Source organism: Lolium perenne, chromosome 7, assembly GCF_019359855.2.
Source record: "Lolium perenne isolate Kyuss_39 chromosome 7, Kyuss_2.0, whole genome shotgun sequence".
NCBI classification, from domain to species: Eukaryota; Viridiplantae; Streptophyta; class Magnoliopsida; order Poales; family Poaceae; genus Lolium; species Lolium perenne.
The window spans coordinates 51,864,169-51,936,257 of record NC_067250.2 but is presented as its reverse complement, the minus strand read 5'-3'; the positions used below and the strand labels follow the sequence as shown (position 1 = coordinate 51,936,257).

Sequence of the window (72,089 nt, the reverse complement as noted above, 5' to 3'; positions counted from 1 at the left end):
ACATCATTGGAGGTTCTCTCCACAATATCATGCAATTTACTAATAGCTTGAGAATTTTCCATTAAATGATTCTCTACTCTCATATTAAAATTATCTTGCTTAACAACATAGTTATCAAACTCATCTAAACATTGATCAGGAGGTTTTGAGTAAGGAATATCTTCTTTATCAAAGCGTTGAAGAGAATGTACCTCAATCGTGGATGAAGGGGGAGTTATCTTACATAAATCTTCTGTGGGGGGTAAATTCTCCACATATTCAGATTTAATACCTTTCTCTTTAAGAGATTTCTTGGCTTCCCTCATATCTTCATCATTTAATTCAATCATACCCCTCTTCTTCAATATTGGTGTTGGGGTTGGTTCAGGTGTAGTCCAATCATCATGATTTTGGCTTATTCTAGCCAACAATTCTTCAGCTTCGTCTGAAGTTCTTTTCCTGAAAACACAACTAGCACAACTATCCATGTATGCCCTAGACTCAATGGTTAGTCCACTATAAAATATATCAAGTAAGTCATGCTTTTCCAAATCATGTCTAGGCCGAGCTCTAATAAGAGAGCAAAACCTTGCCCAAGCTTCATGCAATTTCTCTCCATCTTCCTGGTCAAAACTATAAATTTTCTGTAAAGCAATATGTTGAGCACTAGCAGGAAAATATTTTCGAAAGAAAACATCAAGCAAACCATTTGGACTATCAATAGAATCAGGAGGCAAACTATTATACCAAGTTTTAGCATCATCCTTTAATGAGAAAGGAAAAATTTTACCAACAAAATAAGTACGCTTCTTGGTATCATCAGAAAACAAGCTACTCAAAGTAGAAAGCTCAATCATGTGCTCTACAACACTTTCTTTTTCAGTACCACAAAAAGGTGTTTTCTCAAAAATAGATATATGAGATAAATCAAGAGAAAAATCATAATCCTTATCCTTAATGTTTATAGGAGACGTTGCAAATTTAGGATCAGGAGACAGTTTATATCTAACAGCACGTTGTGCAAGAAGCTTTTTAATGTTACTTGCATCAATAGTAGCATTACATTTATCAATAAAATCATCATCAAGTTCCACATAATCTTCATCAAGATCATCACTAGAGTGTTCAATAGACTCGGGTGAATTAACAGGTGTAACAGTATTTTCATTAGGAATTTCAGTATTTTCAATTTGTCTAGACCTAGCAATTGTAGCATCTAGAAAAGGACCTAATGAACCATTATCATCAAGCACGGTAGAAGCATCATCAAAATTATCAGAGGAATTTTCAGTTTCAGCAGAAGTACCAACACGTGAAGCTTGTGGTGGTGAAACAAGTTGACTTATCACAGATGGTGAATCAAGAGCAGCAGAGGTACTCAGAGTTGTACCTTTTCTTGTAGTGGATGGTAATATGGCGACTTTAGTATCGCGAGGTTTACCCATGATGGAGAATTTGCAGCGAACAATATCAATCCAGGTGAACTTGCAAATAAAGCTATGCTCCCCGGCAACGGCGCCAGAAAATAGTCTTGACGACCCACAAGTATAGGGGATCGCAACCGTCTTCGAGGGAAGTAAAACCCAATTTATTGATTCGACACAAGGGGAGCCAAAGAATATTTGTAAGCCTTAACAGCGGAGTTGTCAATTCAGCTCCACCTGGAAACAGACTCGCTCGCAATAGTTTATCAGTAGCAACAGTTTTATAGCAGTAGCAATAGTGAAATATAAGCAACAATGTAATAAGGACAGCAGTAGTGATTATAGTAAACAGCAGGATTAAAATACTGTAAGCATAGGGATGGATGAACGGGCGCTGCATGGATAAGATAACTCATGTAATAATCAAGACAAGACATTTGCAGATAATAATAAAACAGTATCCAAGTACTAAACAACCATAGGCATGTGTTCCGTATATAGTCGTACGTGCTCGCAGTGAGAAACTTGCACAACATCTTTTGTCCTACCAGCCGGTGGTAGCCGGGCCTCTAGGGAAACTACTGGTAATTAAGGTACTCCTTTTAATAGAGTACCGGAGCAAACCATTAACACTCCGTGAACACATGTGATCCTCATATCACAGCCTTCCCCTCCGGTTGTCCCAATTTCTGTCACTTTGGGGCCTCGGGTTCCGGACAGCAACATGTGTATACAACTTGCAGGTAAGATCATAAAACAATGAATATCATCATGAATCAATAACATGTTCAGATCTGAAATCATGGCACTCGGGCCCTAGTGACAAGCATTAAGCATAACAAGTTGCAACAATATCATAAAAGTACCAACAACGGATACTAGGCACTATGCCCTAACAATCTTATGGCTATTACATGAACAATCTCATCCAATCCCTACCATCCCCTTCAGCCTACAACGAGGGATTTACTCACACATGGATGGGGGAAACATAGATGGTCGATGGAGAGGCGTCGATGGTGATGATGGCGATGATCTCCTCCAATTCCCCATCCCGGCAAGGTGCCAGAACGGAGTTTCTGGTCCCGAAATTGGGTTTCGCGATGGCGGCGGAGTTCTGGATGTCTTCTGGCAGATTGGTCGAACTCCCGTGCGTTTTTAGGTCGAGGGCTTTAAGTAGTCCAGATGGGAGCGTCGGGGGCTGGCCGAGGTGGCGTCACCATAGGGCGGCGCGGCCCAGGGGCCCACCGCGCCGCCATATGGTGTGCGCACCTCGTGGCCCCCCTCCGTTTCGTCTTCTGGCTCCGTAAGTCTTCTGTGAAAATAGGCCCATTGCAATTATTCCCGGGGATTTTCCTGAAAGTTGATTTTCTGCACAAAAATAAGACACCAGGGTAATTCTGCTGAAAACAGCGTTAGTCCGTGTTAGTTGTATCCAAAATACACAAATTAGAGGCAAAACAATAGCAAAAGTGTTCGAGAAAGTAGATATGTTTTGGACGTATCGGAGGGTAATTATGTTGCATGCGTTAGTTGCTAGGTTTGTGGGTTGCTGAGGAGGTGCTGGTCCAAGTACGCACGTTGCCAAACCATGCGTTCCGTGGGGCGGGTGAAGAACATGCGATGTCGATGTTCAATCGTGTATGGACATCTTGGACAATTTGGGGAGTCGATGATGGTCTTGCGGTGCAGGTTCAGACGGGTGTTGAGGCGGTTCAAGTGGAATAACCAACCGAAGATCTTGACCCTGCCAGGGACCCGTGAATCCCAAATGTGTGTAGTTACATCGTCGTTTCCTTCCTCTTGCAGGGCGTTGTAAGATGCCCTAGTGGAAAACATGGCTCCCCCGATCATTGTGCGTTGACCATCGTCCGTAGATAGGTGAACATCCTGCATCAATGTCAAGAGAGAAGCCAGCTCTGCTGCAACAGAGTTGGTAAGTCTATTCCGCAGGTGATACATCCCAAATGTATCTACTTTTCCAAACACTCTGCTCAAAGATTTGCTCCGGAATCTCACCATACTTAGATTAAAAACTGCTGAATCTGACCCTATTTTTAGCAAAGTCTTGTTTCTGTCAGGTTTTGCAGAAAATAAAATCGGAAAAAATACCAGGGGAATTTTTCATCAAAATAGAGGGACTTAAGCTTTGGATCACGAGAAAGGAGCCACGAGGCCCAAACGGAGCCAGGTGGCGTGCCCACCTTCATAGGGTGTGTCACCAGGGCCCGTTTGTCCCTCGGTCGTCGTCTCGCCTCCCACCTTCGTGTGTTGCCTTATATACCCTTTGTGTGTTCATGAATGTTAATGCTTAGGATATACCTTAATTGCTTGTAGTTCTAAGTTGGCAAGCCGGATAAAAAATGTTATGGAAATTATCATGCATAGCTATATTTGGACGCAACTTAGAGATTTAGCTGTGTTTTAATGGAACAGAGTATTCCATATTTTTTTAAATAATCTTTTAAATCAGATACGGCCCAAGAAAGAATATGTGATGTATATTGGGATCAAGTACATGCCAAAATTTACGTAATTTCACAGGTCCTAGCAACTGTTCCTAATTTCCCCATATTCCCGTGCTTTTAAAATCCTTGGAATCAAAACTGTCCATGTGAGAATATGTGATGTATATTGTCATCAAGTATACCTGCCAAAACTACTTGTCTCGAGCGTGCGCAGCCACTTGAAACGCTAGACAGGCCAAGCTGCCACGACCCCGCTTCTGGACTGGTCAGTCGGCCACGGCCACGGCCACCGGGCCACGGGTGGGGGGCCCAGCGCGTCGCTGTGCCCTCGCAATCGACCGCGACTTCCAACCATGGTTGCGGCCGAAAGCGACCGCACCACCACAAAAATACTCCACACCACACCGACGACGCCGCTCACCACCACCGCCGTCGCTTTCGCCTTTTTCCTCCTCCCCAGCTCGTGCGCTCCCACGCCACTCTCCTCCCCTTCCAGCTCCCCATTCCCACCACCATTCTTCCTCCCCCTCCGTGTCCACCTGCTCGCCACGCCCGACCCCGGCGGTTTCTTGGTACCTAGCGCCTTGGACGCTTCCTCCCGGCCTGCATCACCGCCCGCCGCCGCTTTTAGGTGCGACTTCCGCATCCTTTTCCCGCCGGGATTCGTCGCTGGCTCTGGCTCCCCGCCAAAGATCGCATCTCTGCCTGCCCTGTCGGATCAGATGAGATGTGCCGGTCTTCCAGCCCCAGCCTCTAGGACGACACATGGCTGAACTCTCATCGTCCGGATCCCACGCGGCGGCTGCGGCTGCGGCGGCCACGTATCCGTACCCGCGCCGCCTCCATGGCGCCTTCGTCGCCAGGGACTCGCTCACCCCGTTTAACGCCTACCCCGCCGCCCCTCCCCCGCCGCCACCACAGAGCTCCGGCGGCGGCGGCGGCGGCAAGATCAGCCCGGCGGTGCTCTTCATCATCGTCATCCTCGCGGTGGTCTTCTTCATCTCCGGCCTGCTGCACCTCCTGGTGCGCCTGCTCGTCAAGAAGCAGCAGCACCACGGCCGCCGCGCCACCTCCACGGGCCACCACGGGCCCGACGGCGCCGACGCGGCGCTGCAGCGCCAGCTGCAGCAGCTGTTCCACCTGCACGACTCGGGGCTCGACCAGGCCTTCATCGACGCGCTGCCCGTCTTCTCCTACCGGGAGATCGTCGTCGGGGCCGGGGCCGGCGACAAGGAGCCCTTCGACTGCGCCGTCTGCCTCTGCGAGTTCGCCGCCGACGACCGGCTCCGCCTGCTCCCGCTCTGCGGCCACGCCTTCCACCTCAACTGCATCGACACCTGGCTGCTCTCCAACTCCACCTGCCCGCTCTGCCGCGGGGTGCTCTTCGCGCCGGGCCTCACCGCCGAGGACAACCCCATGTTCGATTTCGACGAGGGGATGATGGAGGAAGGCCGGTTGTCTGAGTGCTGCGAGGATGGCTTCGGATTGCCTACGCAGAAATCCTCAGATGAAGCACAGGTGCCGGTGGTGGCCGAGAAAAGAGTGTTCCCGGTGAGGCTTGGCAAGTTCAAGAACGTCGGCACCCAGGGTGCCGTCGAAGGCGGGAATGCCGCCGCCGATTCGGCTGTGCTGAGGAGGGAGGAAGGGGAGAGCAGCAGCAGCAGTTTGGATGCCAGGAAATGCTTCTCCATGGGCACCTATCAGTATGTTCTCGGGACTTCTGAGCTTCAGGTGGCTCTTCAGCCAGGCCGAACAAGAAACGGTGCCGGTGGTACCATGAGACCGAGACCTCCTGGGATAAGCTGTGTCAATGCCGACATCATGGAGGGAAAGAAAATCTGCGCGCGGAACAAAGGGGAGAGCTTCTCCATGTCCAAGATTTGGCAGTGGTCTAATCTCAAGGGCAAGCTACCAGCCGGCTCAGATGATTGTTCGGAAGCGGGGAGCCTTCCATGGATGAAGAGGGGTGGCGCCGCGGATAAGTCCAACATCTGATGTGACTCTGTACTGTGATACTACTAGCTAATATTGCTCTTGTTAGTTCCACTCCATTAATTTCTTACCTATAATTATTCTAGTCTAATTTTCATGTTCAGATTTTTGATTGGAATTGGTTATATCTCATGGAAGGATAGTAACTTTTAGCCAGCTTTGCGCCAATTGTGTCATAGCTTAGGATCATGTGATTTCCGGAGAATGCTGCTTTGCTTGTGCTCGTGTATCGGTTTGAAGCTACCTTCATATTCCTAAAGCTTCACTTACAAAACTGATCAAAGTGGAGTTGACTTCTAAATCTAATCTTAACATTCTTCTAGAGCATTAGATGAAAGGATGAATATTACTTGAGTTTTGCTTCGGTACTAATTACACCTTCTGATGAACTGTAGAGTATTGTACTTTTGGATATTAAATTGTCTGTTATCACATAATACCTCTCTTCTGAAATAGTCTACATTCTAGCTCTAAAATTTGTTCTGCAATAATCTAAATTCTAGCTTTTAGTCAACAACAACACTGAAAACGAAGTGGTTTTGCTCTCTTTATTGGACGTTGTTATTTTCAATGTACCTTGGATTTGTTGTTCACATATCCAAGTAATACTAATAAATGCAATACTGGTTTATCTCATTTTTTCCTTAAATGTAGACTAAATTAGAATGGAGGGAGTAGAAGTGTAGCCCTGGCAGTCGCTTTTATCCCTTCCCGAACCGACGAGAGCCAATTGTTCAGAGATAATGCTTTCTCCCAAATGAAACACAACTCAGAGATGCTTCTGTAAGGTGGTTATCATTGTGGGTATTTGATCTTGGTTTTTGTATTTCTTTAGCGGCTCTTGTGAATGTATTACGATCTTGCCCAAAGAGACACTTATGAATTCATGTGCAGTTAAAGGGAAGTACACTTGCTAAGCCGCCACATAAACAGTTGAGGCGGGATTAGGCGGGCACTAGGTAAGTTAGGAAGAATTAGCAGATTATTTTGTAGGTTTGGGAAGCTCCTCATGGGACAAATCTTAAACTTGTAGTTGGTTTTATTGAATCCTTACTGTGGGTCCTAATCTGATGAATAGTTGCAAGTAGCTAATACTTTTACGACTCACTTATATTTTTTATACGGCCAAGCAAAACCTGTTTTACTATTATGAGGAACTGTTCTTGTATAATAAAACTGTTAATGCATAAGTAGACAGGAATTGACTTCTGCGGAAAACATCACTTGTAAGTTTGAGAAATTGCACAAGGCTGTAATTTACAAGAGCCATTGGCACATAGGTCTAAATTCTTCTAGCTAACTATTATTTTCACGATGAGCTACAGGCCTACAACTACTTGTGATTTGGCATATTTCCTTTTATGATAGTTGTAGTAAACCAAGTTTAAGATATTGCACATGTCTTGTGTGTTTTCTACTTATCTGGCCATAGAAGCTTAAGTGAAATTAATGATATACACTTCATGGTCTGGACTATCAAATGTATTGAAGATTGCATTATACAACTCGAGAACAGGAAGTGTCTTGCTTTAACTTTGTAAATTGAGGTCCATGGTGGATTATTTCTAAATTTGAATTCATGTCAATAGGTTTCCTAGTATTCCCCCGTTCTTTCCATCTGATGCACAGTGATTGGTAGGAACATATCATGATTGAGCCCAATACAAGAGGCTTTAACTATTTATGTTTTAGCTAAGCATATTCTTTTGCCTTTAGTTCATCAGTCATCTGCTGCCTTTGTCAAAGCCTTTCCTTTGATAAGCACTTTCTTGGGGGGTTTACATTCCCTTTTCATGGATCTCTTTACTCTCACAGAAGCAAAGATAGTTTCCATTATTATGATAAAAAGCAAAAAAGGTTGGAACCAGAGGAACCAACTCATCATGCTTTGCTTCATTCCTGGGCTGCCACAGACCTTTAATGTTCAGAGTATAGATCTGCCAGCTTAGGAAGTGTCATTTAGTTTTTCTGAACTTCAACATATTCACAGATGCCACTTGTATGCAATTCTTGCTGGTTAATTCTTAATTGTAATGTCGCTGAGTCTCAGACACCTTAATATCGCTGTTCCTCATTCATGTTTTGTGAGAGGTAACAATTTTCAAACCTTAATTTCAATACATTTACACATACCACCTAATATGTAATGCCAGTGCTCCACAGGCACTCTAATTTCCTTGTTGCTCTCACTGATAGTTTTGTGAGATCGAATTCATCTGATTGCCCTAGCCTTGGGCATGCAACTGACAAGTTGGTAAATAGCGGTTTACATCTTTTGCTTTGGTGCTCCATCTTTGTTTATGAGCGGCATTTGTTCTTGTTGTTGGCGTTCTTTGTGCTTCATGGCATCATTCCTGTACAAATTTATATCCAATTGAATGCTATCCTCTTGTAGCTTATTTTACCATGTGGCTGGTAGTGACGGGCTGAATATTATCTAACTGAACAGTTGGTGTGACATGTATCCTGATAAGTTTTTGGAAAGGCGCTTCAGGAAGTGGAGTTCAGTGTCATGTCATGTGGATTTTAAGAGCCAATATGCATTTTCATATGTGCTGTTTCATCCTTGTGTTATGTTAAATCTGAAAGCAGTAAAGGAGTGCCAGCCTCTCATGCATCCACTAAATTGAGCAGGCAGTAAAAGCAATCTATTCAGCATTTTTACATTCAGATCTTAGATCTGGCATGTGAACCCATACAGTGACAGTTCTCACTGTACGAATACTCTTGGTATTTTAGCAACTAACTAATACTGATAAAAAAAAACTTATTGTTAGTAACCAGATCAAAAAATAGTGGTTTGTTCTGACATCTGAAACAGCTGGTTGGAGATTGGTTCTTCAGATCTCCACTCCCAGATTCAGGACAAGTCCCAGAGATTACTTTCCAATTCTACCTCTGAAGATCGGACGAGGCATGTCTGTACAAAATACTATTCTATATGCGAAAGATTATGGATGCTAGTTCCAGGCCGCATATTATTTTTTCTCATATGCAGTGGATGATCGTCCGGAAAAGGCCAGTTTCACGCATGACTGAAACGGACAAGAAGAAAGGTTGGAGGTTTGCTATGATTGAGTACTTGAGTAGTACCAAGTGTCATAGGTGTTCTGGTTTTTTCCTTTCTCGCCGGCTTTGAATCTTGTCCTGTCAGAAAGTCAACATCTCCTTGAAATGACAGTGTACCGATGTCACTAGTTGTACTTGTACCATGAGCTTGTGTTAACGAACAATTATAAGCTTGTGAAAGCTATTTTTTTTTCTTGTTGCAACATCCATCCAGGAATAGCATATCTAGTTAGGCAACTTTTGGCTCATTTGCTGGCCAACTGTCTCAGAAAATTAACGCCACTCGTATCGTGCTCGTGTCTTCAATTTTTCTTAATTTACAACCGTATGGTGCTTGTTGAGTATTGATTGACAGCACTCGCAAAGTCCATTCTTGGCGTAGGAAAATTAAATGGTTGGCGGTACTACAATAATTTTGTACTATCAAAAGAATCGTGTGCATTTTCTACGCTGCATATTGGTGCCAAATTTCGTACTGTCCCATACATGACGGGGCCGAGCAAAGTTTGGTGGCTGTCGTCACTGATCTTTTTTAACCTGTTAGACTTAAAATGACAGAGTTTTGTGCGTGTACTCAAATCGCATCATCCCCATTTTAGATGCTCAAGGCTCCATTGGGAAATTCAGCAAAGGGGGGAGGATTGGTTGGATGTTAACATCAATAGCGGAATATTACGTCTGCTATATTTGATTCTTCAGATTCGATGTTGTTTGGATCGTCTGTCAGTTGTTGACTATTCAGGTGTCCATGCAATCCTCATGATCTCTTGACAGTCAAAGCAGTCCATCCCCTACTTTGTCATAGACACATTAGAAATTTTCTGAGAGGTCTAACCTCTTTGAGATCTCAACCTCTTTGCAGACATCCAATGAGATTGTGGTATAGAAAAGCAATCCAGAGAAAATTTGGAGGGTTCATCCTTTGAATCAAATTGCCTTTATAATTTATTTTTCTATGGGTAATAATTCTACAAAATTCTTTTAAAAATCCTTTCGATCAAATAGGCCTTTATAGCAATTTCACCACAGCTTATTATCGAACTGCACCACAACAAAGACAAAAGATCATTTGGAAAAGGTACCTGTGTTTTCGCTTTGGGTGTAGCTGCAAGGATGATCCCAATCCATCCGATCCGATAAGACCACGGCCATTCCAATAGATAGTCATATAAATTGGCCTGAAACATCACCTCATCGGTTCAAGATAGATCTTGGAATGACACGATCTGCCTAAGCATTCTAGTGTAGTTCATGTCCAAGTCATGTGAACTTGTCACTTTGTTTTGGACCAGACACTTGCACGCAACGTCGCAACCCACCCGCCGAATCACGCCAAGGAAGACGTCACTGTCCAAACTCAAGACCCATTAAAAAATACCTTTATTACAAGGGTCCCTCTATGTCTAAGTTGATTGAGATTTCCTTAAGTCTCAGTTTTCTCAGAAGAGTGCAACTCGATCCAATTGCACATTTCTTGTAGAAAAATGCAATTGCATTTTTTAATAGAAAAGTGCAACTCAAGCACTTTTTTTGTAATCGACTTAGACTTAAGAAAATCTTAGTTCACCGAGACATAGCAAAACCGTTATTACAAGGACCCGAGCTGAACAGCACCATGTGCCATTCACTACTATTCTCGCGGTGAAAGTTGGCGCCCTGAAATTTTCCATTCCGTGGTAAGAATTGGTTCAACATGCTCTTCAAGTTCGTTCTATTCCGCGTGATTCGATTTTGACATAGAATTATTGTAGATGTCTTTCTCGTTGAGTTACAAGGTCCTTTTCAAGGACTCATTATCATCAGACGATTCAGACCTAGACGAATTATTCAACGATGACGACACTGAGCACATGATTGTAATCCTCGGCGAGCAAGACCTCCAAGATAGAGCCAACCTCGATAGGCAGTGTGGATCTACTGTAGGCCGTGTTTGCACCCCGCGGAACCGAGAGCTCGGACACGCCGCACTCATGCATTTATTTTGTTTAATTTGCTGTCATATTCTATGTTTACGTTTTGTTTGAAGTTCACCGCGTTTTCCACTGTGCTCGCATCCCTACATGTATGCTATAGATGCTCTAAGAGCATCTTCACCGGCGGCTCGCAAATAGGCGCCGGCACTAGTGTATAGGGGATGCAAGCACGTCCCCCCGAACTATAGGGATGGTCGTCCCACACCGGCGTCCCCCATACCAGCGTCCCCCAATTTTTTTTTCTATTTACACCATCTATACAATATTTTCAAAAAATATTTTTAAACAATTTTCAAACATATAAATTTATTCATACAATAATTTAATATAGTTTAACACAAATACAAATGGAATATTCATACAATAAATTAAATTGTAAATCATGTGTTGGCGGCTCCTCTCCTCGCTCACAAATGCACAGCCAAATTCGTCTAAAGTTGAACATGAACATCTGCATCTTAGATTTCTTCATGCATGTGAAGGAAAGCCGCGAACTCTTAGGTACATGCTCAACTTCAGCAAGAGGGTCTTGATAATCAAATGGTTGATCATCATCTACAGGTGCGTCACGCTCGCTCTCACAAGCGTTTATCACCTCCCACATCTGAAACTCCGACCAAGTGAGAGCAAAGTACCTGACAACGGAGAAATGTTGCTGGAGCACAACAAAAGCCCGCTCAACATTCTTGCGAGCTGCTTCATGGCATGTCGCAAAATAAACGTCCATCTCCGAAGCTGGAGCAGGGATTGTCTTCACAAATATAGCATACGTTGGATTAGATACCATCGGCTATATAGTACCCCTTGTTTTATGCGTGGCCATTGACCTCAAAATTTCGGCAAGAGCATGTCCCTCAGCTAGCCTGGCAAACACCGAAGAGCGCTACACGTTGATATCATTGTGGGTTCTGCCATGCCAAAGAAAGCATGACAAATCCAGAGGTCATGGTCTGCCACCGCCTCAAGAATGACACTGCACTGGCCTTTATGCCCCTTGTACATCCCTTGCAGAGCAAAATGGTAATTCTTCCAACCCCACTGCATGGAGTCGATGCTTCTGAGCATCCCAGGAAACCCTCGGGCGGCATTTTGTGCCAGGATCCGAGATGTATCATCTGCCCTCGGTGCTCTCAAATAATCTCCAGTAAACGCTGCTATGATGGCTCGACAAAACCTGCACACGGTCTTGGAGCATGTTGACTCCGCCATGCGTAGGTAGTCATCGGCTGCATTGGGGGAGCTCCATATGCAAGACAACGCAATGCAGCAGTGCACTTATGGATTGAGGAGAAGCCCCACAAACCGGTGCAATCTTGCTTGCACATGAAGTAGTCATCGTACTCCCTAATGTCGAAGACAATGTTCATGAACATATCCTCGTTCATCCGAAATCGGTGACGAAAATATTTTGGCGTGCAAGTTGCATCGTCGGTGAAGTAGTCGGAGTCAAGAAGCAAGGAGTCAGCTTGACGATGCTGCTCCTTGTTCCTCGTCTTTCCAACCCTTGAACCGCCACGCGAGGTTACTGACAATTCTAGCTCTAAACCCCGGCGCTTTGTTAGGCGTCGGTGTGAGCCTTATTTTAGTGCCAATCCTAAGAGCATCTCCAGTCGCGTCCCCCAAAGCATCCCCCAAAGGGATTTGGGGCGCGCCGAACAAAAAAACGTTCCCAGCCGCGTCCCCCAAAGCCGCTTTTTGTCCGGCGCGGCTCGATACGGTGTCCGGTGCCCCGAGCCCGTCCCCGCTCCACAGGGGACGCTCCGGGCACGCCGGACACAACGAAAAGCAAGGCGAAGTGACGCGGGGCTGACCCGTCAACGGCACATTGAATTTTAACCTAACTGTCGCCTACCTTGCGAAGGAAGTTATTCGCGCGCAGTGACACACTGCGACATCTTTGCCTTAAGGGCGACAAAGGGGCAGGCGAGACGTCTCGTCGGTGCTGCGCAGCCTCCACGCGTCGCCGGTATTCGCACGCCACTGCGCGTTCCCGCGCTTTCTTCCCGCCTCTTCTCCCTCTTCCCGCGCTTTCTTCTCGACGTCAGCGTCTATAAAAGGCCCTCCCAGCTCAATGGCAGCCACCACAGTCGCCGGTACCCCTTTCTCCACCAAAAGCACAGCCCTCGTCGCTCCACCGCCGTCTCCTCCACCCCCAGTGCGCAATGATGAACCGCCCCGGCGATGGCCAGTTCCCTCCACCGTCTCCTCCATCACCACCTCCACCACCGGATTCGCAGTTCGACATCGACGTCGCCGCCCGGGAAGAGCGACGGCGAGGGATGGAGGCTTGGTGTGCACATCGTCAGCAGCGGCGGGAGGCACTCGAGCAGCATGCTCGCCAGTAGCGTGAGGCGGTGCACGCGGCGGTAGAAGCGGCGTTCTACGCCCCTGACCCCGCAGCTGATGAGAGCGCGACAGCAGCAACGTGGCAGGAGGAGACGCTGGCGGACACCATTGCGGCGTTCGATGCCTCCACGCCAGAAGAGGCGCGGCGGCGCCGGACGGAGGAGATTCGCCAGCGGTGGGCTGATGACCGCCGTCACCAGCGCGAGGAGTGGGAGGCGCAGTACCGTGAACGGCGGGAGGCGATCGAGCGCCGACGGCGGGAGTCGATGGAGCGGTCGCTGCAGCTGGCAGCGGAGGAGCGTTAGCAGCGGGAGGCGGCGATGGCGGCAACGGAGGCGACCTGGGGGAGGTGGGCAGATGCGTTGGCGGCGGAGGCCGACGTGTTGGCGGCGCGCCTGGAGGCACGAATGGAGGAGGAGGGGGAGGAGACAGAGGTCGAGGCGGAGGAGGAGGAGACGGAGCTCGAGGCAGAGGAGGAGGAGACGGAGCAGGAGGACGAAGACTTTGAGTGGTCCGACGACGACGGGCCGCACCTGGACGAGACGGCCGATCAGGAGCGCGCGCTCGTCGAGTCCTTCGAGTCGAAGAAGAAGCTCCAGGACGTCGCCCGTGACCGCGAAGAGGCGCAGATTCACCGCACCGTCGAGCTCTCCCTCCAGACGACGCAACAGGGGAGGGCAGGCGACAACGCCCTGCTGGAGCAGCGGCGTCTGGCCACCGCCCTAACCATGGAGAGGCGGCGCGCGTAGCAGGAGCTGCGGTGGAGGGGAGGTGACGACGGGGCAGACCCGTCGAACGCACCGCCGGACGGTCAGTAGGCTAGGGTTTAGATGAAATGTAGCCGTTTTCATTCAAACTTTGTAATATATAGTCAAATTTGAATGAAAACCTTTATTTTGTGCACTAATATTTATTTGTGGATTTTGTTTGGGGAACGCGACTGGGGAGCGACGTCCCCCAAACGCGGCACGAACAAAACACATCCCCAAACAATCCGGCGCCGTTTTGGGGACGCGAAGATGCTCTAAGTAGCCGCTGGGGGCGCCATTGGGATGTTGTAACATGCCATCTGATTGAGGGCATCTCCAGCGGCGCGACGCAAATGGACGTTGAGTGACCGTTTGTATCCGCCGTGACCGGAAATGCGTCTAGCACCACCTCCAGCGGCGCGACGCATAGTGACCGGGCCGTCCGCGGAGACGCAAACCTGGCCCAAATATGCGCCAGGTTTGCGTCTCTGCGGACTGATACGCGTACAACACGCGTCCGTTGGGAACCCCAAGAGGAAGGTGTGATGCGTACAGCGGCAAGTTTTCCCTCAGTAAGAAACCAAGGTTTATCGAACCAGTAGGAGCCAAGAAGCACGTTGAAGGTTGATGGCGGCGGAGTGTAGTGCGGCGCAACACCAGGGATTCCGGCGCCAACGTGGAACCTGCACAACACAACCAAAGTACTTTGCCCCAACGTAACAGTGAGGTTGTCAATCTCACTGGTTTGCTGTAACAAAGGATTAGATGTATAGTGTGGATGATGATGTTTGCAGAAAACAGTAAAGAACAATTGCAGTAGATTGTATTTCAGATGTAAAGAATAGGACCGGGGTCCACAGTTCACTAGAGGTGTCTCTCCCATAAGAATTAGCATGTTGGGTGAACAAATTACAGTTGGGCAATTGACAAATAATGAGGGCATGACAATGCACATACATGATATGATGAGTATTGTGAGATTTAATTGGGCATTACGACAAAGTACATAGACCGCTATCCAGCATGCATCTATGCCTAAAAAGTCCACCTTCAGGTTATCATCCGAACCCCTTCCAGTATTAAGTTGTAAACAACAGACAATTGCATTAAGTATGGTGCGTAATGTAACCGACAACTACATCCTTAGACATAGCATCGATGTTTTATCCCTAGTGGCAACAGCACATCCACAACCTTAGAACTTTCACATCAGTCCTGCATTTAATGGAGGCATGAAACCACTATCGAGCATAAATACTCCCTCTTGGAGTTACAAGCAAAAACTTGGCCAGAGCCTCTACTAGCAACGGAGAGCATGCAAGATCATAAACAACACATGATAGATTGATAATCAACATAACATAGCATTCACTATCCATCGGATCCCAACAAACACAACATAGAGTATTACAGATAGATGATCTTGATCATGTTAGGCAGCTCACAAGATCCGACAATGATAGCACAATGAGGAGAAGACAACCATCTAGCTATTGTTATGGACCCATAGTACAGGGGTGAACTACTCACACATCACTCCGGAGGCGACCATGGCGGTGTAGAGTCCTCCGGGAGATGATTCCCCTCTCTGGCAGGGTACCGGAGGCGATCTCCTGAATCCCCCGAGATGGGATTGGCGGCGACGGCGTCTCTGGAAGGTTTTCCGTATCGTGGCTCTCGGTACTGGGGGTTTCGCGACGAAGTCTATTTGTAGGCGGAAGGGCAGGTCAAGGGGCGTCACGAGGGGCCCAAACAGTAGGGTCGCGCGGCCAGGGGGTGGGCCGCGCCGCCCTATTGTGTGGCCACCTCGTGGCCCCACTTCGTCTCCTCTTTGGACTTCTGGAAGCTTTGTGGAAAAATAGGCCCCTGGGCGTTGATTTCGTCCAATTCCGAGAATATTTCCTTACTAGGATTTCTGAAACCAAAAACAGCAGAAAACAGCAACTGACTCTTCGGCATCTTGTTAATAGGTTAGTGCCGGAAAATGCATAAATATGACATAAAGTATGCATAAAACATGTAGGTATCATCAATAAAGTAGCATGGAACATAAGAAATTATCGATACGTTGGAGACGTATCACGGACGCTGAGCGGACGCGTAAAGTGTCCGCTCGGTCATCGCACGGGCCCGCCTGGCCACAACTGCATCGTCTTCCGCGGCATTACTTGCGAGCGGCGCGATGCAGCCTTTGCAGGGCCGCGTTAATGGCGCGCCTCGACTTCCGCGAGCGTGCGCAGCGAGGCGGCGTTGCAGTGGCATGCCAGTGAAGGCGAGATGGCGTCCGAGCCTCTTAAAGGGACGCTGCTGGCGGCCATTTCCCCGACCAAACCATTGCCACATCCCATGGTATCCACCCCACCGACGCCATGAGGAAGAAATGCTGGCCGTTCCGCAAGACCAAGAACGAACATGAGTCTAGCGGCTCGCGGTCCGGCAAGAAGGCACGGGTCGGCCGGTACGTCCGCGTCGACTTCGCGCGATAGCTATGGAAGGAAAACCGGCCGGTACCATGGCCGGACGCGAACTTGCCGGGAGGGGGTTGGCACCTCAACTCGAGGCGCGTGCCGGTTCCCCCCTGTCGCGCGAGGGCCGAGAGCGGCGGGACGAGGTGCACCGCCGCCGAGCGATCTTGCCGCCGGATCTGCGGGAGGATCTGGCGTACGCGCTGAACTCCTACAACTGGATTTCATTCGGGTCGTGGGAGTTCGACGCGCGCCGCTGCGCTGGCTACCTCGCCGATGTAGACTACTTCGAGCGCGAGATCGTCGCAGAAGAAAAAGATAACGACCAGGAGGACGCGGACGAGGACGGCGACGAGGACGAGGATGTAATATCCCAGGATTGGGGGTTACAAAAAAATAGAGGAAACAGATGTGTGCATTGCATTCATACATAGAAAATCCGGGGAATTTTCGCGCTTTTGTTTAAAACTGTGAAAGGGATCGAGATTTCTCTTACATCGGTGGAATTGAGTTAGTACTCGACGTGAGTGCCATAAACTTCGACATGACCTTTGTTGAACTATTTGATTTAGGGGAACACAATTTGAATTCAATTCAAATATGAGTGATAAGAATTCAAATTGAAATTGGAATTTGAATTTTAATTCTAAACCATTATATAACATACAACATGTTTAATCAAACAAAATATAAAACTAAAAATAAATAAAGTATTTAACATTTAATTACATCATCCAATATTACAAGGTTCATAAAGACAAATAATTCATGATTAAGGGTAATCTACAACAAGGAAAATATTTCTTTATTAATATTCACACAATAATACAATGTCTTTACAAATGAATAAAAGAATATTACAAAAATAAATACAAGTTTTGAAAAAGAAAAGTAAAAGTCTAAATTAAGTCTTGATCATCTTCTTCTTCTCAAATTGGAAACCTGTACAACAAAGTCAAACAAACAGAAATATCCAAATAGTGGATAAACATTAGCTCAACCGTAGCTTCCACTAGATGTAAAGTTTGCACAAGGGGAATGTATCCAGTAGCATAGGGACTTGTCCAGTTATAGCAGTTTCCCAAGCAGCACTATCACCACATGCTAGGGGTGTGATGTCACCATCTCAGCAATGGACCAGAGGTATAAAAAGCACCACAACATCAGCCGGCAAATGTTTTCTTGCATCAATCAAAGTAGTACCAACAGCTCCCTGAGCTCACACCCATCAGCAGTTCATCTAGAAACCATATTCACAGCCAGAATCACCAGAAAACCAAGAAACAACATGGTGGTATCCTAGAACAAGATCAAGCAGGAGCTAGGAGAAGATGCAGTACAACAAGCAGTAGATTAAGGACATCATCACCAGCTATTCCACTCGCTACAACAGGTTGGTCCCATGATTTAATATAAGCATCTCAGTATACTATCTTGCACAACTAGGAACAGGGGAAATAAAGAGAAGAATATACAACACTCCACCAAACCACCCTTCAACTAGATTTTCATCTAGGAGGATGGATAGATGGATTTTTCTCTCAGATCTGCATAGAAGTGCTATGCCATATTCATCACAGAGAATCTTATAAACCATCACAAATAGTATTTGTTCTTATCAAATAAATTGTGCCTCAGCCTTTGCATCACAGGCAGGGGCAAGAGATCAAACACAAGCATCTGTTCTTATCAGTATTAAATCATAGAAATTTGTCAGGGACACATAGCAGCAGATCATGCTGTTTAGATCTACTGCTATGTACACTCCAACAGGGAGGCATCACAGCAGCAGATCTAAATGCAGCAGAAGCCACCAAGTTGTTCAACTCAAGCATACCAAGCTAATTTCCTAGCTTGCATAGTCAGCCACGATCCCAATTAACCACTATCATGTGGACAGTACAACTCCAACAAGTAGCCGCACTTGCAAATCTTACCAAATAAATTTAAATCATTTCCCTAATTAATTCAACTAGGAATCATCGCTAGCATATATTCACTGTCATATTGGACAGCTACATAATCATCAGTTTAAGTACAAGTAAGTCCACAAATAAAGCATCCATATATAAGCAGCAGTCCATTGAACACATCTCAATGCACCACCAACATAAGCAATCAGTAAGTACCATACATTTATCTTGCTGTTTAAATTCATCCAGAAGTGAATCAGGGCATCAAATTATCATGTCAAGCCGCTCATGCCTAGTATGAATAAAACAGCAGGCTACACATGTCAAGAGTGCATAATCATCCCCAATGGAGGCATTACCAAGTAGCACTTACCAGTTTTATGTGAATTAGTTTGCCTAGCTCAAGTCACAGCAACAAATCAAAATAGCAATAGCATAAGCCACCAGGAAAGCTAGCCACAAAATTTAACTCCACTATAACATTTTGGGGCACCTATCCATCAAGCAGATAGGGTAGCATGTGACAATCGGCAGAGGAGTGGAGAAGAATGAGCTCACAGTGCCGTGGCGGAGAAGTGGTAGTCGATGCCGAGGTTGCGTTTGCAGCGCCGTCCATCGGAGTCGAGCACAACAGCTCACAACCCCATCACCAACACGCCACCAGAATACCACCACTTGAGGAACCAGAGCAGTCGGAAGCGTGGGAGCACGAGCGCCGTGTCAGCGACCGAGCCAGCACAAGCCACGGTTAGCCACAACGCCGTGTGTAAGCACAGGTGGTGTAGAGGTCCGTGGCGAAGTCAAGCCGAGGAGCAGCGGCGGCGGAGGAGGCCGAAATCGGCCGGAGCCATGCCAGGCGGCGAGGCAGCCATGGGAACCAGGCCGTGCGCGCGGGCGCAGTACGGCGCCAGGGAGGTGTGCAATGGTAGAGAGTTCCGTGGAGGCGTCAAGACGGGGTGAGGCGGCGCCGGAATCAACCGGCGATAGCCGGGCTCACCGGAGGCGAAGTTAGGGTTTACCAGAGAGGTGCGTTGGGGGCGAGGCCGAGCATCTCAACGGAGAGGAGACGGCATGGGGTATCAAGGCATCACGTCGGCGGACTGTGGCGGCCGGCGTCGGAACTGGAGACGGCCGGCAACCAATCGGAGCGGCGCCCTCGGCGGTGATGATTTGGGGGAAGGCTCGGGAACGTGCGTGTGCGGGGGAGATGGGAGAAGGAGAGGGCGACGAGTGAGGAAGCGTCCGGTCCGGGTTTGACCCGACCAGAGCGAGTCGGTCTGGTCCAGCCAGACTAGCTGGGCCAGCCCATTGGGCCATTTGGTCCATTTGTTTTTTTATTATTTTTCTTTTTCCTATGAAATTTTATCATTTAAAATTAATTAAATAACAACCAATAAATAAAAGTGAGTAACATAAAATTACCTCTATAATAATAATATAAAGCAAATACTTTAAAATGGAAGGAACAATAATTTGCATTTTTCCTCTAAATTTTAGAAGGCTAATTTAAATCTTAACTATTAAGTCCTAAATACTAAACCCTAATAGTATTTATCATATTTTACTTAAGTTATGTAAAAATAATATAATGTTAAATTCCTTATTAATCTTATTTCAAAGTAATTAGTAGCTTAAACTCTGTTTCCAGCTATTATGTTAAGGATAGCATCACCATTTAGAAACCTAGTGCTGATAGGAATAAAAAAAAACCTTAACCCTATTATTTTATGTTAGAAGCCTAAATAGTTCACACTTCTAAAAACCCTAATTCCATTAGGAACCCTAGCTCCACTATTTTATGTGCGCACCCTAAATTATTTCTAAACCTAAACCCTAGGTTAGAATATGTGATCATAATACTCTGTTTTGATTCATAGAACCATAATTAGCAATTAAATACTTGCCATACCACATAAAATATAGGAACCCTATTATCCATAATTCAGTATTCCATGTATGCACACCTATCTTACCTAGATGATCAAATAGGATCAACCCTAGTCCTTATTACCAAGAATCTTATACTTACTCATCCTTAATTAGCATCCCACCATTGTGATGAACTCCAATAGCATCTATACCCAATATTTATCATTACATAGCCATAGTCCACTAAACCCTACAAGTACTTCACAACTATGAACCATCCTATTTAGGAGCCAATCATTTCTTACTTAGTGGATCCAATAGCAAACCCTAGTTAACCACAACTCTAATTGAGATACTTCTTATTACTTAAGAGGTATGTTCTTCAAAAGTTATTCTTTTGAAGAAAATAAAGAATAGCCATCAACCCTACCTTATAAGAACCTATAAACCCTAACTATCTATCACCTATAAGATATACCACCTTGATAGCACCAATGTGATTAATTGCTTAAGATGCTTAGGCTTAGCTCAAATCTTATAAGTTCTAGCTATTGATGAATCCAACTATGTTGTGATCCATCTAATACTTACTCCAGAAACTAGATGAAACCATAATCAACCATAGAACCCCACCAACCTAATTATTATACTTGTTCTTTATTAAAGAACATGTTCTTCAAAAGTTATTCTTTTGAATGATATAATAAGTAATCGTCAACCATGCACTATAGGACTTAAAAGTGACAAACTGCTCTTTACTTATTATACAACTACTATTATTTGGTGTGTATGATTGATACTAGGCATCTTACCAATTGCTTATGATACTAAAACAACACAACCCTGAATAAGAATCTTGTTTGTGAATCACTCTAAAAGTGCAACACACCTTGAACTAATCATTACCACTCACTAATCCTAAATCATCGGGGTTAGGTCACGCTTAGAGAGATTGCATCTCATACTTATGCATTATTTCATCCTTGCCAATCTTTTAAACATCGTCCTTACCGGACGATGATGCTATTTCAGAATTTGGAGTTATTGCGTATCGAAGACCTTGTCTGCATAATATTGCAGTCAAGAAAGGCAAGTTCATCGCTTGCTCATGTCATTTGAGTATTTTTACCAAATTACTTGCAAAGTACTATATTTATCACTATTGCATAAAAACCAAAACCACTATTTTCATAACTATGAATATGACTATGTGGTGGGCAATGGAACCATGGATTGTGTTGATATGGTGGAGGTTCCATTGCAAGGGTTTATATCCATCTAGGATTAAATAACAAATGTCGTCCAGTGATTCTTGTGCCGTAATACCCGTGTTAACCATAAGATCTGGAGTGGGACGGAATAGTCAATTGTATTTCCACCTCTTGTACATCAACGGATGCGCTTTACCGTAGACCCTTGATCCAAGAGAGGACAAGTGGTACCCTTGATCCAAGAGAGGACAAGTGATAGGGTGGGGTCCCGATGAAGTCCCCACGGTAATTGCGGTCTATGATGGTTTGCAGCTGCCGGCGAAGGAGTTCATGGTAGAGACCTGAATTGTTGTCGTGGTCGGGGGCTGTCCTTAATTGGTATAAGAGCACCGGCGAGGACCCAGGGTCGGAGTTTGCAGCAAAGGGTGGGTGTATGAGGTAGCGAAGGAATATGATTGGCTATGACCTTATACCGGGCCTCACACCATAGGAAGTGTGGACAAGCCTGCAGCTTGGTTGGCACCAATGTTAAGATCTCTTATGGGTAAAGCAACACACCTCTGCAGAGTGTAAAGAACCGTGACCTGTCACTCTGATGACCCACAAGTATAGGGGGTGTATCGTAGTATTTTCGATAAGTAAGAATGTCAATCCCAACGAGGAGCAGAAGGTGTTGACAAGCAGTTTCGATGAAGGATTCCCTGTAAATGCTCACAAACAAGTATTCAGGGGGTTTTGATGTAACAGTTGAATAAAGTACGAGTAAGTAAAGTGCGAGAGTAACAATTGCAGCGAGTGGCCCAATCCTTTTTAGCACAAAGGACAAGCCGGTTTGTTTACTTATAATGACCAAACGTTCTCGAGGACACACGGGATTTTAGTCTAGTGCTTTCGCTACATACGGCTAAATAATCTTCATTGTTATGATAAGTGTTGTGTGGGTGAACCTATGCTAATGTACCGCCCTTCCTAGGACTAATACATACTTGTGATTATACCCCTTGCAAGCATCCGCAACTACAAGAAAGTAATTAAGAATAAATCTAACCACAGCCTTAAACTCTGAGATCCTGCGATCCCTCCTGCATCGATATACCAACGGGGGTTTAGGTTTCTGTCACTCCGGCAACCCCGCAATTGGCAAACGAATACAAGATGCATTCCCCTAGGCCCATAAATGGTGAAGTGTCATGTAGTCGACGTTCACATGACACCACTAGAAGAATAACACCACAACTTAAATATCATACCATTGAATATTACTCAACCATAGTTCACTACTAGCATTTAGACTTCACCCATGTCCTCAAGAACTAAACGAACTACTCACGAGACATCATATGGAACATGATCAGAGGTGATATGATGATGAATAACAATCTGAACATAAACTTGGTTCAATGGTTTCACTCAATAGCATCAACAACAAGTAGAGATCGATACCGGGAGAGTTTCCCCTATCAAACAATCAAGATCAAACCCAAATTGCTACGGCGGTGACGGTGTCCAGCGGTGGAGACGGCGGTGATGATGGTGGAGATGATGATGATGGTGATGGAGATGATGTCCAGCTCGATGACGGTGACGATGGCGTCGATTTCCCCCTCCCGGAGGGAATTTCCCCGGTGGATTCCTGCCCACCGGAGAGCTCTTTTCTCTCTGGTGTTCTCCGCCCCGCAGAGGCGGCTGTAACTCTTCGCGAGGTACCCTCTGTGGCTTAGGTTTTCGGGACGAAGGATTTCGCGAAGAAAAGGAGGCGAAAGGGGCTGTGGGCCCCCCACACTACATGGTGGCGCGGCCAGGCCTTGGGCCGCGCCGCCCTAGGGTGTGGGCCCACCCTGGGTCCTCCTGGCTCCTCCTTCTGGCTTCTTTCGTCATCTTGAAAAATAGGATTTTTGGTATAATTTCCTTCCACAGGTGATCTTCCGAAATATTGCGTTCTAACGGTGCTTTTTCCAGCAGAATCCTGGCTCCGGTGCTTGATCCTCCAATAATGATGAAACATGCAAAATAGATGAAATAACATAAGTATTGTGTCCCAATATGAAATATATCAATGAATAACAGCAAATTATGATATAAAATAGTGATGCAAATTGGACGTATCAACTCCCCCCAAGCTTAGACTTCGCTTGTCCCCAAGCGAAACTGAGCTCGATAGACAGGACCACATGTTTATGGAGTGAAGAGTCGATAAATAAAATACGGACAAGAAGCATCATATTCATTCACACAAGACATTATAGTAAACAACCTCTTATAACTCAACTTGAAACAAGTATAAGGTAATCACAAATAAAGGTGCATAATAAATCATAATTGGTGATGGCAAACTTCGTTCTTGGTCAGAGAACAATTAACAGATTATACTTATCTCATTGAGCAGCGCTCTCATGTTAAAGTTTATAATGCACAACTTGCATACTCAATCATAATGGTCTCTTCATGATCATTGATAACTTGCAAAGCTATATTCATTCAGATAAAACTTGTACTAAACAAGGAAGAATAAAAGACATGATGAAGCAAATCACAATATAATGGTTGGATCACAACTACTCAAATGCTTGCTTGAGATGGAGGGAAATAGGTTTACTGACTCAACATAAAGTAAAAGACAGGCCCTTCGCAGAGGGAAGCAGGGATTAAATCATGTGCTAGAGCTTTTTTAGTTTTGCAATCATATAAAGAGAATAAAAGTAACATTTTGAGGGGTGTTTGTTGTTGTCAACGACTGGTAGCGGGTACTCTAACCCCCTTGCCAAACAAACCTTCAAAGAGCGGCTCCCATTTTATTTTTATTTTGTGTGGCACTCCTTCCAACCTTTCTTTCACAAACCATGGCTAACCGAATCCTCGGGTGCCTGCCAACAATCTCATACCATGAAGGAGTGCCTTTTTATTTTAGTTTTATTATGATGATGACACTCCCCCCAACCTTTGCTTACACAAGCCATGGCTAACCGAATCCTTCGGGTGCCGTCCATCAATCACATACCATGGAGGAGTGTCTATTTAGTTTAATTAATTTGGGACTGGGAATCCCATTGCCAGCTCTTTTTGCAAAATTATTGGATAAGCGGATGAAGCCACTAGTCCATTGGTGAAAGTTGCCCAACAAGATTGAAAGATAAAACACCACATACTTCCTCATGAGCTATAAAACATTGACACAAATAAGAGATAGTAGATTTTGAATTGTTTAAAGGTAGCACACGAAGTATTTACTTGGAATGGCAGGAAATACCATGTAGTAGGTAGATATGGTGGACACAAATGGCATAGGTTTGGGTTAAGGTTTGGATGCACGAGAAGTATTCCCTCTCAGTACAGGTTTTTGGCTAGCAAAGTTAATTAGCAAGCATAAGAGTTGAGGGAAACAAACAAATATACATGTGATAGGAACAATCATGCATCTTCCTTGTAAGCACAAACAATTTTAACTTCAGAATAATAAGCTATGAGCTAACAAGAAAGAAAGACAATGAAACATCTACATGTATTTCTCTTTTCTACTTAAACCTCAAAGTGTTGTTGCTATTGACCAATGCTAAGTTTGCCAAAACCAAATAGATTTATTCAATGCTCCCAAAGTGATACCAACACTAATGACAAGGTAAATCATATAATAGAGATTGCAAACTAAAATAAGATGTGCAATATGTAAATGATAAGACTTCTCATTAATATTCTATAATGATAACTCACACCAAGGGATACATAGACAACCAACTAAAGGAAAGATACTTCCAACTGCAACCCATCTTATATGATAACTTCCCTACTCATGATATGACACTACTTGTCAATAAAAATAAAAGGTAGTGATGACGTGATACCGCGGCACTCCCCCAAGCTTGGAACAAACCAAGGGGATGCCAATACCGATGATGAATTACTCCTTCGGCGATGGTGGTGATGAATTCCTGACAAGCTTCTCAATAAGCTCCTGAAGCTCATCAATCCTGTATATGAGATTGCGAATCATCTCTGAATTGTGCTCGACGCGGTTAAGGAGTCTGTCCGACGGCGAGTCCCAGCTCTTGGAGTTATTTCCCCACTCTTCAGCCTCAGGCTCCTTCTCTCCTGCAGTGTTAGAACGATCTATATCCCACTGGCTAGGCAATGCTGCCTTTGGAGTCCCTTCAATTTGATTATTGAAAATTAGATTGCGGAAGGGATGGTGAATGCCTGATGGAGATGTTTTCGGAGCTAGGTAATGACGTGGAACCGCTCCTCCAGTGCGAATTCTTGCGCTCTTGTTTGCACTAAAAGGGTTGTCCACCACCTTGATGCTTGCGATGGTAGCACGCGGGTGTGCGCGCAAATCTTCCTCCACCTCTTCTTCATCCTCTTCCTTGGTGTCCTTGTCTTTCTCTTTCCACCCAAGATCTCGATCATCTTCATCCGGAAACTCCTTGCCCTTGTTCTTGGAGACCATGGTGCTTCTAGACCGAAAACAGATCCTGGCAGAAACAGCTCGAAACAAAACACGTCGAGAACACGATATACGGACCTCCAGGGGTCCGGGGGATTATATAGCAAAAAATTTCACGACAAACAGAAAGTACCAGATCGAACTAGAGTCGGAAAGGGGCGACGAGGCGGCCAAACCATAGGTCGGCGCGGGCCCAGGTCAGGCCGCGCCGCCCTATGGTGGCACCCCCTCGTGCGTCCTTTCCACTCCGTTTCGAACTCGTAATTTTTCATATTTTCCAAAAACAGCAAAAATATTGTTCGGAAAGTAAATTGCGTACTTTTCATTACCAGTACTGTTACCTATTCAAAGTCGAGTTCTGGCGGACTGTCAATTTGCCCTTTGATGTAAGCCTCCGGTGTTTCCACTTGAATAATATCAACATCAACATTATAGGAATCACCTGAGATATAATGCTTGAGTCTTTGTCCATTCACCACTTGCGTGGCATTGCCTTGGAGAGAGCTAATTTTGATTGCTCCTGAACGATACACCTCCTCGACAACACATGGTCCTTCCCATTTCGAGAGTAATTTCCCTACAAAGAATCTGAGACGAGACCGATACAATAGGACTTTATCCCCAATATTAAATTCTCTTTTGATAATCCTTCTATCATGCCATTTTTTAACTTTCTCTTTAAAGAGTTTAGCATTTTCATAAGCTTCACTTCTCCATTCATCTAGAGAACTTAATTGCAACAACCTCTTATCACCGGCAAGTTTAGGATCTTTATTTAATTCTCTAACAGCCCAATAAGCTTTGTGCTCTAGTTCTAAAGGTAAATGACAAGCTTTCCCATAAACCATTTTATAAGGTGACATTCCCATGGGATTTTTATAAGCAGTTCTATAAGCCCATAGTGCATCCTTCAATTTACTAGCCCAATTCTTTCTAGTTTTATTAACGGTCTTTCCCAAAATAGATTTAATCTCTCTATTTGATAATTCTACTTGACCACTAGTTTGAGGATGATAAGCGGAAGCAATTCTATGATTAATACCATACTTAGCAAGAGTTTTTCTAAAACCTCCATGAATAAAATGAGAACCTCCATCAGTCATAATATATCTAGGTACTCCAAATCTAGGAAAAATAATATCTAAAAGCATTCTTAAAGAGGTCTCACCATCAGCACTTTTTGTAGGTATAGCTTCCACCCATTTAGTAACATAATCAACAGCAACAAGTATGTGAGTGTTACCTTCTGAAGAGGGAAAAGGTCCCATGAAGTCAAATCCCCAACAATCAAACGGTTCAATAACAAGAGTATAATTCATTGGCATTTCATTGTGTCTGGGGATATTACCAACCCTTTGACATTCATCACAAGATAAAATAAACTTTCTCGCATCCTTGAAGAGAGTTGGCCAATAAAAACCTGATTGTAGAACCTTTTGCGCGGTTCTTTCTCCGGCGTGATGTCCTCCATAAGCACTACCATGACATTTACTCAATATCTCTTGTTGTTCATATTCGGGAACACATCTTCGCATAATACCATCCACTCCTTCTTTATATAAGTGTGGGTCATCCCAGAAATAATGCCTCAAGTCATAAAAGAATTTCCTCCTTTCTTTGAGCTGAAAAGGTTGGAGGCAAGTACTTGGAAACAATAAAGTTAGCATAATCAGCATACCAAGGACTGTCTCGCGAGCTCACCTTTATTACAGCCAATTGTTCATTTGGAAAACTATCATTAACAGGAACAGGGTCATAAGCAATATTTTCCAATCTAGACAAATTATCAGCAACAGGATTATCAGCACCTTTCCTATCTACAATATGTAAATCAAATTCTTGCAAAAGAAGTACCCATCTAATAAGCCTCGGCTTAGCATCTTTCTTTGTCATAAGGTATCTAATTGCAGCATGATCAGTATGAATAGTAACTTTTGAATCAACAATATAAGATCTAAATTTATCACAAGCAAAAACTACAGCTAATAATTCTTTTTCAGTTGTAGCATAATTTCTTTGAGCAGCATCAAGAGTTTTACTAGCATAATGAATAACATTCAGTTTTTTATCTACTCGCTGTCCAAGAACAGCGCCTACAGCAAAATCACTAGCATCACACATAATTTCAAATGGTAAGTTCCAATCAGGAGGTTCAACTATAGGAGCAGTTGTTAAGGCTTTCTTTAGAGTTTCAAAAGCTTCCTTACAATCATCATCAAAAACAAAAGGTACATCTTTTTGAAGAAGATTAGTAAGAGGCTTTGAAATCTTGGAGAAATCTTTAATAAATCTCCTATAAAACCCAGCATGACCAAGAACACTACGAATACCTTTAACATCCCTCGGATAGGGCATCTTCTCAATTGCTTCAACTTTAGCTCTATCAACTTCAATACCTCTCTCAGAAATTTTATGTCCCAGTACAATCCCTTCGTTAACCATAAAGTGGCATTTCTCCCAATTAAGAACAAGGTTAGTTTCTTCACATCTCTGCAAAACTTTATCAAGGTTTCGCAAGCAACTATCAAAAGAATTCCCATAGACGGAAAAATCATCCATGAATACCTCTACAATACTCTCGCAAAAACCATGAAAAATAGCAGACATGCATCTTTGAAAAGTAGCAGGAGCATTACATAAACCAAAAGGCATGCGTCTATAAGCATAAGTTCCATAGGGACAAGTAAAAGTGGTTTTCTCTTGATCTTTAGTTTTAACAGCAATTTGTGAAAACCCAGAATAACCATCAAGAAAGCAAAAATGAGTATTTTTAGACAATCTTTCTAGCATTTGATCAATAAATGGTAAAGGGTAATGATCTTTCTTAGTAACTTTATTAACTTTTCAAAAATCAATGCACATTCTATACCCTACGACTACTCTTTGAGGGATGAGCTCATCATTATCATTAGGCACAACAGTCATTCCTCCTTTCTTGGGAACGCAATGCACAGGACTAACCCATCTACTATCAGCAATAGGATATATAATACCAGCTTCAAGAAGTCTTAATACCTCATTCCTTACCACTTCCTTCATCTTCGGAATTAGACGACGCTGATGTTCAACAACAGGCTTTGCATCATCTTCCATATTAATAGCATGTTGGCAAATAGAAGGAGAAATCCCTTTCAAATCATCAAGAGTGTAGCCAATAGCTCCTCGGTGTTTCTTCAATATCTCCAATAACCTTTCTTCTTCAAACTCTGTAAGCTTAGAACTAATAATAACAGGATATATTTTCTTGTCATCAATATGAGCATATTTAAGATTATCAGGCAAAGGCTTTAATTCAAAAACAGGATCTTCCTTTGGTGGCGGTGTTGTACCCAAATCTTCCACCGGTAAATCATGCTTGAGAATAGGTTGGCGGAGAAAAATTTCCTCAAGCTCATCTCTTTCTTTCCTAAAAACTTCACTCTCGCTATCCTCCAAATGTTGCTGCAAAGGATTATTAGGAACAAGAACAATAGATGCACACTGTTCCATTTTAAAATCATTATTAGGCAAATCAGCTTTATAAGGAGTTTTGGTAAATTTAGAGAAGTTAAACTCATAAGGTTCACCAGAAAATTTAGTCAAAATTTTCTCTTTCTTGCAATCTATAATAGCTCCACAAGTATTTAGAAAAGGTCTACCAAAAATGATAGGACAATAATCACTAGCAGCAGAACCAAGTACCAAAAAGTCAGCAGGATATTTAATCTTACCACATAGAACTTCCACATCTCGAACAATACCAATTGGAGAAATAGTTTCTCTATTAGCCAGCTGAATAACCACATCAATATCTTCAAGTTCACAAGAACCAATTTCGTGCATAATCTCCGTGTAAAGCTCATAAGGAATAGCACTAACACTTGCACCAATATCACATAATCCATAATAGCAATGATCACCAATTCTAACAGATAGCATAGGAACACTAACTTGTTTGGGTTTATTAGGATGTGAAACAATATTAGAAGCATCTTCACAGAAAATAATATGACCATCCTCCACATTTTCAGTCGCAAGATCTTTAACTATTGCAACAGCAGGTTCAACTTTTATTTGTTCTTCAGGTTCTACAGGTTTCTTTTCACTTTTATGAACCGCACTATTTATAACAGAGTACTCCTTCATTTTAGCAGGGAAAGGAGTTTTTTCAATATAAGCTTCAGGAATAACATGATCAGCAGTTTCAACTACAACGCATTTATTAATAGATGAATCAATTTTATCTTTATACGGTTCATGATACTTATCAAAATTCTTCTTTGGCAATTCATAATGAGAGGCAAAAGCTTTATAAAGATTTGCAGCAACTTGAGAATCAAGACCATATGTAGCACTCATATTACGAAATTTATCAGTATCCATAAAAGCTTCAATGCATTTATAATCATAAATTATACCTGATTCTCTATCCTTGTCGTTCTCCCAACCTTCAGTATTTTCTTGGATCCGATCAAGAAGGTCTCTTTTAAACTCTTCTTTGTTGCGTGTAAATGATCCAGAAAAGAAAGTCTTGCGTAGAAATTATCAATAATAACATTACCAGGAAGCTCATGAATGGGGCATTTGAGCATTAAAGACTTCAATCTCCCCCAAGCTTGGGCAATACTCTCTCCATCATGAGGCCAAAAATTATATATGTGATTCCGATCCTTATGAATTTCACTTGGAGGATAGAACTTAGAATAAAACCGGGGCACAATATCATTCCATTCAAGAGAATCCCCATTATCCAGTAATTTATACCAATGCGCCGCCTTACCAGACAGCGATAGAGAGAATAGTTTCTTCCTCACTTCATCCATAGCAATACCTGCACATTTGAATAACCCGCATAATTCATGCAAAAACAGTAAATGATCACCAGGATGGACAGTTCCATCCCCTTCATAGCGGTTATCCATAACACGTTCAATAATTTTCATAGGTATTTTATATGGTATCACTTCCTCTCCTGGCGCCTCATCCACTACCGTTGCAGTAGTAGTAGATTTCCCAAATAAAAATTGAAGAGAAGATCTCTCCATAATGACTTATAGCAGCGCGAAATAAAATCAGCACAAACAGTAAAGGTTTTCCTTACCAATTCCACTTACCAATAGCGCTTCACTCCCCGGCACCGGCGCCAGAAAATAGTCTTGATGACCCACAAGTATAGGGGGTGTATCGTAGTATTTTCGATAAGTAAGAATGTCGATCCCAACGAGGAGCAGAAGGTGTTGACAAGCAGTTTCGATGAAGGATTCCCTGTAAATGCTCACAAACAAGTATTCAGGGGGTTTTGATGTAACAGTTGAATAAAGTACGAGTAAGTAAAGTGCGAGAGTAACAATTGCAGCGAGTGGCCCAATCCTTTTTAGCACAAAGGACAAGCCGGTTTGTTTACTTATAATGACCAAATGTTCTCGAGGACACACGGGATTTTAGTCTAGTGCTTTCGCTACATACGGCTAAATAATCTTCATTGTTATGATAAGTGTTGTGTGGGTGAACCTATGCTAATGTACCGCCCTTCCTAGGACTAATACATACTTGTGATTATACCCCTTGCAAGCATCCGCAACTACAAGAAAGTAATTAAGAATAAATCTAACCACAAATTTCTTAAACTCTGAGATCCTGCGATCCCTCTGCATCGATATACCAACGGTGGTTTAGGTTTCTGTCACTCCGGCAACCCCGCAATTGGCAAACGAATACAAGATGCATTCCCCTAGGCCCATAAATGGTGAAGTGTCATGTAGTCGACGTTCACATGACACCACTAGAAGAATAACACCACAACTTAAATATCATACCATTGAATATTACTCAACCATAGTTCACTACTAGCATTTAGACTTCACCCATGTCCTCAAGAACTAAACGAACTACTCACGAGACATCATATGGAACATGATCAGAGGTGATATGATGATGAATAACAATCTGAACATAAACTTGGTTCAATGGTTTCACTCAATAGCATCAACAACAAGTAGAGATCGATACCGGGAGAGTTTCCCCTATCAAACAATCAAGATCAAACCCAAATTGCTACGGCGGTGACGGTGTCCAGCGGTGGAGACGGCGGTGATGATGGTGGAGATGATGATGATGGTGATGGAGATGATGTCCAGCTCGATGACGGTGATGATGGCGTCGATTTCCCCCTCCCGGAGGGAATTTCCCCGGCGGATTCCTGCCCGCCGGAGAGCTCTTTTCTCTCTGGTGTTCTCCGCCCCGCAGAGGCGGCTGTAACTCTTCGCGAGGTACCCTCTGTGGCTTAGGTTTTCGGGACGAAGGATTTCGCGAAGAAAAGGAGGCGAAAGGGGCTGTGGGCCCCCCACACTACATGGCGGCGCGGCCAGGCCTTGGGCCGCGCCGCCCTAGGGTGTGGGCCCACCCTGGGTCCTCCTGGCTCCTCCTTCTGGCTTCTTTCGTCATCTTGAAAAATAGGATTTTTGGTATAATTTCCTTCCACAGTTGATCTTCCGAAATATTGCGTTCTGACGGTGCTTTTTCCAGAATCCCTGGCTCCGGTGCTTGATCCTCCAATAATGATGAAACATGCAAAATAGATGAAATAACATAAGTATTGTGTCCCAATATGAAATATATCAATGAATAACAGCAAATTATGATATAAAATAGTGATGCAAATTGGACGTATCACACTCCCTGTTCCGGGATATGGAACTGCGAACGCGGCCGGAAAGGAGCTCCATGAAGTTCTAGTAAACCGGTGAAGGCTGACGGACATAGTTCTTCTGAATAAAAGCAACCTTTTGAAGAAATGGTTATGAAAACTTGCATTCGTATTAGACTTTCTGGTCTAATGCTATAGCTAGTGCATTAAACACCTCTTTCCTATAATGAACTTGTTGAGTACGCTCGTACTCATCCCACTCTTAAATCCCCTGCTTAGATATGGAGGCCACAAAGGAGGATCTACCGTGCAACTCGAAGACCGAGGAGTCTACAAATACTTCAAGGGGACAGGAACCTGCCGAAAGAGTCAAACACCACAACTACCATGGAGAAAACCTAGATTAAGTAGTAGAAGGGAACTAGCTTCCAAACCTAGCTCCTATTAGCTAGAATCTAGTCATAGCCTCTTTAGCTAGTCAAATACTCTATAATTAGAGTCCATGATAAGATTAGATCACGAGTCGTTCTTCTGGAGTTTATTTGCAGTTTTACCTCATTGTAAAGTAGGAGGCTGTGTGGATCTTTTGTAAAGAGTCTGTGTTGTAATTCTATAGACATTCCTTGGACCCGCATATGTTTCTGTTGTACCACTCTGAGCGATATAATACGAGTGGAACGGTGTTTCATTGGTGTTATATCAGACTTGCATACTACACCATGCAGTGGTATGCCGGGTCACCACAGTTGGTATCAGAGCAAATGCTTTGACCCTAGGATTAAAACCCTTTAGAGAAGACCTATAGGTTTGGTAGTGTCTATAGGAAGTTATCTTAGCTAAACCAAATACTTTTTATGACTTGAGATGGATATTCACTTGAGAATAATCCTGACACACTTGAGTCAACATTTCTTACCTATCTTTTCTAAGTGAAGTTAGTTAGCTAATCCCAAGTCCTTCAAACAATAGATGAGTAGATCACAGTTGGTATACAATACAGGGTAGTCCAAAGAGAGGATACAACCATAAGGAAGCTATCCTATTGGAAGATGTGTACCAACATATGTTATGATTAAGTAAGAGTTATCCAGGCCTGTAATAGGAGTAATATCAAGTGATGAAGATAATTAAGATATCCTAATAGAAAATGTAGATCAAGTTAAGTAATGAGTAAGTTAATTATCCAAACTAGTAAAACAATTGATAGTAAGTGGTAAATATAAGTTAGATAAAGTAGTATAGACCATGATGAGTCAATCATGGGAGGTAAGGAAGAGAGATATGGATAAAATATGTTTACTTACATGGTAGAGTTGTTAATCATATATGATTCACCTGAAAATCGTTATGTGATGGACTAAAACATCATAAATACTTAGGAGGAGTACAATAATAAGTCAGGTCTTCAACAACAGAGCAAGATTTGTGTTCCAAAACCATGGGAAGTGTGCCAAGCACATCATGACCATAGGTTTATGGTAGAAACACTTGAAAGTACAGGAGCTATATTCCAATAGCTATGTGTTTAGAGTAGCCAAGTTAGAACCAAAATACATCATGTGAGGTAGTCCTCAACAAAATAGAAGTTAAGTTAATACTTCCAAAGGAAATTGGGATAACTTTAATTATCCTAGACTACTTTGTTTCAAGTTTATCTCATTGCAAATGTGCAATTAAGGTAAAGGTTGAGACAAATAGTAGAATCCCATATATACGTGCTAAGTACCACGATGTAAACCTATATTATGTGGTGTTATATACTACACATCTGATCCTGATGTTTAGGGATGTCTTACCCAACTACTACATTCAGGCATATAATGATGTGTATTATGAGCACAAAGCTGAATCTTCTTGGATTTTATTGGATTCTCATTGATTGACTAGATCTGTGCATGAAGTTTGACCTTGGTGTGCAAATGCATGTTGCATCATTGAGTTCTTTCTTGATGTTACAGGTCTAGAGGGTAAATGGGATCGCGTGAGGGAGAGACGAGTTACCAACCAACTGAGGAAATAGTAACGACTCATGAAGAGAGGGAGGCAAAAGAAGGTCAGGAAAGAGAAGCTAAGCGGATGGAAGAGGCATTCTCCGCCACTAGATCGTCAACATCAACCCCTGTCCTGCTTGGGCAAGAATTCTTTGAGCACATGGAAAGGATGGCTGAGGATAGAGCAGCAAACTTAGCACAACAAAATGAGTTTTTCAGTCGTTTGATACGTGAGAATAATGGAGGTATTAGAAATGGAGGGCCAAAAGGAGTGAGTCTTACGGAATTCCTACAAACCAATCCACTGACTTTTGCTACCGCACCAGAACCTATGGATGCGGATGATTGGTTGAGGGACACTGAGCGGAAATTAAAGACAGTTCGGTGTAATGATGAAGAAAAGGTTAGATATGCCACCTATCTACTATCAGGACTAGCAGCGTCATGGTGGGATAACATGATTCTAATTCAACCTTCGGAACATGTTTTCACGTGGGACGAGTTTAAGAAGAAGTTCCGAGAAGCCCAGGTTCCTGAAAGTATCATGGAACTAAAGAGAAGAGAGTTCGAGACCTTGAAGCAGAATGACTTGTCGGTATGGAAATATCTAGTAGAGTTTGATCGTTTATCACGTTATGCAGCAGAGGATGTGAACACAGAGGAGAAAAGGTTAAAAAGGTTCTTAAAAGGGATGAATCCATTCCTGAAAATGCAGTTGAATCTAACCAAATGCACAAGGTTCCACGAGCTAGTGGATACTGCAATTACTTTGGAGAATGATTATGAAGAAGTGAAGAATGAAAGAAAACGGAAGGCCAGGTTGGAACCACAACCAATTCAGATACAACAAACTCAGTCAGAGATGAATTTCCAAACTAGAGATTAGACAATCACACCGTTTTATAGTCAAGTTCGATGCCATAACTGTGCAAGAAAAGGTCACTATGCCAAGGATTGCACGCAACAGGATATTACCTGTTTTGGATGTGGACAACTAGGTCATATGAAATCAGAATGCCCGGATCCATATCTGGTACGAAGATCAAATGAAGCAATGAACCAATTTTCAAACCACCGGGGGAGCTCATCATCTAAGAAGTTCGAACAAGGAAGTGGATGGAGCACAAGGACGGATGCATAGGACTTTGACCATACTTGTTCTGACCCAATCTGTATGTTGAACACAACTTCTTCATTTAGCATAATATTAGTTGTAGAAAAATATCTTTAAATTGCTCAAGCTTTCATGGGCAACACACTTGTCCTGTGTAAAGTTGGAATAACCATAGTTTCATAACCAACTAACATATCGTACTGGTATTCACAGCCATGTGGGTACACAATCAATCCAAATAGGATACCCTAGAAAGGTACAATAGAAAGCCAAGAAAAAGACATATAGCCTAACCAAGGAGCTAGTTGGTTGGGGAAGATAAACTTAGCAACCATTAGGACATCCCTAAGGGGGAGAGCGAGGGATCAGTTGGATCCAATATGAATCAATACTTTGAGCAAGATAGTTGATGAAGGTCTGAACTAAGAGAAAGTTCGATCTTACTTTTATAAGATTATTGAACACTACTTTCAGAAGGATGTTAGACCAGAAGCCGAGGTTTATACCTCGAGGAAGTAAGAAGTGGACTGTAACTTGAGAAAGTGAGTAATATTTACTCAGAAGTACTTAAACTCAAGTCAGCTAATGCTAATGAAGTTGGAAGAAGAAAATACTGTAGACCAAATACAGCTCGAGAAGGCCAAAGACCGAAGGATATTGACTATACCAAAACTAAAGTCCATTTGAAAGATTCCTTTCATGGAACCTAAAGAACCCAAAATAGTTTTAGGTACCAATCATAATCCATGATTGGATAGACTAAGTGAGTCTAAACCATTTTTAGGGAAATAAACTGTCAAGACCATATCTATGGTAAGTACCTTACAAAGTAACATTATTGCAGTTCTGGTAGTAAGGGAAAAACAAAGACCTATTTACCAAATAGGAGTATGTTATTAAATTAATCTTCAGTTAAGACTAGGAGCACCAGAAGAAGTCCCAATCATTAAATCTTCAATGAGAAAGGAAACAAGATTATAATATTGAAAGAAATCATGGAATTGAAGTAAGAGGCCACTGCTCAGAGACAGACACTAATGGATTCCAGGAAGAATCTGGACAAGGGATATATTCAATTACATCCAAAGAGATCACCACGGAGTTCAAGAAAAGTTGTAGACTATACAAGTCGGACCCACACTCCGGAAATGTGAGAGAGTTCAAACTTCGAGGACGAAGTTTAGTTTAAGGGGGAGAGACTGTAATATCCCAGGATTGGGGGTTACAAAAAAATAGAGGAAACAGATGTATGCATTGCATTCATACATAGAAAATCCGGGGAATTTTCGCGCTTTTGTTTAAAACTGTGAAAGGGATCGAGATTTCTCTTACATCGGTGGAATTGAGTTAGTACTCGACGTGAGTGCCATAAACTTCGACATGACCTTTGTTGAACTATTTGATTTAGGGGAACACAATTTGAATTCAATTCAAATATGAGTGATAAGAATTCAAATTGAAATTGCAATTTGAATTTTAATTCTAAACCATTATATAACATACAACATGTTTAATCAAACAAAATATAAAACTAAAAATAAATAAAGTATTTAACATTTAATTACATCATCCAATATTACAAGGTTCATAAAGACAAATAATTCATGATTAAGGGTAATCTACAACAAGGAAAATATTTCTTTATTAATATTCACACAATAATACAATGTCTTTACAAATGAATAAAAGAATATTACAAAAATAAATACAAGTTTTGAAAAAGAAAAGTAAAAGTCTAAATTAAGTCTTGATCATTGATGACCCACAAGTATAGGGGGTGTATCGTAGTATCTTCGATAAGTAAGAATGTCGATCCCAACGAGGAGCAGAAGGTGTTGACAAGCAGTTTCGATGAAGGATTCACTGTAAATGCTCACAGACAAGTATTCAGGGGGTTTTGATGTAACAGATGAATAACGTACGAGTAAGTAAAGTGCGAGAGTAACAATTGCAGCGAGTGGCCCAATCCTTTTTAGCACAAAGGACAAGCCGGTTTGTTTACTTATAATGACCAAACGTTCTCGAGGACACACGGGATTTTAGTCTAGTGCTTTCGCTACATACGGCTAATTAATCTTCATTGTTTTGATAAGTGTTGTGTGGGTGAACCTGTGCTAATGTACCGCCCTTCCTAGGACTATTACATACATGTGATTATACCCCTTGCAAGCATCCGCAACTACAAGAAAGTAATTAAGATAAATCTAACCACAGCCTTAAACTCTGAGATCCTGCTATCCCTCCTGCATCGATATACCAACGGGGGCTCAGGTTTCTGTCACTCCGGCAACCCCGCAATTGGCAAACGAGTACAAGATGCATTCCCCTAGGCCCATAAAGGTGAAGTGTCGTGTAGTCGATGTTCACACGGCACCACTAGAAGAATAACACCACAACTTAAATATCATAACATTGAATATTACTCAACCATACTTCACTACTAACATTTAGACTTCACCCATGTCCTCAAGAACTAAACGAACTACTCACGAGACATCATATGGAACATGATCAGAGGTGATATGATGATGAATAACAATCTGAACATAAACCTTGGTCCAACGGTTTCACTCAATAGCATCAACAACAAGTAGAAATCGATACCGGGAGAGTTTCCCCTATCAAACAATCAAGATCAAACCCAAATTGCTACGGCGGTGACGATGTCCAGCGGTGGAGACGGCGGTGATGATGATGAAGATGATGATGATGGTGATGGAGATGATGTCCAACTCGATGGCGGTGACGATGGCGTCGATTTCCCCCTCCGGGAGGGAATTTCCCCGGCGGATCTCAGCTCGCCGGAGAGCTCTTTTCTCTCTGGTGTTCTCCGCCCCGCAGAGGCGGCTGTAACTCTTCGTGAGGTACCCTCTGGAGCTTAGGTTTTCGAGATGAAGGATTTCACGAAGAAAAGGAGGCGAGAGGGACTGTGGGCCCCCTCCTCACAGGGCGGCGCGGCCAGCCCTTGGGCTGCGTCGGCCTATGGGGTGGGCCCACCTCGGGTCCCCTCAGCTCCCCCTTCTGGCTCTCTTCGTCATCTGGAAAAATAGGATTTTTGGTATAATTTCCGTCAACTGTCGATCTTCCGAAATATTGCATTCTGACGGTGCTTTTTCCAGCAGAATCCTGGCTCCGGTGCTCGATCCTCCAATAATCATGAAACATGAAAAATAGATGAAATAACATAAGTATTATGTCCAAATATGAAATATATCAATGAATAACAGCAAATTATGATATAAAATAGTGATGCAAATTGGACGTATCAATCATCTTCTTCTTCTCAAATTGGAAACCTGTACAACAAAGTCAAACAAACAGAAATATCCAAATAGTGGATAAACATTAGCTCAACAGTAGCTTCCACTAGATGTAAAGTTTGCACAAGGGGAATGTATCCAGTAGCATAGGGACTTGTTCAGTTATAGCAGTTTCCCAAGCAGCACTATCACCACATGCTAGGGGTGTGCTGTCACCATCTCAGCAATGGACCAGTGGTATAAAAAGCACCACAACATCAGCCGGCAGATGTTTTCTTGCATCAATCAAAGTAGTACCAACAGCTCCCTGAGCTCACACCCATCAGCAGTTCATCTAGAAACCATATTCACAGCCAGAATCACCAGAAAACCAAGAAACAACATGGTGGTATCCTAGAACAAGATCAAGCAGGAGCTAGGAGAAGATGCAGTACAACAAGCAGTAGATTAAGGACATCATCACCAGCTATTCCACTCGCTACAACAGGTTGGTCCCATGATTTAATATAAGCATCTCAGCATACTAGCTTGCACAACTAGGAACAGGGGAAATAAAGAGAAGAATATACAACACTCCACCAAACCACCCTTCAACTAGATTTTCATCTAGGAGGATGGATAGATGGATTTTTCTCTCAGATCTGCATAGAAGTGCTATGCCATATTCATCACAGAGAATCTTATAAACCATCACAAATAGTATTTGTTCTTATCAAATAAATTGTGCCTCAGCCTTTGCATCACAGGCAGGGGCAAGAGATCAAACACAAGCATCTGTTCTTATCAGTATTAAATCATAGAAATTTGTCAGGGACACATAGCAGCAGATCATCTTTGTTTAGATCTCTTGCTATGTACACTCCAACAGGAGGCATCACAAGAGATCTAAATGCAGCAGAAGCCACCAAGTTGTTCAACTCAAGCATACCAAGCTAATTTCCTAGCTTGCATAGTCAGCCACGATCCCAATTAACCACTATCATGTGGACAGTACAACTCCAACAAGTAGCCGCACTTGCAAATCTTACCAAATAAATTTAAATCATTTCCCTAGTTAATTCAACTAGGAATCATCGCTAGCATATATTCACTGTCATATTGGACAGCTACATAATCATCAGTTTAAGTACAAGTAAGCCCACAAATAAAGCATCCATATATAAGCATCAGTCCATTGAACACATCTCAATGCACAACCAACACAAGCAATCAGTAAGTACCATACATTTATCTTGCTGTTTAAATTCATCCAGAAGTGAATCAGGGCATCAAATTATCATGTCAAGCTGCTCATGCCTAGTATGAATAAAACAACAGGCTACACATGCCAAGAGTGCATAATCATCCCCAATGGAGGCATTACCAAGTAGCACTTACCAGTTTTATGTGAATTAGTTTGCCTAGCTCAAGTCACAGCAACAAATCAAAATAGCAATAGCATAAGCCACCAGGAAAGCTAGCCACAAAATTTAACTCCACTATAACATTTTGGGGCACCTATCCATCAAGCAGATAGGGTAGCATGTGACAATCGGCAGAGGAGTGGAGAAGAATGAGCTCACAGTGCCGTGGCGGAGAAGTGGTAGTCCACGCCGAGGTTGCGTTTGCAGCGCCGTCCATCGGAGTCGAGCAAAACAGCTCATAGCCCCATCACCAACACGCCACCAGAATACCACCACTTGAGGAACCAGAGCAGTCGGAAGCGTGGGAGCACGAGCGCCGTGTCAGCGACCGAGCCAGCACAAGCCACGGTTAGCCACAGCGCCGTGTGTGAGCACAGGTGGTGTAGAGGTCCGTGGCGAAGTCAAGCCGAGGAGCAGCGGCGGCGGAGGAGGCCGAAATCGGCCGGAGCCATGCCAGGCGACGCGGCAGCCATGGGAACCAGGCCGTGCGCGCGGGCGCAGTACGACGCCAGGGAGGTGTGCAATGGTAGAGAGTTTCGTGGAGGCGTCAAGACGGGGTGAGGCGGCGCCGGAATCAACCGGCGATAGCCGGGCTCACCGGAGGCGAAGTTAGGGTTTACCAGAGAGGTGCGTTGGGGGCGAGGCCGAGCATCTCAACGGAGAGGAGACGGCATGGGGTATCAAGGCATCGCGTCGGCGGACTGTGGCGGCCGGCGTCGGAACCGGAGACGGCCGGCAACCAATCGGAGCGGCGCCCTCGGCAGTGATGATTTGGGGGAAGGCTCGGGAACGTGCGCGTGCGGGGGAGATGGGAGAAGGAGAGGGCGACGAGTGAGGAAGTGTCCGGTCCGGGTTTGACCCGACCAGAGCGAGTCGGTCTGGTCCAGCCAGACTAGTTGGGCCAGCCCATTGGGCCATTTGGTCCATTTGTTTTTTTTATTTTTCTTTTTCCTATGAAATTTTATCATTTAAAATTAATTAAATAACAACCAATAAATAAAAGTGAGTAACATAAAATTACCTCTATAATAATAATATAAAGCAAATACTTTAAAATGAAAGGAACAATAATTTGCATTTTTCCTCTAAATTTTAGAAGGCTAATTTAAATCTTAACTATTAAGTCCTAAATACTAAACCCTAATAGTATTTATCATATTTTACTTAAGTTATGTAAAAATAATATAATGTTAAATTCCTTATTAATCTTATTTCAAAGTAATTAGTAGCTTAAACTCTGTTTCCAGTTATTATGTTAAGGATAGCATCACCATTTAGAAACCTAGTGCTGATAGGAATAAAAAAAACCTTAACCCTATTATTTTGTGTTAGAAGCCTAAATAGTTCACACTTCTAAAAACCCTAATTCCATTAGGAACCCTAGCTCCACTATTTTATGTGTGCACCCTAAATTATTTCTAAACCTAAACCCTAGGTTAGAATATGTGATCATAATACTCTGTTTTGATTCATAGAACCATAATTAGCAATTAAATACTTGCCATACCACATAAAATATAGGAACCCTATTATCCATAATTCAGTATTCCATGTATGCACACCTATCTTACCTAGATGATCAAATAGGATCAACCCTAGTCCTTATTACCAAGAATCTTATCCTTACTCATCCTTAATTAGCATCCCACCATTGTGATGAACTCCAATAGCATCTATACCCAATATTTATCATTACATAGCCATAGTCCAGTAAACCCTACAAGTACTTCACAACTATGAACCATCCTATTTAGGAGCCAATCATTTCTTACTTAGTGGATCCAATAGCAAACCCTAGTTAACCACAACTCTAATTGAGATACTTCTTATTACTTAAGAGGTATGTTCTTCAAAAGTTATTCTTTTGAAGAAAATAAAGAATAGCCATCAACCCTACCTTATAAGAACCTATAAACCCTAACTATCTATCACCTATAAGATATACCACCTTGATAGCACCAATGTGATTAATTGCTTAAGATGCTTAGGCTTAGCTCAAATCTTATAAGTTCTAGCTATTGATGAATCCAACTATGTTGTGATCCATCTAATACTTACTCCAGAAACTAGATGAAACCATAATCAACCATAGAACCCCACCAACCTAATTATTATACTTGTTCTTTATTAAAGAACATGTTCTTCAAAAGTTATTCTTTTGAATGATATAATAAGTAATCGTCAACCATGCACTATAGGACTTAAAAGTGACAAACTGCTCTTTACTTATTATACAACTACTATTATTTGGTGTGTATGATTGATACTATGCATCTTACCAACTGCTTATGATACTAAAACAACACAACCCTGAATAAGAATCTTGTTTGTGAATCACTCTAAAAGTGCAACACACCTTGAACTAATCATTACCACTCACTAATCCTAAATCATCGGGGTTAGGTCATGCTTAGAGCGATTGCATCTCATACTTATGCATTATTGCATCCTTGCCAATCTTTTAAACATCGTCCTTACCGGACGATGATGCTATTTCAGAATTTGGAGTTATTGCGTATCGAAGACCTTGTCTGCATAATCTTGCAGTCAAGAAAGGCAAGTTCATCGCTTGCTCATGTCATTTGAGTATTTTTACCAAATTACTTGCAAAGTACTATATTTATCACTATTGCATAAAAACCAAAACCACTATTTTCATAACTATGAATATGACTATGTGGTGGGCAATGGAACCATGGATTGTGTTGATATGGTGGAGGTTCCATTGCAAGGGTTTATATCCATCTAGGATTAAACAACAAATGTCGTCCAGTGATTCTTGTGCCGTAATACCCGTGTTAACCATAAGATCTGGAGTGGGACGGAATAGTCAATTGTATTTCCACCTCTTGTACATCAACGGATGCGCTTTACCGTAGACCCTTGATCCAAGAGAGGACAAGTGGTACCCTTGATCCAAGAGAGGACAAGTGGTAGGGTGGGGGTCCCGATGAAGTCCCCACGGTAATTGCGGTCTATGATGGGTTGCAGCTGCCGGCGAAGGAGTTCATGGTAGAGACCTGAATTGTTGTCGTGGTCGGGGGCCGTCCTTAATTGGTATAAGAGCACCGGCGAGGACCCAGGGTCGGAGTTTGCAGCAAAGGGTGGGTGTATGAGGTAGCGGAGGAATATGATTGGCTATGACCTTATACCGGGCCTCACACCATAGGAAGTGTGGACAAGCCTGCAGCTTGGTTGGCACCAAGGTTAAGATCTCTTATGGGTAAAGCAACACACCTCTGCAGAGTGTAAAGAACCGTGACCTGTCACTCCCTGTTCCGGGATATGGAACTGCGTACATGGCCGGAAAGGAGCTCCATGAAGTTCTAGTAAATTAGTGAAGGCTGACGGACATAGTTCTTCTGAATAAAAGCAACCTTTTGAAGAAATGGTTATGAAAACTTGCATTAGTATTAGACTTTCTGGTCTAATGCTGTAGCTAGTGCATTAAACACCTCTTTCCTATAATGAACTTGTTGAGTACGCTCATACTCATCCCACTCTTAAATCCCCTGCTTAGATATGGAGGCCACGAAGGAGGATCTACCGTGCAACTCGAAGACCGAGGAGTCTACAAATACTTCAAGGGGACAGGAACCTGCCGAAAGAGTCAAACACCACAACTACCATGGAGAAAACCTAGATTAAGTAGTAGAAGGGAACTAGCTTCCAAACCTAGCTCCTATTAGCTAGAATCTAGTCATAGCCTCTTTAGCTAGTTAAATACTCTATAATTAGAGTCCATGATAAGATTAGATCACAAGTCGTTCTTCTGGAGTTTATTTGCAGTTTTACCTCATTGTAAAGTAGGAGGTTGTGTGGATATTTTGTAAAGAGTCTGTGTTGTAATTCTATAGACATGCCTTGGACCCGCATATGTTTCTGTTGTACCACTCTGAGCGATATAATACGAGTGGAACGCTATTTCATTGGTGTTATATCAGACTTGCATACTACACCATGCAGTGGTATGCCGGGTCACCACAGAGGATGAGGACGAGGACGTGACCATGGCACAGTAGGACCACGACGATGGCGGGCCGGCGTGGGATCCAGTGACCCAGCCGCCGGACATTTCCGAGGAGGAGGCCATTGCCATGGCGCTGGCCAACAGCGAGCAGGACGAGCTCAACGAGCTCGCTTTGTGGGACGGGCTCGCAATCCAGCTCCGCGAGTCAGCGCTCGCGCAGGGGAGGCCGGCGACTCCTCCGGCCACGCCGACGCTTTCCAACAACCGCGCTCCGCCTGCTGCTCCGGCGTGGGATCCCTGGCCACAGCCTCCTGCCCATGTGGCGGTACCTCCTCCACCGCCGGCGTACGAGCTTCCATGACCGACGCCGGAGTTGATTGACCTCGTCAGCGACGACAACAGTAGACAACACCTACTTTTAGCACGCCTTTCTGGCTTTTTATGTTTTTTTATTAATGTAAATTATGGCTTCATAAATGAAAAAATAATTTATGCGTCCTACCGCTGGAGCCACTCCCGAAGCAAACGGATGCCCGGACGATTTCGACCATTTGGCCTGACGCAAACGGACACGACGAGTCCGTTTGGAGGTCCGAAATGCAACTGCACAGATGTGATCGCACGAACCGTGTCGGCAACGTCGAAATCCCATCTCACTGGGTGCATCAATCACGTACAGCCAGACTCGACGAGTGGCGATTGAATCGGCACAGCGAGACCTAAAACTGAAATCAGAGAGCATTATGCAGAGCATCCAATGCGGTAGCTGGTTTGCTGTCTCAAGTTGTTGTACTGTAGCATTCTTCAGAGTAAGTAGTAGTACGATTTTCTTCTAGCAATAGTGCGTAGTACATCTGATTATCTTCTTCGGCTGGTGCCAATGCACCGCCCGACTCCCGCCCCGCCACGTCAGCTTTTCTCTCACTCTCACCCCACTCTCACCCCACTCTCACCCCACGGTGCCAATGCATGGGCTATAGTCCCCACTCTCACTTCTCTCTCCTCCACATCACCATTTCTCTCTCCTCGACATCATTTCTTTTTGAGATTACAACATTAAAAATAATACAAGGAAATTATTTTATTGAACTAAAATTGTTACCGATTAAATCATAAAAAAATTACATAAAAATTTGCACTAAAAAGGTTTGCAACAATGTTGCCAATGTGGTTGTTTGCTCTATTTAAATTTGTGTGCAAAAAGCCCCTCAAAATTTGGCTCAAAACACCCCAAAATGCTAAATCCTACCATGTTTTTATTTTTCCTAAGCAAATCCTAAAGTCTAGGGGGTTTTCTGCAAAACCCGCTTTCTCTTCTTCCTCCAGCACGCAGCCAAGCCGACGTCTGCGCCGCCGGTCTCCGCCGCTCGCCGGCGATTCCGCCACCCCTCTCTCTCTCGCCCCGCCCCGCCACCGCGCCGCCCCGCCTATCGCCCATTGTTGCCGCGTTGCCGCCGCCAACGCGGCGAGGCGGAGCGGCGGCGGTACCGCCGGCGCCACCTGGCGCCCAGCGCTCCCGTGCCGCCCCACTCCCCCCCCACACTCGCCCGGCGGCGGGCGGTACCGCCCGCGCTGCCGCCCGCGTTGGCACCAGCCTTCTTCTTCTTCTTGAAATATCTTTGTAAATTGATTGATGAATGAAAGCTGGCAGATTTGCTGTCCTAAGTAGTTGGATTATAGTAGTATTAGTAGTCAGTCATATATTCCTTTTATAGGACATATCTTTGCAATGAATGAATGAAATCCTCGACGTGTGAAACAGAAAAAGAAAAGCTATTGAATTCTTCGTCATACCGTCGACTGCAACAGGACTGACGATAACAGAAATCTACGGTACAAATTATCTGCTGGATATACAAGTTGATGACAGACGATGATGATCATATATACAGGCGCGGATGCATACGGCGTTGTATTTTGTTTCGTTCGTACAATGACGGAGGAGAAAACGAAAGAATTGGAGGAGCATCACCACCACCACCACCACCACCGGCCAATGGGCACCATCCACCATCCATCCAAGAGGAGGAAAGGGACGTCCCAGCCTTATCGCCTCCGCCGTCCCACTATACCATTGGTTGGGGGGAGAATCGGTGGGTGCGCTGCCGTCATCATCAGCCCTTCGCGGCGGCGATGGCAGCGGGGGGAGCGTGCGGCGGCGGTTGGTGGTGGAAGAGCGAGGGCGCGTCGCGGGCGCCGAGGTCCATGGATGTCCTGACGGAGCCCGGGGGCGCGGCGAAGCGGGCGGAGAAGTCGGGGTACTCGGCGCCGCCGTCCTCCGGGCTGCAGGCGCCCTCGTCGAAGTTGAGGGCGTAGTTGAGCGCGTCGTAGTTGAGCTTGCGCCCGCCGCCGGCGCCGGCGTGGCGGTGGTGGCCGCGGCGGAAGCTGCGGATGAAGGTCTTCCAGCGCGGGCCGGCGACGAGCTCCGACCACTCGCGCACCTTCATGAGCGCGTCCACCCCGCGCCGCCACCACCGCCGCCTCCCCGCCCTCGCCCCGCCGTCCCCGACCTGGTGCCACCACTCCCCGTCCGTCCCCGCGCCGCCGCCCGCCGCGCGGCGGGCGTACGAGGAGGTGGAGGAGGACTGCCAGGGCGCGGAGAAGCAGCAGCAGCGGTGCCGGCTGCGGGAGAAGAAGGCCGCGTCGGCCTCGTCGAGCCCCGCCGCCGCCGCGGCGGCGCCGTCGCTGGTGTCCATTGGGGGGTGAGATTTGGGCGGTTGCGGAGTAATGTCTGGGCTCTGTGTCACGCGGAGGAGGGGAACGACGAGGGTTTTATTGGGTAGGCGGTTCCGGCGCGCGCCCCCTCGTGCCCAACTGCCACCCCTTGGGCGCCTCGTGACGGCACGGTCCGGGCCCACCGCCGCGCGTTGGCACGCGGGACCCGAGTGTCAGCGGAGATAGTTGTGCAGTTGGGCACCGCGTCGCATGCGCGGCTGTTTATTCCACGGTCGACTGACAGGGACAAGTGGGGCTGAGTTCCGGCGGGCATGGCTGTCAGGGATTGTGCTTCAGTGACTTTGTCAGTCCACAAAGTCAGGTGTCACTTACAAGTGGGGCCATATGGGGTTCACATAATGAAGGGTTCCACTTGACCCCACTTGTAAGTGACACAAAGTCAGTGACTTTGTGGGCTGACAAAGTCACTGAAGCACAATCCGGCTGTCAGTGGGCCGGGCTGTGCCAGGCAGCGTGGAGTGTGTGGATTTGTATGCGCTTTTCTTTCCCTGGATTTAACATTTAATGCAAAATATTTTTAAGAACCCATTTTCATCTTTGCACTTTTTTTTGCATCGACCTCTTTCAAACTATATCCCATCTTGATAGCTTTAGACGCCTCTACTTTCGACTTGAGACACTTGTTGTACATTTATGCTTCGTTGAGTACCTTGGTTACTAGTGAACACATAATTTGTCCTATACTATACTAATACTGCAACACACGCTGGGTTCTCAATTTGACAACGGGGACGCTAACCACCGGTCATTGCTCAAAGATAACCATTCTCGTGCTACAGAGTTGGTATCATCCTCATCCCCATTAACCATCATGGAACTAGTTCTTCTACCATCCTCATCCCCATTCCCATCGGGTAAGGAAATCCATCGGTTCCCGTCCCGGCTTTAGCCAGTAATTGCAAGCTCAAAATAAAATGGCTGCACTTCTCAAGTAGGGGCAACGATGGAAATGAGAGGAGCAGGTGATGTCAACGAGGTGATGAAGAGGATTGGAGAGTGCAGATTGATGTGTGCGTGAGGGAGATGGGTTCGGGTTGCACGCCCGTATATTGCGGCAGCGGCTGCTAAAGAAATTGGTAAAAGAAAGAAAAATGCATTCCCACAATCCCACGGATGATTCGCATACGACAGCCAGTGGCCTTTGGGAAGGTCACAAAGCCCAATATTTTGTTGTCATGAGCAAAGTCCAATACTAATTTATTAGGTACCCTGGTACGTGTTATGAAACAAAAAAAGAGGCCCAATGGGTCTAAATCGTCGTGATCGCTCTCGGGAAACATGCCAGCTTGATGGGCTCCAACGGCCCAACGGGCTCAATTGCTCCACGACTAGCACCCAAACAGTTGCACGGGGAACCCGCGACGAGAAGCTTCTCGAGACGGAGACGCACCGGAAGCCGACGGGAGCGCACGTACCACGCCCGCTGCCGCTGCCGCTCAGATAAGCTTCCGCCTCCACCTCTCCTCCCACAGCTCGCCGCCGCCTCACCCCGGGACCAGCCCAGACGAGCTAGCCATGGCCGTTCTCCTCCGTACCACCACCTGCGCCACCGCCACGACCACCGGCTCCTCCTCGACCCTCCTCGCCACAACTTTCCGCCGCGGCCGCCGCCTCCTCCCGGCTCGCGCTTCGCCGGCGCGCCGCGTCTTCGCTGCCCGCGCCTCGGCCGAGCCGCTCGAGGTCTGCGCCAAGGCCTCCATCACCGTCCCCGACCGCCTCGGCGACTGTAAGCACTCTCTATCTGGGTGTCCGACTGCGCGATTTATTTCTGGCATATGCATTAGAAATGCAAGGGAGGGACCGGACTACCGGAGGCATTGGTAATGTAGGATTTTAGGTTCCATTTCCGTTAATTCTGGTTTGGAAACAAGTATAATCATGCTGTGCAAGGGAAGTGGGGAAAACTGCAATTGAGAGTATTCTACCAGATATTTGGGCATCTCAAGTTCAGTGTCATTCTGGTTTGGGATCCCTTGTGGTTTTTCATGTTGGATTAACATATTCATGTGGTTGACGCGTGGAGGAAAGGAGGTGTCAGAATCAACGAAGTGGGTGTAGTTGTTAGAGCGCATAGGTGGGTGGGACTCAAATGTGACAAACAGTATTCGGGTTGTGTGCTTATTTGAGTTATCATCTTTGTGTTTGAAATGCTTGTCCATAAGATCTACATGTAAGCCAAATAAACATTGTAAGCTAGTGGGCTGATTCGTTTTTTTTTCTTGGTAATTGTTCATCTTCGTGACTTGATGACTTTGGCACTAAATCTGTAGTTTGGCAGGCTAAGAATTATTTCGACCACCATTTTAGTTTTCTGCTAAGCAGAATTGCTGGACTACAAAGTATGCTAGCACTTCTTTGATTTTTTTTTCCGGTTTACTAAAGTTTACTATTGGGATCTGGCGTAAGCCCCTAATAAGCACGAACATCTAAGAGTTCAAACGCAGAGTAATCTTAGAACTGGTTTTCGAGTAATTGTCAGCTTATGTCATTTGAACTGATCGACAATGTAGAAGGGTGGCTAGTTGGTTTCATGAAGGTCCAGAGACAAATCATAGTTTGTGTAAATTAATACGTAAATGCTTTATTGTGGGTTTGTAACATAATAAATACAAATTTCACTGGATTAGAGCAAGCAGAGTAATCTTAGCACTGGTTTTCAAGTAATTTTCAGCTTATGTTATTTAAAATGATTGATAATGTAGAAGGGTGACTAGTTGGTTTCATGAAGGTCTAAAGACAAACCATAGTTTGTGTAAATCAATACGTAAATGCTTTGCTGTGGGTCTGTAATAACTACAAATTTCACTGTATTAGAACAAGTGCTATTAGAACACTAGACATAGCTGATGCAGTCTATTTTTGTCAACCATCAATTTTTAAATAACATATACTGATCCTGCAAATTTAAGGGCCACTATATTGGCATCTGAATGATATAAAGGAATAACATGTAGGCAGCTTTGCATTCCTACTATCCAATAGCATGAACTGCTGCGGTGATACCCCAACTGATAATTTTAGTCACATTGCATATAGTATTTTTAGTTCTATTGTTGAAACATTTTTATCATTCTGTTAAATTTCACATGTTGGTCGCAGGTCCATTCACGCAGAGAGTTTTGTTGACAATTGAGGAGAAAAACCTGCCGTATGCTTTAAAACTAGTCGATCTCGCTAACAAACCTGATTGGTATGCATCTGGATGAGAAAACTAACCTTGATATTCATATCATTAGTGGGTCTTCTTTTGTTGAAAGTTCCATGGCCATCATTCGTTTTTATCACTTCATCAGGTTGTTAAAAATTAACCCAGAAGGTAAGGTGCCCATTGTAAAGCTTGAGGACAAATGGGTCGCTGATTCCGATGTTATAACACAAGTACTAGAAGAAAAGTATCCTCAACCATCCTTGGCTACCCCGCCAGAAAAGGCTTCAGTGTAAGTGGTATTTCCAGCGTCTTCATCAACAGTTATTACATGAAATTAGTAACTGTAGTCACATCCCATTTAGAGATGAAAAGTGAAAATGCTTGTATTATATCTCTGAGATGTGCACAACTATATCTTTTGCCCATTTTTTTGGTTACTTTTGGCTCTGCATTTTTTGGCAATAGTGGTCTGAGTGTGAGTGAGTTAGTGAGTGTGTGTCCGGAAGGCCCACGGTAGTGTATATGTACTCATACCTGTAGCTACCAACTTACCAAGTAACTGAGAATTCTAGAATTTCCTTCAAGGCCATCGTATATATATATTTTTTTTACTATAAGGCGTTTCTGTTAGTCCTGCCCTACTAACAATTTTTCACAAATTTCTATGCAGAGGGTCAAAAATATTCTCCACCTTTATTGGTTTTCTCAAGAGCAAAGACACCAACGATGGAACAGAGCAGGCACTTCTTAGCGAGCTAACATCATTCGACAGTCATCTAAAAGACAATGTAAGTGAGCTTAGTGGCAATATCAATGTTTGAGGAGATGGTCTAACTAGTATTGGTTTGACAAGGATATCTACTTCTGCAATGTTGTTGCGCTATCTACTTGCCAGTCACACCGCCCACATGGCTATTTCAATTAGATGAGTAGTCTCATGAATTGTGCCATGAGTATGACCTTATGATTACTTAATCTTAGCTAGACATAGCTGGTATTTTTTTCTTAGCTCTAGCAGCCGGTTGTGTTCTTGTGGCTCTAATGTGCCTATGACTAGATATATATTGCTTTCTCTCTTAAAGTAGGATACTCAAGGTCTCAAGCCTTAATTTCATATATCCTTAGTGTTATTTATATTGTTTGTCATCATACTAGGAGAGTATTACCAATCTGTACATTCGTGAAGTCAGACTCGAGTTTGATATTCATAGTTCAGATACCTTATGCTGATCTAGAATTACAGTGACGATATAACATACCCATCTGAAGTTATGCTACTAGTTTTATTCACCTGGTCAGAACTGCTTGATATACAGATGTGGATGATGTTGCTTGTCCACAGCCTGTTGTTTGGTAGTTTGGCCCTTCCTCAAATTTTTTTTGAACAATGCCATTGCTGCCCACTCTTATCAATCAACTTTATATCTGCACATCATATGTTTTAGGGTGTAATATTTGCTTAACATTATCGTTCTTTTAGTAGATCTTTTTACGGCGATTTTATCATGTGCTTATTGTATCCCCCAACTCCTGCTCCAGATGTAGCGGAAATCGGATTTGCTTTGGAAGTTGAAATTATGCTCAATCTCCCATTAGGAATGTACAAGTCAAGATACTCGGATAAACTTAGCTTGTTAGATGAATTTATTATGTAACATCTTAAACTATATTTGATTTGATAATGTTGTTTCTTACCTTGCAAGAACCTTCTATATCGACATTCTTGTTTTCGGTATTAACATGCCTGTGGATGACATTTCGTGCAGGGACCATTTATTAATGGTGAAGCAATTTCTGGAGCTGATCTCTCTCTCGCTCCGAAATTGTATCACATGGAGATTGCTCTAGGCCACTATAAGAATTGGTCTGTCCCAGATTCACTTGCAAATGTGAAAGCATACATGAAGGTTTGTTCTTATCTTGTACAAGAAACTTTACATTTGTTTTTGGGGTATCTTGTACTCCCTCTGATCCATAATAAGTGTTCCCTCTGATCCATAATAAGTGTCAGGGTTTTAGTTCAAATTAAATTTGTCCAAATTTGAACTAAAGCCCTGGCACTTATTATGGATCAGAGGGAGTACTTAAAAATATAAAAATGAACAAATTCATATGCCATCTTTCACCTAGTGTATTATCAAAGGTGCAACCAGGTTCTTGAGTAGTTATCATGGCATGTGTGCTCTGCCCTTCACTGTTTAATAAAAAATACGATTAGACAAACTTATTTTTGTGGAAAACTGCAAACAGTAACATAATGCCCGAATGTTGTTTATGTCATTTTGACATTCACATGAACAATTGACCATGGTTAATTATGAGTGGCATATAATACACATGCCCTGCTTATTTAGAAGTAATGATGGCCTATTCTTGTGCTGACTATATGGTGCAAGACTGCAAGTAGCCCTTAGAAAAACTGGCATGCACTTTGTCTGTACTCTTTTTTATGATAGATTAATGCATTCGTGCTTCTAATACAGATTGGTATATTAGGCCTGCTATCTTTCTATTAGTGTGTAAAGTTCTTCTGGGCATACAATTCAGGTGTGTCAGTGTGTGGATATTGAACATCCTATCTTAACTACACATTTGACTTTTCTATTGCAGACTGTTTTCGCAATGGATTCATTTGTGAACACTCGGGCTCTGCCAGAGGATGTCATTGCTGGATGGCGCCCAAAAGTCATGGGTTAAGTTACAGATGTAAAGTAAGAAATCCAGATAAACTGCACTGTACACTCTTTTTAGAAGCAAATAAAAGACTACCTTTTTGTTATTATTTCTCCTTTGCTGAAATGATGATGATATGGTAGGACACATGGTTTTATAAACTGGCAATATTACTCGTGCATACAAATAATACATGAACCTGGTGCATTCTTGCCGGAGGTGACAGAGTACTAACACGAGATTAAGTGCAAGAAAGTGCCTCACTTACATTAAGCCAAGAGATGCTTAGTGCTAGCTTTTCACCAACCATTTGATGAATTAGGGTTTGTCATGCCAGATTTGAACTTTCTCAACTGATTAGGGTTATGTTGTTATAACAAAAAAGACAAAAGAGAAGGGGTCTCTATTAAGGTTGGATATGATTGTCAATTAAGTAAGGAGTGCGTGCTCGACGACTGTGATGTTTGGCGCTGTAAACTAACACATATGTCACAGTGATATTAACCTGGTTCAGCTGTGCCCCACAAGGAGAAGGGCGTCAACCCATCAATGGGTGTGGCCTCAAGCTCAATCGGGACGGTCAGTTCTGCGCCTATGGAAGGCTTTTTGGCAATAGGGCAAACATGTTCTTAGTGAAGCTTCCTCTCTAGCCGATGGAGGAGCCTTCGACACAAGAGGGATCACCTCCAAAAAGCTTAGGCCACATCTAGGAGACATGGGAATTATGTTCAAATGAGTGGTGAACTGTAGGGAGCCATGGTGTGCCTCATATAGGCTCAAGCCCATGTACAAACGAACCTGCCGATGGATTGTTAAGGTGGGGGCATTTTAGTCAAATTTGGATCTCCCTCCGAAAAGCTTAGGCCACACCTAGGAGAGGTGAGAATTATGTTCAAATGAGGTGGTGAACTATAGGGAGCCATGGTTTGCCTCATATAGGCTCAAGCCCATGTACAAAAGAACATGTCGATGGATTGTTAAGGTGGGGACATTTTAGTCAAATTTAGTCTATGGTGGACCATGGGCTTGGAGTCTTCCCTAGTGGGCATGTTTGCTTGTTGGACGCCTTTGACTTCGTCATTTAAGTTTCTTGTATGCATGTGCTTTTCTTCTTCGGTATCCTGGTCAATGCATTTTGTAAATTGGTAGTTCCCTAGTCAGAGTTGATATTCTCCCTTAAACTGGTTGTCTTTGCTGAGACTACACTCCAGGGTGAAAATTCTTGATCTGCCACCTCCTATCAGTTGACTGTTAAGTCACTACTGAAAAATGACCTTTTGAACATGGTAACGAGTAAAAGAGATATATTTCCCCTGCCCTTTGCAGCTTCATAACATATTGACATTAGGAACAATACTAGTAAAGTTGAAAGATAACAATTCTACTAACAAGTTCAAAGAACCAGGGGCGAAATGGTCTTTTCAGCTATCAAAGTTAACGGCCAATGATTGGTCAACTAATTGAATGGTAAATCCAGCCAGAAAAAGAGTTTTCTCATTAAGAACTCTAAGCAAACCTCGTAGGAATTCTGGAGTTAGTCATGGTAAGAGAACATCAGGGGCTCAGGGCAAACTTAAATCTGTATGAGAACTACTCTTAAAGAAGAGTTAATTTCACCATTTTGTTACCTATGTTTCTAATTCAGTAAAGGATGTATTTATGTATGCCTTGCATGGCAATCCTAGTGCACATCTCTTAGTGCCAGGATTGGTGCAGCATAGCTTGTGGTCTGTCCCCCTCAGTACATCATTATTGTGTTTACCTGTTGCATATGATGATTCCCATTAAGGTTCTATTATCCCTATACCTCTAAGGTGCAATGCAAATACATAGTTCCTCAGACGTTTCTTTGTGAAGGCTTCCGAATTGCGCCAACTTCCAGAACAATCATTTCCGAATTGCTGGGCGGCTGCCTACATGGAAGGCTGGCCTCATGAACAAATCCGGCTGCCTCGCCATGGTTAAGTTCGTCCTCAGTGCAATCCCGGTTCACCAGCTCTTGGTCTTTGCACAACCAAAGAAATCCCTGAAGGCAATGGAGAAGTTTGAGCGCGGATTCTTGTGGGCTGGGCGTGCAGCCGCCAATGGCGGCCACTGCCACGTCAATTGGAAACGTGTCTGCCGGTCCATCTCCCTTGGAGGCCTGGGTGTCCATGACCTCGAGCGTGATGGCTATGGCTATCGCGCACTGATGACAGTCGTGCCTGGCGTGGCCTGGACCTGCAGTTCTCGGCAGATGAGCGCGCGCTATTCTTCGCCTCCACTTCCATGAAAGTTGGCAATGGCCACAAAGCGCTGTTCTGGGAAGACCGCTGGATCAGCGGACAAGCCGTGTGTGAAATCGCGCCGCTTCTGTACAACTGCATTCCCAAGAGGAGAAGAAAGCTGAGGACGGTCCATGAAGGTTTCCAGGGAAACAGCTGGACCCTCGACATCCAGGGAGTGCTCGGCATACATGAAATTGGGCAGTATCTACTGCTATGCTATGGCAGAAGATTCAGAGCACCACCCTGAGCACCCAGCCTGACCAGCTTGTCTGGAAATGGACTAACTCTGGCACCTACACGGCCAGTTCATGCTACCTATCTACCTTCCATGGATCAACCACTTGTTTCTCCTGGAAGCTGATTTGGAAAACATGGGCGCCGCCTAAGGTGAAATTTTTCCATTGGCTGGCCAACCTTGATAGATGCTGGACCGCTGAGCGCTTGACTCGCCATGGACTGCCTCACCACTCCAGATGCCTCCTCTGTGATCAAGAACCTGAGTCGATGCGGCACTTGCTGCTGGAATGCCCCTTCACCAGGCAGGTGTGGCATGAAATTCTTGCCTGGCTCAGAATGACAGCCAGGCCACCTGATGGCGAGCTAACCCTCATGGAATGGTGGCACAAGCAAAGCACGACACCCCTAGCCCTATGCGCAAAGGACTGGCCACCACCACCCTCCTGATCCCCTGGATGACTTGGAAGCATAGAAATGACTGCGTCTTCGAAGGCGCCCAGCCATCTGTCCACTCTCTAGTGACAAGAATCAAGGAGGAAGGCAGGCTCTGGGCGCGGGCTGGTGCACAAGGGCTTAGAGTAGTTTTGCCTCCCACCTGAGACGTGCACTGATTTTTGGTCCAATCCCTGTAATCTCCCTCCTAGGAGGATGTAACCCAAACTCTTCCTTTTCAATGAAATGGAACGCAAAGGTCCTTTGCGTTTTCTCGAAAAAAATAAGAATGTAATTGCAGTCTGAATAACATATTCCTCTGCTATAGAATACTTATTATTCTTTTTGAAGAGAATTGCTTGGTCAGGGAGGCGGTTGGAAACAAGGTTCTGAATCTCAAGGCCTGTGCAATCCTGAAACCCACTTCATTTGCCTTCTTTTTTCGAGATTCACTGTCTTGCTTATAGCCAAATGGTTGTAGTATTTCCATAAAGTTTATTATATCTGCATATTTAATGACCATCATGTCTCTTGTTCCATCGAAATAGCACACAAACAACCAAATTCTGACGGGTTCCATAAAACTGGATGCTAGCAGGGATTTGTGGAACTGGGTGAATGGGGATCAAATGTAAAACTGAAAAGTGAAACTGCTGAATCAAGGTGCTCAGCTATTACTGTTCCAAAAAAAATTGTGTTATAATGGAAGAGAAAGTTAGTATCTATTGCTAAGGGTTATTCTCCTCCACTTGAGTGTTGAATAGCGGCTTTAATTCTGAAATATATAGGTAGGAAGCTATGTGAAACTGTTTGTGCTACCTCCTACAAAAGTCCAGAGGCTAATATATGTCCATCATTTTTTCGCAAACAATTGCATGAGCTCAGTGCACTTCATATATAAAAAGAAAATAGTGTTACGGTAATAGGATACTATGATAACACTGCATAACAATATTACTTGTAGTTTTTTCAAGACTAAAGGTTTGATGATAAACTATCACAAAACTACAGGTTTTATCGTTTACGTGGGATCTCCACCTGGGCCCACATAAGATCCCGTGTTTGTTTCATGTTAAGAATTGATGTATTGGGTGTGTGGTGATTTGGCTTGTCTTGGAGCCGGTTGAGCATTTTGTTATTCTACGACACAAAGATTTGTCGTACAAGATAGGGCCACAACTTGTTATGGTAGAGACTAGGGTTCTACCGGGTTTAGGGCGGAGGTTGTAAGGGTGGAAGTGAGGGCGGAGAGGTTGGGGAGCTCGGCGCCGGCGGCTGGGCGCCGTCGCGGAGGAAGAAGGAGGCGGCTAGGGTTGGTGCGGCGGGGGCTAGGGTTCTCCCGTCTCCCTTCAGGAGACGAGACGATAATGATCTTGAATTATTGTCTGATTAATCTTGAAGGGATACAAGTGTTTATATAGGAGGACGGCCTCCTCGAAACCCTAATTTACTTGGGCTAAGCCCCTAATTTACTTGGGCTAAGCCCATAACTAGCCACTAGTGGGCTTCCTACGTGTATAGGTCAGACCGACCATAACATCTCTCCCCGCCTTCTCAAACAGCTCGTCCTCGAGCTGAACTTCTGGAAACTGCTGACGGAGATCTTCAAGCTTCTCCCAAGTCGCCTCGTCCTCGGGCAGGCCGGTCCAATGCACCAAGACGTGCCAAACACCACGGCGCTGCTGGGCCTTCAACACGCGAGCCACACTCGCCGGGGCAGGCTCTAGACGCCCATCCGAAGTAGGTGGAAGAGCTGGTGGTGCAGAAGGAGGGTCGCCCCGGTAGGCCTTCAGGAGGCCGACGTTGAAGACGTCGTGGAGGCGCGAGCTGCAGCAACTCAAGGCGGTAGGCGAGCGTGCCGATGCGCTCCGACACGGAAAGGACCAGCGTAACGAGGTCCCAACTTGCGCCCGGAGCGTGGGTCCAAGGACCTGGTCGTCCGGTGAAGAAGGCGAGCGGACAATCGCCCACCGCGAACTCCGCCTCGCGATGGTGTGCATCATAGTATTTCCCGCCAGCCGCCGAGCCTCGAAGAAGTGGCGCGCGCCTCGGCCCGATATCTCGTCGCGGCACGCAGCAGTCATCCGCCGTCTCGCACGGCCGTGCGGCCCGTATAGGGAAGCATCACCGGTGGTGGCCTCCCGTAGACCACCTCAAAGGGAGTAGCGTGCAACATGGAGTGGTAGGACGTGTTGTAGCAGCATTTCGGCCCACGCCAGCCAGTCCACCCAAGCTCGTGGACGATCCCCGGTGATGCAGCGCAGGTACGTGGCGATGATCTTGTTGACGACCTCGGACTGGCCGTCCGTCTGAGGATGAAACGCTGTACTCATGCGGAGCTTCACGCCCGCCAACCCAAAAAGGTCCCTCCAGACGTGACCCGTGAACACAGGATCACGATCACTGACGATGGAGGATGGAAACCCGTGGAGGCGAACGATGCTATCGAAGAAAGCGCGTGCCACGGACGCCGCCGTATAGGGATGGCCGAGGGCGATGAAGTGCGTGTACTTGGAGAAGCGGTCAACCACCGTGAGGATGACGGACTTGCCGCCAACCTTCGGTAGCCCCTCAATGAAGTCCATCGAGATGTCCGCCCACACCTGGACGGCACGTCCGATGGGCGTAGCAAGCCTGCCGGACGGAGCGTCTCCGTCTTGTTCCGCTGGCATGTGACACACGCCCGCACCCAGTCTCGCACCAGGGCGCCATCCCCTGGAATGTAAAAATCAGCGCGGAGACGGTGCAGGGTCTTCTGGGCGCCCTCGTGACCTGCAGAGTAAGCCAAGGACAAGGCCTGGTGGCGCAGGTCTCCATGATCCGGCACGAAGATGCGGCGGCCATGGAGGAGTAGTCCCTCGTCTGTGCGCCAGCGCTGACCAGCTCGCCGTCGGCCAGGGCGGCCGGCGCAGCTGCGCATCCGCAGCTCGTGGCGATAGCGCGGCGAACCTCGTCGATGAAGGCGAAAGATGGCCCGGAGTAGATGCAGAGGGCTGCACCGATCGTGCGTCCACGGCATCGTCAACGTCTCGGCGGGACAGGCGTCGGCGATCGTGTTGAGGCGGCCGGGCGGTACTCGACGGTGAAGTCGAAGCCGAAGAGCTTGCCGATCCACCGGTGTTGCGGCACGGTGGAAAGGCGCCGATCCAAGAAGAACTTCAAAGCCGTAGTGGTCCGTGCGCACACGGAATGTCCGGCCCCAAAGATACGCCCGCCGCGATGGCGCACCGCTGAACCAGCCCGATCAGCTCGCGCTCATATGCGGCGAGCTTGTGGTGGCGCGCGGCGAAGGGGCGATCGAAGAAGGCGAGTGGACCCTCGCCCTGGTGAAGGATGGCGCCGGCCGATGCCGAGGCGTCGCGATCCACCACGAACGGCTCGTCGAAGTCCGGCATCGAAGAACGGGACCCGTCGTGAGTGCCCGCCGCAGGCGGCGAAGGCCGTGGCCGCCTCCTCGTCCCAGGAGAAAGCGTCGCGGTGAAGCGGCGCGTGAGGTGCGGCGATGAGACCGAAGTCCTGGATGTAGCGCCGGTAGTATCCGGCGAGGCCCAAAAATCCGCGAAGAGCTCGTGGCGATTGGGGCGTTGGCCAGGCGGCGACGGCAGCGACCTTGTCCGCGTCCATCGCGACACCGTCGGCGGAGATGACGTGGCCCAAGTATGCGACGGAGGTCGTGCCAAACGAGCACTTCGAGCGCTTGAGGTGAAGACGATGCGCTCGAAGCTCGTTGAAGATGATGGCCACGTGCCGCAGTGCTCCGCCCAGATGCGCTCGTAGATCAAAATATCATCAAAGAAAACAAGCACAAAGCGTCGTAAGTAGGGGCTGAGCACGTCGTTCATCGAGCCTGGAAGGTCGCCGGCGCATTGGAGAGGCCGAGCGGCATCACCAAAAACTCGTAGTGGCCATGGTGAGTGCGGAACGCCGTCTTGGCGATGTCGTCCGGTGCATGCGCACTGATGATAGCCCGAGCGCAAGTCGAGCTTGGTGAAAAAGCGCGCCATGCAGCTCATCCAGAGCTCATCCACGACGGGACGGGGAACTTGTCCTTGGACGTGACGGTGTTGAGGGCGCGGAAGTCGATGCACAAACGCCACGTGCCGTCGGCCTTGCGCACCAGAGCACGGGGCACGTAATGGTGACGTCGAGATCCGTATGATGCCCCGTGCTAGCATGACCGCCACCTGGCGCTCGAGCTCGTCCTTCTGCACCGGGGGTACTCGTGACGGCCGCACGGCTACGGGTGCCGTGTTCGGCAGCCAGTGGATGCGGTGGTCACAGTGGTCGCGAGGAGGGAGGCCCTGCGGCTCGTCGAAGAGGTCGCCGTCTTCGCCGCAGAGGCGGCCAGGAGCGGATGCGCCTCGTCTAGCGCGGCGGCCATCGTGTGTAGCCGCGGGGATGTGCTGCTGCCCACGCCCGTCCGGTGAACACGGCGGCCGCCCTCGCGCCGTAAGATGAGGGACAAGACGTCGAGGTCCCACAGATGGGGCCTAAGGTGCTCAGAAGTCGAGGCCGAGGATGAAGTCGTAGCAGCCCAAGTCGATGCCGACGCAGCCGATGGAGAACGGCTCGTCGCCTACGAGCACGGGAACTCGTCGCGCCACGCCCGGCACGTAAGACGATCCCCGTTGGCGACGGTGACGCCGTACTTCTCCGATCCCGCCGCCGGAGAGCGCGGCGGCGCATGGCGGTGTTGGACAGAAGTTGTGCGTGGAGCCCGTGTCCACCGCCGTAGTGAGACGCTCCCCTGATCGTCACCGGCGCATCGTCTTTGCCGTTTTGATGCCCGCCATAGCATGGAGAGACACGACGAAGGCGGACGCGTCGGACCGGCGCGTAGGTCGTGACACCGGCCTCAGTGACGGTGGCGGCCGCGAGCTCGGCGGTGAGGGCCTCAACGTCGGCGTCGTTGACGGTCTCCAAGTAGAAGAGGCGGGCGCACGTGTGGCCCGGCGCGTACTTCTCGTCGTAGTTGAAGCACAGCCCCGGCGGCGCCGCTCAGACGCTCCGCAGCCGTCGCCCGTTTGAAGGCGAGTTGGCGCAGCGGGCTCGCGGGCGCAGCCGGCCGGCGGGCGTGGCGGGGTGGTGGGCGTCGGAGCGGGGGCGGGCGCGCGGACGAGCGCCGCCACGCCGCGCGTAGACCTGCCGCATGGCGAGGGCGCGCTGCTCGTAGGCTCGTGCGTAGTACATGGCCGTCGCAGTCCGTCGCTCGCGCATCTCGACGTCGACGCGGATGTAGTCGGGGAGGCCGCCGACGAAGAGATCGGCGCGCCGGCGTGCCGAGACGCCCGGGCATGGCACGCGAGCGCTCGAAAGCGGTCGGCGAAGTCCTGGACCGTGGTGGTGAAGACGAGGCGTCCCGCTCGGCGAGGCGGCCGCCACGAGGGTCGGCCCAAACCGCCGGAGGCACGTGTCGCGGAAACGCTCCCAAGGCGGCATCCCGCCCTCGTCCCGCTCGAGGGCGTAGTACCAAGTCTGCGCGGCGCCCGTAGGTGATAGGAGGCGATCCATGTGCGGTCGGTGCCGAGCGTCCGCCGCCCCCGAAACCGCTCACACCGGTTCGGCCGATTCGGGGGTTGGTGGCGCCGTCGTAGGTGGCGAACTCCGGCTTCGTGAAGCGGCGGCTGCGGTGCCACGGGCGGGACCTCGGGGTGTCCGCCCGGCGGCTTGGGTTGACAGACGTGCTTGCGGCGAAGGGCCCCGCAAACCCGCCAGACCGCCAGGGCGATGGCGAGCGGCCGGACCGTCGTCCGCGGCGCAAAGATGGGTGTAGACGGCGCCGCGTCGGTCCACGTGGGAATCGGCGAGGGCGACGGCGGCCACCACGCGGGCCGGCCTCGCTAGCGGCCGAGGCGGCGCGGGCGGCAGCGAAGCGGCGGTCGGTGGGGCGGCGGCGTAGCGGCGGCCGATGGCGGCGGGCGGCGGAATCATGGTCGGTGGGGGCGGCGAACGGCGGACAGCCGTGGGCGGCGGTTGCTGGCCGGCCCGATCTCCGCGAGCTCGAAAGCGGATGGCGCGGAGGTCGTCGGCGAGGTCCGCCAAAGTAGCGGGCAGGAGGTCGAGGCCCGTGGGGACGGCGGCGGCCCGGTCTCCGTTGGCGGCGGCGGCGGCCCTCGCAGCGTGGGCGCCGGTCATGGCGGCGGGAGTGATGTTGGTGGCGGCGGTGGACGTGGCGGCGATGGTGTCGACGGGGGGGCTATTGGAACCCATGAGACCTAGGCAATCTGATACCAAAGTGGTAGAGACTAGGGTTCTACCGGGTTTAGGGCGGAGGTTGTAAGGGTGGAAGTGAGGGCGGAGAGGTTGGGGAGCTCGGCGCCGGCGGCTGGGCGCCGTCGCGGAGGAAGAAGGAGGCGGCTAGGGTTGGTGCGGCGGGGGCTAGGGTTCTCCCGTCTCCCTTCAGGAGACGAGACAGTAATGATACTGAATTATTGTCTGATTAATCTTGAAGGGATACAAGTGTTTATATAGGAGGACGGCCTCCTCGAAACCCTAATTTACTTGGGCTAAGCCCCTAATTTACTTGGGCTAAGCCCATAACTAGCCACTAGTGGGCTTCCTACGTGTATAGGTCAGACCGACCATAACATGTTAATGGTAACATTTTTCTGTCATGATGCCATTTATTCTATATTCGAGTTAGTAAATCATGGTATGGATGTATTAGGCAAAAAACTCATTATGAAAAGGAGCATGTACCACTCTAGGTTCTCGATCCTAAATCTAGAAGGATAGAGATTGATAAATTGATTAATGATATTGTGGATAGTAAAGCAGACAATGACTGTTTCGGTGCTTCTTGATACGATAAATAGTTCCATACTCGAGTATGTCCCAAAGAATGTTTACGATTTAATGGAAGATGTTTTGGAAATACGAAAATCAATTGAAATGCTTTCACATTGCGAATTCTGATGGAGGGCATCCAAAGAGGGAAGAAATGAAATAAGGACTGACCAAAGGGAAGCTTAGTGATTGTACTAGTTTTCAGCTGTACAATTGTGCATTGCATGTATTTCTCCAACAATTTTCAATGTTCTTTATGCAGTATAATTACTGGGAAAAGGTGCCCCATTAAATGGTTCTGATTTTTCTCCATTCCCCATTTATGAAAAACTGGGATGTTGGTTTAAGAGATTTATATGACCATGAAAATGGGCGTGGTCATGACAAGGTAAACCCATTAAGTCTTGTTGGTATTAATTTTCATGTATTTATTTACGTGTTGAATATGTAATGCTTCTCTTATGAAACTTAAAGATTGATGAACATGCCTTTGCGAGGACAACAATGTCAAGGCTCCCCTAAAGCAGTAGCATAGACCAAGATATCTCAAGCTGCAATTAACACAATTAAATCAAAGGCTTCCCTTAGTATGGAGCATTTTATGGAGTATATTAAGTATTCTACAAAACAACTTAATAATGAGATACAGAGGGAAGCTTTTGATTTAGGTGTGTTACTTGCAGCTTGAGATATCCTAGTCTTTGCTTTATTAGGGGGAGCCTTTGGTTGTTGTGCTTGCAATCTATATTCATCTGAAATAAAGTCTAAAATCTACAAGTTAAATGAGAAAAACATTACTATATATAAGCACATAAATAGATGAATACATTTTTGAAGTGTATAAAGTAGATTGCCTAGCCATTTCCATTAGTTCGGACTTTTGGTTGCGTTGGCTAGTGCATGAAGCTTGACTGGTATCAGAGCCTAGGGCTCGAGTTCGAGTCCTGGCTTTCGCAATTTAGCCTAAAATTGTTGTTGCCCTCTCGGATTCCACGTATAGGCCTGTTGAACCTGCCTCTGACTCTACATGTGTTGACTTGTCTTCCCGTCTTCCCGTCACACGTGATTTCGGACTTTTGGTTGCGTTGGCTAGTGCATGAACCTTGACATACATGAAACTATTACCAACAAGACTTAATGAGTTACTTTGCCATGACCACTGCCATTTTCATGGTCATATAAATCTCTTAAACCGACATTAGTCTCATCCCAGTTTTGACAAGTGTGGGTACCACAGGGGAGAATAATCAGGACCATTTAACGGATGCACCTTTTACCAAAAATTATACTGCATAGAACATGCAATGCACAATTGTACAGTAAAAAAATTGCTAGTGTAACTATACAAACACCAAGTTTCCCTTTGTCGAAGCCTTAATTCCATACAATATTTTTTTTCACTTTTTGGATGCCCTCCATCAAATTTTGCAAGAGAAATCATTCTAGTTGATGTTCGTATTTCCGAAACATCTTCCACTAAATTGTAAAAATTCTTTAGGACATACTTACTCGAGTATGGCGCTGTTACCATACCGAGAAGCACTGAAAGTCTGAAACCGCCTTTTGGACAAAGTCATTGTCTTTTGCTTTTACTATCCAGTATCATTTATCAATATATCAATCTCTACGATTCTAGATTTTGGATTGAGAAATTGGGGTGGTACATGTTCCTTTGCATAATGACCTTTTTTTTTCTAATACAAACACGGCATCCACACCATGATTTACGAACCCAGATATTAGAATAAAAGTCATCATGACAAATAGAATATTCACCATTAACAGGTTGTGGGGAGCCCATATCTTTATGAGGTGACTTGGGTGGTGACTTTGGTGCACATTAACCAGTAGTTTGTGATACAGTTGATCACTAAATCTGTTTTGTGTAAGTTGTAGTTTCTTGGGTTTTACTCGTAACAATATTGCAGCGAGACTGCACATGATAGTTGGCAACTTTGATTTACGTAAGTGTTAGCTACCTGCTGCGAAAATGGTTCAGTGGTGCTTAAACATGAAATGTGTATATTGATAGGATATGATCTATGATTGATTGACTGCTATTAAGGAAGTCTGCTCAAATGACGATGTTTTTTTGAACCTGCTGCCACAGTATGATCTTGTTTGTCTTCCTCAACTGCAGCTACCATGGATACTCCATTCTAGCTGGTAGTGTATGTTTATAGGGAAGTGTGAATCTGCCATTCAACTATTTGCATTTAAGAGCTGTGCTGTCACTTTTTGCTTAAAATCAACATACTGTTCTCAGTTGCTTATACTGTTACCTTTCTTCCTTGTAAGGAGAGAGATTGCTATCAGAAGATCTCTGAGGAGGTTCCCAATTTTTTTTCCTTGTATATGAGTGAGCCACGGGCATTTACCGAAAATTTTCATTGTAAAGCTTTGAATGGTATATAATTGTAACTTGTCACGGAGCCCATTTTGTTTAAATGTATAAATAAACAGGCATGCCTGTCTCCATTGTCTCACTGTTTATTATAAAAATACTTGCCAAATTTATAAGCTGTGGTACGGACCAAACTTTTGGTGATCTGATGAAAAGTGAACTCGTTAATCCATCTATTTCATTGTAAATAAGTAGTCTCCTGATTTGAGTTTGTTGTAGAATCATCGAGTATTAAAGCCAAGCATGTAATTATTTCGAGCATTGTTATCCTAGGCCATGTCCCACAACTTTGAGATACCTTCCTGCCGGGCTGTAGTTATTGGCTTCCAAGTATATTTATCCAAGATAAACAGTCACTCTGACGCTAAACCCACTGATTGACGTGTCTTGTAGATTGTAATGCAGCGTCTGGAAGTACAACAGTGTTTTGCTGCTGTGGATAGTCAAATCTGCATGATCTGATTTCACCTTTAACTTTCTAAAATAAATTGACTTATGGCTTAAGTTCACACTGAGCTGACATCAAAGGGACATGTTATGCATTACACGTAAGCACTTTTATTTTCTTTCAACGATGACATCTCCTGACAAAAAGAACTCTCATAGGTGAGATAAAATCTGCAGAAGATTGGTCAGTTTGTTCTTTCTCGTAGGCCTGAATTAGTCGTCAGTTGTCAAAGTTGTTCTGCACAGGGTAGTGGTAGTCATCATTCAGATAGTTTGCTAGTTGTGAGAGACATGAAGCTTAGGTCGGTTCAACCACACTGCTGGGATGCAGCTTTCGTTGGATCCCATGATTTAGTAGCAATGTCCTTGTTGAATCTACAAAACACATCATTTTTTCCGGGTAAAATAGGAACTTTATTAAGCTGGAGATGTTACAAGTTGATCATGGTTTGATCTTGAAGAACAGCTTCAGGTCTAGAACCTAACCAAGTAGTAGTGTGGTTTTCTAGTCTCATAAGATTTACAAGACCATGGCTAGCCCTAACCTGCCATTGTCCCACTTATACAAAGACACACTCGGGCCCTTGACAAATTAACAACTTAATCTCATAAACGAGAAACCCAATGGAGAAAGGGTGACCTATCTTGCCCCATAGGCTTTACAGCATCCACTAACTGCGAACAATCATTCATCTCGATAATAATCGGCAGCTCACTTCTGTGTAAAGCCAGATCCAAGGCACAGGAGCGAGTTCAGCTTCAAGTGGTGCTCCACAGTCTGTCAAAAACCTGCAGGAGGTAAAGATTAGAAGACCTTCGGCATCATCTAACGCCATACCTATCCCAGCAGTTTTATCTTGAGTGCGGAAAGTCTCCATCGATGGAGACTTTCACCCAACCCGGAGGGGGCCTAGAGCCCTAGACATCTAGTTCAGCGCATGTCTGGGGCCTTCTTCACCTTGCAGGGAGTTGGCAAAGTCCCATCATCGAGCAGTGGCTGTTTACCCTTGATCATCGACTCAGTGGAGGACTCCTTAAGATTCCAGATCAGCTTCAAGTATTTAGAGAGGAAGCTCTTAGAGCTCTCCATTGGAGGGAGAGGTTTGTCGTATGAACTTGTATTCGTGAAAGAAAAAATTGGAACCAGGGGTAAGTTTGTTGCTGAAGATCAGAATCTGACCGTAGGCTCCAAATTGTCCTCATGTCATCCCAAAGCATGCGTAGTATAATTTGATTTGGTATTGCAAGATCATCTTATCACATTATGGTGATACCAATGAAAAAATAGGTAGTGCTGAGGTGGTAGTATAATTTGATTTGGTATTGCAAGATCATCTTATCACATTGTGACTAATGAAATCCATTATCAGTAGCCTAGTCACACGATCAAGAATGGGTCAATATCTCTATTGGCATGTAATGTTACGAGTCATACCATACTAATTGTTAAGATTTCACAAATGATTCATTAAAAGTGTTTCATTAAAAATAATGTCAAATGCTTCATTAAAAATAGCAACCAATGTATCGCTGGATCTGTCGGATGCTTCATTAAATAAAGTAATTGGTGAACTTAGTATGTTTATAAGTTATTTCGAGTTTTTGCTAACATAAAGTCATAGGATGATACTGAACTATGAACCGTTGCATCAAAATTTATTGAAACGTTTGCTCAAAATGGTTCATTTGATGGTCTATTCTGGTGATCTTTTCTATGAATAGAAGTGTTACAGATGATGTCACTGGATCAGCAAACATGTGCTATTTGAAATTATGAATTTGTTAGGAACATTGATAGTTTTTCAAATATTGAAATATTTTACTGAAATTTAGTTATATACCCCGCAATTTTAGCATGAGCTAAGAGAAACCTTTTTTTTAAAAAAAGTGGGGCAAAAGATTTGCCACCATTCATTAAATAAGTAGAAGTGTCTTGACAAGACAAAGATCCGAACCAAAGAAAGTGTTTTTTTTTTCTATAAAGGGAATATATTAATATCGAGAGATATCAATTACACCCAGCCTCTGCAACAACGCACCACCCTAATGGCACTACGGATGCACACAGCCAAAAAAAGAAAAAGAAAACTAAGAAACAAAAGTCCCGCTACAGTATCACGGATCTAACAACAGCAATACATTCACCACCATGACAACACCTGAATTGCAGACTCTCCAAAAAACGACGCCTCCAAGAAGGGAACAGTGCTCCAACACCGTCGTCGCCCGATCAAAGATCTTAGGTTTTCACCCTGAAGATAGTCTCCACTCTCAAAACAATGCCTCCATCAAGGTCACTGCCAGGCACAACCAGTTAAGGCTAGACCTTGGGTTTTCACCCTGAAAGGTAGGACTCTGCGCTTCACATGTGTTGTCGCCCCCACTTTCATACCGCTGCTGTGAAGCCCGGACACCAAGCAAGCCCCTCAACAGCGCGGAAACTTGAACCTCCCTTAGCTAGTCCTCCCCTCCGGCCTTCATGAAATTCTCTTCTTCCGACTTTCATCTTGGATCCATAGTCACTTGATGTCAACACAGAAAAAGAGCTTCGCGCCGCTCCCTCCAGAACCAAACGGTCGGAATAAACGCATGGGTGCGCACGACCGAATACCTCCGATCCAGCAAACTCCAGGCAAAGCACTGTTACATTCGCCGGCGGAGCCTTCCGGAACTCAACCCTCCGGCCAGATCACGAGTCCAAGCCTCCGGAAGGTTCTCCTCTTCACGCAAGAGAGGCCCTAGGACCGCCGCCTTTATTCAGGCCGGACCCCCACGTCGGCGGCCATCCCGGGCTGGCCAACCCAACCCTCCACCGGCGACACCATCGCCGGCTTCCATGCACCTCCATCTCACCGCCGGATGGCGATGATAGATCAAAAATCCACCACCACCAACCGCAGGCCGACCCTCTCCGGCGAAGAAGAGGCCACCTCCTCCGTCAAACCCAAGGATGCTGCCCTGGGCGCCCTCGTGTCGCGGAAGATGCCCGAGATCACCTCCACGCACCAACGAGAGGCGGGGGTGGATGGCATGGCGCAGACCGAGGGTCTGGCAGCCGCCCACCACGAACCCCTGCCGGAGTGCTGCGGGAAGCCGACGAGAAGAGGGAGACCGCAGCGCCGCCCATCCCACCCGCGCCGACCGATTCGCCAGGGGACAGCCGACGGGAGGAGGGCCGCCGCCGCCGTTGCCCATCCCACACGTGTCCTCCGCCAAGCATTGAGGAGGTGGGGATCCGGCCGCCGATCTCCACGCGGCGACGAGGAAGGGCCCCCGCCGCCGCCACGCCCCGAGGGACTTTGCCCCGGCGGCGCTACCGGCGGCGGCGGCGGCGGAGGGTGGGGTGCGGGAGGGTTAGGGTTGGGGTTGGAGCGGGAGGGTTGGGGTTGGAGCCGCCATCATGAGAATGTATTTGATCGAGTCCCAAAGAAAGTGCTAAAGGATTAGTCTTCAGTTATTATAAAACTCAAACACTTCGTGCCGCGATGACCCAAAGCTTCGCTTCGGCTTTAATAATCTTGAGGAGGATGGTACAGGGAGCGGACTTGTGGTTGAAAAATCTAGGGTTCCGCTTCTTCCAAATAGTTCAACTCATAAGCATGGTTATGGTGGCCATCACCTTCCGGTTTGCAATAGAGCTTTATTCCGGCTTATTGCAAAATTAGCTATTACTACAATTTGCTAAAATTGAAGCCTAGTCCATCTTCTGCCCTTGATGAGTGACATTTTACATTCTATTGTCAGAATCGGTTATTTTCCCACTTGGCGTGGAAAGGCCAATACAATGAGAATAAACTAGCAAGGGTCCCTGATCGAAGAAGGCAAAGAGAAGGAGCTGAAACCTAAGTCACAGCACTAGTTTCAGTATGTCCCGGGACCCGTGTCCACCCCAAGCATTGCCATGCCGGGTCGATTTTGACAAAACTGACCTATTTCTGGTAACAACGCACAAAATAACCTGTCCCAGAAAAGATTTCACGATTTGACCCTTTTTCTTGGCGCCGCACCGGACGGAGCCAAGCTCCACACCATAACGCCACGGGTGAAGGCGCCATGGTCGCACGACGCCGCGCCTAATGGCGTCATGCGTGCACGACGCCACGGCTGGTGGCGCTATGCCCCCCGACTTAAAACAACGCGACCAGCCCCTCTCGTACCCCTTCATCCAGAGACAGAGACGCGGGCTGAAGCAGTGGTTCGTCTCTCTCTCACTTCCCCACCTAAGTTCTCCATCAAATCTCTCAGATCTGTGGCGTTTCTTGGTGGATTTCGACTCCCTTTAGGCCCAAGAGGTAATCTCTCCTATTCTCCCCCTTTTGGTCTAATTAATTTCGTGGATTTGGTGCTTTTTTCTCAAGTAATGAAACCCTAGATCTTGCATAATGAAACTCTGGCCAATGGTTCTTGGTTTGATGACTATGAAACATTAGGTGTTCAAATTGGTGCTTAGGGTTAGGGTTATGAAAGATCTTGATGCATTTGGATTGTTGTCATTTTTTTAGATGGCAAGAATTGTGAATGTTCATCATATGGACAAAGCGGCTTTTTTGAAAGGGAATGCCGAGTGTGTTGACCCAAAGGAGGTAGTTATGGTATTCACCACTAGTCCTACCTACGCCGAGGTTGTTGAAAGAATTCGATTCGATTTGAAGTGGATGGAGCCAAGTGATGCATGTGAATTGATTGGAAGGTATAATGCCGGGTTTGGACATCACAATCGGTTGAAGATAATGCCCATTGACTCGGAGTTGAATTGGAGTGCATACAAGGAGATTGTGGAGGGTTCCCAAGATAAGTCTCTCGAGTTATTTGCCACAAGAAAGTTTGTTGCTCGGTTGAGCATCGACTTGAACCGGCATGCTTCCCCATGTGCTCGCGATGAGCCATCTGAGCATCGTAGTGCCGATGTGTACGACACTCGAATGAGCCAACCTCCAATGAGCCAACCTCCAATGAGCCCGATTCGTAATGACCAATATGAAGAGGAGGAAACAGAGGGTGGTGACTACGAGGGCGATGAAGCGGAGCATGGGCTCCGTGAGAATGAAGTCGGTGACGTGGAGGCAAATTGCATAGAGGAGGACATGGACCATGACCTCCCTTATTTGCGATCTCATGCATCAGACTCGGAGGATGAAGGGCCCGACGAAGATGTTGATGAGGATGGGGAGAGAGGCGGGTGCGGCGGCGCCATGCTTCAGCGCGTCTCTGTCTCTGGAACGAAGGACGAAGGGGTACGAGAGGGGCTGGTCGCGTTGTTTTAAGTCGGGGGGCATAGCGCCACCAGCCGCGACGTCGTGCACGCATGACGCCATTAGGCGCGGCGTCGTGCGACCATGGCGCCTTCACTCGTGGCGTTATGGTATGGAGCTTGGCTCCGTCCGGTGCGGCGCCAAGAAAAAGGGTCAAATCGTGAAATCTTTTCTGGAACAGGTTATTTTGTGCGTTGTTACCAGAATTAGGTCAATTTTGTCAAAATCGACCCATGCCGGCCGAGGCTACGGGGGACCAGGCTGGCTCGCTCGTTCTCCTCGCACAAGGCACAACTGCTCCTGGCTGGTGGTTGCCCTCTCGATCGCCGCGTGCGCGCACACCACGACGAACTAGTTAGCTAGGCCTCGTCATTTACATCCACGGTACAGCGGCATCCATCGGCATCGGCACCGGCACGGACTCCTTCCTCTCGTCCGTTTGCTGATGATGCGGGGGGGCACCCCGCTGTTAAGTGATAGTCTGATAGATACTACTCCGCATATAGGAAGATCATTTGGCGCCGTATGCGTGGAATAAATGGGTAAAAGGGACGTGTGCGAGAATGGAGATCTGGTAGACAGCATCGCTCACGTACAGCGAAGTGCAGTTCACTTGCCGCGCTCGGGCCCGCAATGACCGCCTGGCCGGCTGCGTCGTTTCCCCGGCCACCAAGAGCGAGGCTGTCGCCGTGCGCTTGTCGGGCTCACCGGCGGCCCATGGCGCCCTGTCGTCCGGGAAGAAACCGCCACGGCTCCCTCCATCCGGCCGCATACATATGGCGTGGACGCCCACACCGCCGTACGGGCGCACGCCATCACAGCCACAGCCGGTAGAGATCATCCATCCCATCATCAACGAACATCTCCCTCCCGTCGGCGTCATGGCAAGGGAATTCCCGATGGCGCCGAGCGCGTCGTGACGGCGCACCGCGTCAGGTCACTGCCGCGCGACATAGAGATCCCGCGCGTGGCTTTCCGCGCCGGTACGTGGAACCAAGAGAAGCTTCTGTTTGACTAGCTAGGTGATGCATGGGTGGTGCTACTACAAACCACCTATATGTAGAGGGGACTGGTACTCGAGGAGTAGCTTGTGCTTCGTTTCCTAGCGATGAGCACATTTCTGGGATTAGTGATGGGGGATCGGGCGCTACTTGCCTGCCTTGTAGCGCCGGCGTCAGATGCCAGCGACTGTCCATGCTCAGGAAGTGCTGCCATACGCAGACTGCCTGTTTTCTCACTGTAGCTGCTTGGCTACAGTATGGCTGTGCTGGCTAGAGCGGAAGCTGACAAGAGAAGACGGCAGTGGCTCCCGACGGGTTGTTATCGGTCATCGATCCTGGACGATGGATCCCGATCGAATTGTGTGTGCACCACTAGAGGTTAACGGCCGTCTACCAGTTTTTCTGAAAATAGAAATCTCTAAGCATGTTTAATACTATCAGGTTGAA

General features: G+C 45.8%; 3 protein-coding genes across 5 annotated transcripts; 2 read left to right on the top strand and 1 right to left on the bottom strand.

Annotated features, from left to right (window-relative positions):
• Positions 1 to 4,267: 4,267 nt before the first annotated feature.
• LOC127317532 (RING-H2 finger protein ATL46-like) lies at positions 4,268 to 6,015 on the top strand. The gene has a single exon (XM_051348085.2). It carries the CDS (start codon positions 4,637 to 4,639, stop codon positions 5,864 to 5,866), a length of 1,230 nt encoding a protein of 409 aa, XP_051204045.1. The 5' UTR covers positions 4,268 to 4,636; the 3' UTR covers positions 5,867 to 6,015.
• A 39,998-nt stretch (positions 6,016 to 46,013) lies between these two features.
• On the bottom strand, positions 46,014 to 47,111 carry LOC127317534 (uncharacterized). The gene has a single exon (XM_051348088.2). It carries the CDS (start codon positions 46,953 to 46,955, stop codon positions 46,374 to 46,376), a length of 582 nt encoding a protein of 193 aa, XP_051204048.1. The 5' UTR covers positions 46,956 to 47,111; the 3' UTR covers positions 46,014 to 46,373.
• A 1,260-nt stretch (positions 47,112 to 48,371) lies between these two features.
• Positions 48,372 to 65,024, top strand: LOC127317533 (probable glutathione S-transferase DHAR2, chloroplastic). 3 transcript variants are annotated; one of them, XR_007861248.2, is made up of 8 exons: positions 48,372 to 48,721; positions 50,095 to 50,185; positions 50,289 to 50,432; positions 50,814 to 50,931; positions 51,910 to 52,050; positions 52,754 to 52,854; positions 62,801 to 62,926; positions 64,837 to 65,024. XR_007861248.2 is itself a non-coding variant. In XM_051348086.2 (7 exons), the coding sequence occupies exons 1-6, from the start codon at positions 48,511 to 48,513 to the stop codon at positions 52,838 to 52,840; spliced, it is 792 nt and encodes a 263-aa protein (XP_051204046.1). In that variant the 5' UTR covers positions 48,372 to 48,510; the 3' UTR covers positions 52,841 to 52,854; positions 64,837 to 65,024. The 3 variants fall into 3 exon arrangements, 2 of the variants coding, with proteins under 2 accessions (XP_051204046.1, XP_051204047.1); XM_051348086.2 differs by lacking the exon at positions 62,801 to 62,926; XM_051348087.2 differs by lacking the exons at positions 62,801 to 62,926; positions 64,837 to 65,024 and adding an exon at positions 56,351 to 56,623.
• The last annotated feature ends 7,065 nt before the right edge of the window (positions 65,025 to 72,089 follow it).

Coding starts and splice junctions, on each gene's coding strand:
- LOC127317532 (XM_051348085.2), top strand. CDS start 4,637: ATGGCTGAACTCTCATCGTCCGGATCCCACGCGGCGGCTGCGGCTGCG.
- LOC127317534 (XM_051348088.2), bottom strand. CDS start 46,955: ATGGACACCAGCGACGGCGCCGCCGCGGCGGCGGCGGGGCTCGACGAG.
- LOC127317533 (XM_051348086.2), top strand. CDS start 48,511: ATGGCCGTTCTCCTCCGTACCACCACCTGCGCCACCGCCACGACCACC. Junction 48,722..50,094: donor CCCCGACCGCCTCGGCGACT/GTAAGCACTCTC, acceptor TGTTGGTCGCAG/GTCCATTCACGCAGAGAGTT. Junction 50,186..50,288: donor CTCGCTAACAAACCTGATTG/GTATGCATCTGG, acceptor TCACTTCATCAG/GTTGTTAAAAATTAACCCAG.